Source organism: Oncorhynchus clarkii, chromosome 16 (assembly GCF_045791955.1).
Source record: "Oncorhynchus clarkii lewisi isolate Uvic-CL-2024 chromosome 16, UVic_Ocla_1.0, whole genome shotgun sequence".
NCBI classification, from domain to species: domain Eukaryota; kingdom Metazoa; phylum Chordata; class Actinopteri; order Salmoniformes; family Salmonidae; genus Oncorhynchus; species Oncorhynchus clarkii.
In genome coordinates this window covers 16,313,824-16,367,055 of record NC_092162.1, presented here as the reverse complement: position 1 = coordinate 16,367,055, position 53,232 = coordinate 16,313,824, and the positions used below count along the sequence as shown (strand labels likewise).

Genomic DNA, 53,232 nt, shown 5'->3' with positions numbered 1-53,232 from the left:
ATTCCAGAACCCCTCATCCAGTCCACTGATGCAGAATGTGTCAATTATAGCACAGCAGGAATGGATGGATCGTACCTGGCTGGTCCTGTGCCGGTGTGTCCTTTGCAGAGGCTCTACATTGTAGTGGAGTGTGTGTCCCAGTGTGTGTGAGGTGTGTGTGTGTAAGTGTGTGTATCGAGTGCCAGTGAAGAGCAAAGGAGGAGTGCACAGTGCAGTGCCGGAGATTGGAGGCAGGCAGGGTTTCTGACTGTGCTGCTGAGACGGTGTGTGTGTGTGTGTGTGTGTGTGTGTGTGTGTGTGTGTGTGTGTGTGTGTGTGTGTGTGTGTGTGTGTGTGTGTGTGCGTGTGCACATGTGCGTGTGTGTGCGTGTGTGTGTGTGTGTGTATGTGTGTGTGTGTGTCTGAGAGTATAATCCTTTCACCGTCTTCAGGGACAAGCTGCAAATGAGCTGGTCTCCCTTTTCTCTCTTCTAGCTCTCTTCTCTCTCTCTTCTCTCACTGTATCTCAGACTCGCACATGAGCCTCCAGCACAATGATCCTCCCATGCTGCCACCTTTCGCCTGATAACACAGGATGAGGCGAGCTGTCTTTTCCTGTCTCTATTAATGACTACGACGATATCCATCATTCGCTCTCTCTCTCTCTCTCTCACTTTTCTCTTCACAGCAACTCGGTGGCCGCCTCGCTGTCGGTGCTGCAACGTCTTGTGTATCTGGTGTACGCGATTAGACACCCACTCTACTGTGGGATTTACACATGCATGTTGTTTACACATCCACTGATCCACTCCAAGGGGACGCGAACACGTCCGTTTGATTGGGGATGTTTAGATATTCTAATAATTCCTGTAGTTTGTAAATTTATATTTGCGAAAGTGATGTTTACTTCCTATTCACACACTGTCGATGAGAACATATTTGTGGGGGGATGTTGGTTTACTGTGAATATTGTGTTCGTCATGGTTGCGACTCAAATCTAACGCTAATAGATTCAATAACGGTATTTGCTCACCCACTATTGTGGTTGGAAGGATTCTTTTTTTTAATAGTTGATGATACACCAGCACATCCAATTTGTGGTTCATCATGATTGTGGGGGAGTGATAGAGCCTGGAGTTAAAACGTAATCAAACTGGCAGAAGGCATTAGCACCGTGCCAATCAAAGGCTACATCATTTTCATCAGACGAGATCATTAGCAAGGTAGATCGAGACCATAGATAACGCTGCTCTGCTGTATTTGGCCCCACGTTCTGCTTTAAGGAGAAAGTGTGGGCAGTAATGACATCCCCTATTGTGCTAAAACCAGATTACCATTGATGTAAGGAGCAGTAAGGAGCAGCCCAACTGGGATGATTAGTGTAGACTTAGTGGGATTCAGGCTGGAGCGGCAGAAATATGGAGGGACTGCACACTTGTCATCCCAATAAAATCACACTGGAGGCTGTGGGACTGTTGTGGATGGGCAGGGTGAAGAACAAGCTTCTGCAGTGTGTGTGTGTGTGTGTGTGTGTGTGAAAACCCAAGTCAGCACAATCTAATCAGCAAGCACTTTCTTGCTCTTTCTTTCTCTACTACTTTACCTTCAGGTTGTTTTTTTTTTACCTCATGGAGAGATTCCTGATGGGAGATTGCCATTGTCAATCCGTTTTGATCCATTACATTTGAGTCATTTAGCAGACGCTCTTACTTAGAGCGACTTGCAGGCGCAAATAGGGTTAAGTGCCTTGCTCAAGGGCACAATGACATCTTTTTTTTACCTAGTCGGCTTGGGGATTCGAACCGGCGACCTTTCAGTTATTGGCCCAATGCTCTTAACTGCCATGCCACCCAATAATGAACCAATGCCTAAAGACATGGAAAGATAAGGAATTGAAATGATACATGCTATGTCCGCTTGTGGTGCAGGACAAAACATTTAATTTCACCATCACATATCAGGATTTCAAAGGGACAGAGTGTATAATCAAGAAATTACCAGTTACTCATCCGCACAATGTAATTTAGTAATCAGGCTTTAGTCTCTGTTTGTTTGATTTCATTCAAGACATAGTTAAATCATCAAGCTCGCATCTGAGCAAACAAACGTGGGGAAAGCCCACATCTGTCACATACAAAATGCAGGAGAGGGAACCCTGAAGACAGACGCCTATTTCTGAACACCAGCCTTGGCTCAATTTCCTCCTGTAAGAACACCCAGTGTGAAAATAACCCCTTGCCCCCTGTGTCATGGCTGTGTACAGAAAGGAACTGGAACTATATAGGCAATAGGCTTAACCTTCCAGTGGACTTATATTATTGGACCTTCGGCCATATAGCTTTTGACCCTATAGCTTACACCTTGGGAATGGATTTGGGGGAAATCAGTATGGGAATTCCTTACTGTCATATCCCCAGGCATTTAGCTAAGAACCTTTTTTACCAGTCAAAATGTCCCTCCTGATTGTAAAGAACCCTATATCTCACTTGATGGCTACAGTATATCTTACTTGAAACCTGGTCACTAGGAGTAACTGGCTTTCGAGCCTGTAATTCAATCTCATCTCTCCTACAGTTGACTGGCCTAATGAGTACTCAAAGTCATCTCACCTGCTGTGTACTTGGTTTAAATAAGCTCTTTCAGGTTTAAGCCTCTATGCCTTTCCCGGTGCTCTCTGCATCTCTGTGTGTCTCCTTGCCCCTGCCGCCTCGCCGACTGTCAACACGCTAGATCAAATGGCGAATGAAAACCAACATTTAGTTCAGCTCCATTTTCCCGTTTCCAAAGACTGCTATTTCCGTGTGACAGACTCTTTCCTGTATCCCTTTTCTTCCTCAGTCAGTCACTCATACGTTCTGTGTATCTGATGTTTGTCTTCCCCCCCCAAGGCTTTTTCACATCACTGAGAAGAGTGAGCTTAACTCATTCAGTCGCTACACACAAAGATTTCAGGCTTTTAAGGCAAGTCTGAGAAAAAACGAGCAGTGCTGAGAAAACCTCCTTCACTGCAGAGCTCAAAGCAATTCTCTAAATACAAACATACGACGCATGTCAGCCATTTATGGCCCAACACAAGGCAATGTGTTCGTTCAGTAAAAATATCAACTCATGTATAAAGTTTACATACACCTTAGCCAAACAGATTTAAACTTCACAATTTCACAATTGTTGACATTTAATCCAAGTAAACATTCCCTGTCTTAGGTCAGTTACGATCACCAATTTATTTTAAGAATGTGAAATGGCAGAATAATAGTAGAGAGAATGATTTATTTCAGCTTTTATTTCTTTCATCACATTCCCAGTGTGTCAGAAGTTTACATACACTCAATTAGTATTTGGTAGCATTGCCTTTAAATTGTTTAACTTGGGTCAAACATTTCGGGTAGCCGTCCATAAGCTTCCCACAATAAGTTGGGTGAATTTTGGCCTATTCCTACTGACAGAAGTGGTGTAACTGAGTAAGGTTTGTAGGCCTCCTTGCTCGCACAAGCTTTTTCAGTTCTGCCCACACATTTTCTATTGGATTGAGATCAGGGCTTTGTGATGGCCATTCCAATACCTTGACTTTGTTGTCCTTAAGCCATTTTGCCACAACTTTGGAAGTTTGCTTGGGATCATTGTCCATTAGGAAGACCAAACTTTAACTTCCTGACTGATGTCTTGAGATGTTGCTTCAATATATCCACATAATTTTCCAGCCTCATGATGCCATCTATTTTGTGAAGTGCGCTAGTCCCTCCTGCAGCAAAGCATCCCCATAACATGATGCTGCCACCCCCGTGCTTCACGGTTGGGATGGTGTTCTTCGGCTTGCAAGCCTCCCCCTTTTTCCTCCAAACATAATGATGGTCATTATGGCCAAACAGTTCTATTTTTGTTTCATCAGACCAGAGGACATTTCTCCAAAAAGTACGATCTTTGCCCCCCCATGTGCAGTTGCAAACCGTAGTCTGGCTTTTTTATGGAGGTTTTGGAGCAGTGGCTTCTTCCTTGCTGAGCAGCCTTTCAGGTTATGTTGATATATGACTCGTTTTACTGTGGATATAGATACTTTTGTACCTGTTTCCTCCAAGGTCCTTTGTTGTTTGTACTTTGATTTGTACTTTTCGAAACAAAGTACATTCATCTCTAGGAGACAGAACAAGTCTCCTTCCTGAGCGGTATGACAGCTGCGTGGTCCCATGGTGTTTATACTTGCGTACTATTGTTTGGAAATTGCTCCCAAGGATGAACAAGACTTGTGGAGGTCTACAATTTAGTTTTCTGAGGTCTTGGCTGATTTCTTTTGATTTTCCCATGATGTCAAGCAAAGAGGCACTGAGTTTGAAGGTAGGCCTTGAAATACATCCACAGGTACACCTCCAATTGACTCAAATGATGTCAATCAGCCTATCAGAAGCTTCTAAAGCCATGACATCATTGTCTGGAATTTTCCAAGCTGTTTAAAGGCACAGTCAACTTAGTGTATGTAAACTTCTGACCCACTGGAATTGTGATACAGTGAATTATAAGTGAAATAATCTGTCTGTAAACATTTGTTGGTAAAATTACTTGCGTCATGCACAAAGTGCAAAACTGTAGTTTGTTAACAAGAAATGTGTGGAGTGGTTGAAAAATGAATTTTAATGACTCCAACCTAAGTGTATTTAAACTTCAGACGTCAACTGTGTATACTCATAAATGTACCTCAGGCCAGCCTCCAATTTATATATCAATATCAAATTGTATATAAAGTGAGGGCTACCTTGATGTACATTAATAACAATCAGTAATAACAATCGAATGTCACTGTGGGGATAATGTCAACACCATGACCATGGAGCACAGCATGTGCATCCCATATCCTCTTCAGGTCTCTCTCGCTCTCTCTCTACACAGTATATATATATATATATGTATGTATATGTCTCTCATCACATTAATATCATTAACAAATTTTAGTCCCCATTTGCCTGTAAAATGCCCCTTCAAACCACCTTAATACTATATCAATAACCATTTTTAAAGAACACAACGGAAAGTCCAAGCCCCTGACATCCTACCTGCAACACACATGTAGCAATATTCCAAATTCCACACGTCAATATTGTGCATTTAGACATTTATCAATAACCATCATATGGAGGCGAGAAAACATACTCACTGATAAGACTTCATTCAAACCAGTCAATGAAACATTGGCATATCAACGAGAACATGAACATACCAAAGAAAACATTCCCAAATCAGCATCCATCCCCCGGGTCAAAAGATCAAAGAGAACTTCCAGCCGCAGCATTTGAGAGAAAGGCACTCAAGTAAAAATTAAAAATACCTGCAGTAACTACAGTATGCACGGAGATAGAGTTGACATGCCTGGGGATGAAGAATTTCCCATTCTGCACCACGACAGTCACACTTCTCCACCGTTCTGTACTGTGTTAGTACTGGATCTCAGCTCCTTTCACTCTGTTTTCTGTTCTCCTCATAGTATATATTCTTCTATTAAGTCGTCTTTCTTTTCCTTCTTTCTTCTTCTGCTTCTCTCTTCATTCTTCTGTTTTCTCTGCATCCATGTTTTTGTCTCCGTTCCAGTTGTTCTGGTACAACCACACTGCACGGGGGAGAGTGTTTTCGGGTTGGTGTGAGTATGTCTGTTCTGTGGTGGGTTGGCAGGGGTCTGTCTGTCTGTCTGTCTGTCTGTCTGTCTGTCTGTCTGTGTATGTGAAATCCAGCATGCTACAGTGCAGGAGAGCCTTTACCCATGTCTTTGCATGTCCACTGAATAAACTAATGTTTTATTAATGTAAACCCCTCCCCCGAAACACTCCTCTTAAAGGCACAGTGTCCTAAAAAAAAAATATGTGGCTTTGATCTCTGGTCCAAATATTTAATCTAGGCATGTTATTTCATTGGATACTATTCAGGATGTATGACTTGTAGAGGATTCATGTCTTGGACGCGTTCCTCTGCCCATGCGTTGCTGACGCATGCCAGATCTTACAACGCCTGGGTAGTTATTTTAGATATCAGCTAGAGCTAGACACATCATATGTAATCTGTCAGTCGATGACACAGTCAATGACGTGGCACGCCACCGTTGGTTAGGCATGCAACGTCTGAGCAGGGGAACGCAACCTTTATGAATGAGAAATGTTTTTGAACCAATGACAAAATCCCAACTATATGTTTGTCAACTCATACTATGTTAACCATTGGTTGCAGGTGTGACATTTGGGACAGTGTGTGGAGTTGTCTTGTACTTTTTCTAGTGTCTTTGACCAAACTTACTGATGGTAGATATAAATAATGGAAACTAACAAAGAAGTGTCTCGACAAGAGCACTAAAGAGAGTCCCATGGATGCGTTAGTGTCTAGTATTTTGTATGTGTGAACTGTGATACGAAGTGGAACCAGTTGATCTATGAGCAGTGTGTGTGTGTCGTATGTGTGTGTGTGTGTGTGTGTGTGTGTGTGTGTGTGTGTGTGTGTGTGTGTGTGTGTGTGTGTGTGTGTGTGTGTGTGTGTGTGTGTGTGTGTGTGTGTGTGTGTGTGTGTGTGTGTGTGTGTGTGTGTGTGTGTGCATGTGTGTTAGAGGACACAGGACAGACTTGGTCTAAGTAAATCCTGGGTTACCGTAGGCTGTAATTCAATCCAGTATGGAAGGCCATGAATTAATGAGAAGGTAGCAGTGTGTTTTCAGGGTCAGGCCTGGGCTACATCATATGCTGTGTGACACAAAATAATGCACACAACGTGAAGAATACTGTCCGTTGACCATAAAGTCCAGTCTAGTTTGTTGAACAGATATCATTGCATATGGCTTTGTAGGAAGTATATGCTGTGTGTGTGCCTAGGTTTATGCCTGGGTGTGTGTCGTGTAGGAGATAACATGTTTGTGTAATATATAGCCCATGTGTGTGTAGTCATAATGTGCCACAGGCCGTTTGTTTGCTGACTGGTTAAAAAAACATGGTGATATATTAAAGATGGCCTTGAGTGTAGTAAGTGGGTGAGTGACACTCACTGTGCCAGGTTGGAGTGAGGCCTTCCATTTGCCCTTGAGCGAGGTACTGTATTCACTAGGAGATCCTCTTTCTCAGCCCACCTTGCTTTCTATTGAGAGAAGAAAACGATAGGTCAAGATGGGAAACTACAGCAAGCTTCATCTTAGTTTCCACTGAATTCTATGCAGTTCAAAACTCTTGAATTCCTTCAGAGTATAATTAAGAAAGGGAGACATGGAGTACTAGAGTTACTCACAGAGTGAGAGGTGGATGACATCTGCAGAGAGGAGGGACAGAGTAGACGGAGAACAGAAGGGAAAAGGGGAAAGTGGAGAAGGAAGAAAAGGGAGAGGAGGGAGAGAGAGGAGGGTGGGAGAGGAGGGAGAGAGAGAGGAGGGAGAGAGAGAGAGGAGGGAGAGAGAGGAGGGAGGGAGAGGAGGGAGGGAGAGGAGGGAGAGAGAGAGAAGAGGGAGAGAGAGAGAGGAGGGAGAGAGGGAGGAGGGAGAGAGGAGGGTGAGAGAGAGGAGGGAGAGAGAGGAGGGAGAGAGAGGGGAGGGAGGGAGGGAGGGAGAGGAGGGAGAGAGGGAGAGAAAGAGAGGAGGGAGAGAGAGGGGAGGGAGGGAGGGAGGGAGGGAGGGAGGGAGGGAGGGAGGGAGGGAGGGAGGGAGGGAGGGAGGGAGGGAGGGAGGGAGGGAGGGAGGGAGGGAGGGAGGGAGGGAGGGAGGGAGGGAGGGAGGGAGAGAGAGAGGGAGGGAGAGAGAGGGGAGGGAGGGAGGGAGGGAGAGGAGGGAGAGAGAGGGGAGGGAGGGAGGGAGGGAGGGAGAGGAGGGAGAGGGAGAGAGAGGAGGGAGAGAGAGGGGAGGGAGGGAGGGAGGGAGGGAGGGAGGGAGGGAGGGAGAGGAGGGAGGGGGGGAGAGAAAGAGAGGAGGGAGAGAGGAGGAAGAGAGAGGAGGGAGGGAGAGAAGGGTGACTGTGAGAGGAGAAGGGGGAGAGAGGGAGGGAGAGAGAGAGAGGAGGGAGAGAAGGGTGACTGTGATAGGAGAAGGGGGAGAGAGGGAGGGAGAGAGAGGAGGGAGGGAGAGAAGGGTGACTGTGAGAGGAGAAGGGGGAGAGAGGGAGGGAGAGAGAGAGGAGGGAGGGAGAGAAGGGTGACTGTGAGAGGAGAAGGGGGAGAGAGGGAGGGAGAGAGAGAGAGGAGGGAGAGAAGGGTGACTGTGAGAGGAGAAGGGGGAGAGAAGGAGGGAGAGAGAGAGGAGACTGTGAGAGAAGAGAGAGGAGGGAGGGAGGGAGAGAAGGGTGACTGTGAGAGGAGAAGGGGGAGAGAGGGAGGGAGAGAGAGGAGGGAGGGAGAGAAGGGTGACTGTGAGAGGAGAAGGGGGAGAGAGAGGAGGGAGAGAGAGAGAGGAGAGGGGGAGAGAAGGGTGACTGTGAGAGGAGAAGGGGGAGAGAGAGGAGGGAGGGAGAGAAGGGTGACTGTGAGAGGAGAAGGGGGAGAGAGAGGAGGGGGAGAGAGAGAGGAGAGAGGGAGGGAGAGAGGGAGGGAGAGAGAGGAGAGAGGGAGGGAGAGAGGGAGGGAGAGTGAGGAGAGAGGGAGGGAAAGAGAGAGAGGAGAGAGAGGAGAGAGGGAGGGAGAGAGAGAGGAGACTGTGAGAGAAGAGAGAGGAGGGAGGGAGAGAAGGGTGACTGTGAGAGGAGAAGGGGGAGAGAGGGAGGGAGAGAGAGGAGGGAGGGAGAGAAGGGTGACTGTGAGAGGAGAAGGGGGAGAGAGAGGAGGGAGAGAGAGAGAGGAGAGGGGGAGAGAAGGGTGACTGTGAGAGGAGAAGGGGGAGAGAGAGGAGGGAGGGAGAGAAGGGTGACTGTGAGAGGAGAAGGGGGAGAGAGAGGAGGGGGAGAGAGAGAGGAGAGAGGGAGGGAGAGAGGGAGGGAGAGAGAGGAGAGAGGGAGGGAGAGAGGGAGGGAGAGTGAGGAGAGAGGGAGGGAGAGAGAGAGAGGAGAGAGAGGAGAGAGGGAGGGAGAGAGAGAGGAGACTGTGAGAGAAGAGAGAGGAGGGAGGGAGAGAAGGGTGACTGTGAGAGGAGAAGGGGGAGAGAGGGAGGGAGAGAGAGGAGGGAGGGAGAGAAGGGTGACTGTGAGAGGAGAAGGGGGAGAGAGGGGAGGGAGAGAGAGAGAGGAGAGAGGGAGAGAAGGGTGACTGTGAGAGGAGAAGGGGGAGAGAGAGGAGGGAGGGAGAGAAGGGTGACTGTGAGAGGAGAAGGGGGAGAGAGAGGAGGGAGAGAGAGAGAGGAGGGAGGGAGGGAGAGAGAGAGGAGAGAGAGAGGAGAGAGAGGAGAGGAGAGAGGGAGGGAGAGAGGGAGGGAGAGAGAGGGGAGGGAGGGAGAGAGGAGACTGTATAGTGACAGATTCATTGCTGCCCTTTGACAGCAAGTGCAGTTCCTCTCTCACCGTCCAGGAGCAGCAGCTGAATAATGAATCTGGTTCCAGGAAACGCTTCAGAAAGATTCAGTAGCATTACATTCATTACACTGACCCAGCGACAACCACCACACAGAGAGAGAATGAAAGAGAGAGTAAGAGAGAGAGAGAGATGAGAAATTACAAGTTAGATAGTATATTAATACATTTTGACTGGTGAATAGATTCATGTATTTCTTACCTCCCATGTAGGTTATTAGACAACACATTATCTTTTACAATGACAACCTGTCATCCATGGTTAATATATTTACGCTAAGACATGTGTAGGATATCTGCAACACTGTTGCAGTCTTAGTCCATGTCTCTCTTGGTCTCTAACATATCTGCCAAATGTTTCTAATTGTATGCCATTCATTAGAATCTAGCCTATCAGGCTCATTTGATCCCTCAGCTTCTTTAAAGCTCTCAATTTACCTGCCCATCTAAAGGCCTACTATGGGGGGGAACCTGTTGCCGTGGCAACCCCTGCAGGGCTGGCGAATGGATCTGAAGGTTTAAGCGAAGCTATTTAACCATACACACAAACACACACGCACACACATACACTTACACAGTTCTGTAGACCACCAGAGAAATCAAGTCTCGAGCTTTATAGCCGACCCAAAACTAACCCTCTACTGTCAAATGGTATATAGGTAGGCTACACATTCATCAGTAACATAGAGGTCCTTTCTTGTTGTTTTTATGTTGGGGAGATATTTATTTATACGCAGATGCCGTAGCCATAGTGATAAGACACCTCTATCTGGTCATGGCCATGATTACAGTACGGAAATGCAAATTAGATCCAATTCAAGAAATCATATAGTAAATACATTATTTATTTAGCAGTTATGAAAGAGATATGGGCATTTGCCATGTTGTATATCACACAATACAATTGAATTAAATGAAAACAACATGACTACAAAACATTAAACTGGCCTTGTGCATTGATCAAATTGAGACGTATAATATGTTGCATATCTAGAACCACTTATTCAGATAAAAGTCTTAGATGTCATTGATAGAAATCTCATACATGTAAGTACTCAGGAATGAAGAGCCCGCATAGGTCTCTTTTTCCGTTAACTACAAAAAGCAAGATGTCAAAATATATCTCCCTCAACCAACATTGTATAAAAATATGCATTTAAGAGTGTTATATGGATTTATGGCACTTAGTATTGTGTCCTAGTATGAAAACCATACACAGTGAAATACACAGTGAATCATAAAACAGTCATTGAGAATACATATATTTACGTAATTGTAAGTAATTCAAAAGGCATTCAGAGTAGTTACAGTATTCACAAATGTTTTATATTTTTTATTGAACCTTTATTTAACTAGGGAAGTCAGTTAAGAACAAATTCTTATTTACAATGACGGCCTACCCTGGCCAAACCCTAACCCGGACAACACAGGACCAGTTGTGCGCCGCCCTATGGGACTCCCAATCACAGCCGGTTGTGATAGCACTGAGATGCAGTGCCTTAGACCTCTGTGCCACTCGGTTTGGGCTTATTCAAGATGGTGCAATTTTACAGAACATTCGTATAGAAATGTATTTATTGCGCAGAACAGGCTTGATAATTCCTGATGTGAATAACAATACAGTTGATTTCCAACTGCAACCTTCTAAACGTTGTACCCTGCTGGGCAAAGCCCCAGATCCATTCCTCAATGACAAATCAACTCTCACATCTTTGGCTCTGCTATCCCGTGTATGAAGAGGGCTCTCTAGTGGTATACTCAAGAACTTGCACAATGTACATCCCACACATTGAAAGGTTCTTGATGTGCATCAATTCTGTCTGCAAATCACCTAGCCCCTATGGATGTGCATATGACAATGTTACTTTCTAAATTGAAGAATCTGCTCAGTTGTAGCAATCCAGCCAACTATCCACAGTGATATTGCTTCACAAGGGAGTGAACAAGCCCTTAAGCAAGTCAAATTCGTTAGGTAAAGCACAGAATCACAGCACGAATGACGGTGCTCTTTCTAAAGACCTTAAAGCTGTGCCAGCTAAAGTCGGTGCACAATGCCTAATTAAACTTAGCCTCACAGGAATTGCAAGCAATTAATTAAAACATAAAACGGGAGGGGGGGGGGGGGGGGGTATCTGAAACTACAAATTAGTTAGGTCCACTTTAAAATAAATCATATAAAAGCTACTGCTAGGGGTGTATAGCCGAGACCACCCATCCGTCTAGCCCCCATCGCACTGGTTACTGCATGGATCATTGACTTAATCTTAATCTGAGCTCCACAGGCATCATTTATGTGTTCACACCAATAGCCTAATGCAGGATTAACGCAAAACTCATAGTCTACTGTATGGCTCTGGTGGCCCAGTGGTCATACAGTATGGGGTGACAGTGACCCAGTGTCATATAGGGTGTCCCTAGCTCAGTGGTCATATGGGGTGTCCCTAGCCCAGTGGTCATATGGGGTGTCCCTAGCCCAGTGGTCATATGGGTTGTCCCTAGCCCAGTGGTCATATGGGGTGTCCCTAGCCCAGTGGTCATATGGGGTGTCCCTAGCCCAGTGGTCATATGGGGTGTCCCTAGCCCAGTGGTCATATGGGGTGTCCCTAGCCCAGTGGTCAGATGGGGTGTCCCTAGCCCAGTGGTCAGATGGGGTGTCCCAAGCCCAGTGGTCAGAGGGCGACACAGACACAGGGGTGTTTGAGGCAGACGGGGAGGATGCCTTTGTTGATCTGGTGGAACTCCCCCAGGTACAGAAGGTCAACGAAGAGGGTGAGGCCATTGTCCATGGTGTAGTACTTCCTACCACCCTCCTCACACTACACAGAGAAAGAAGTTTGAAATGAGCCATGGATTACAGGCAACATTCACATTGAGCTAAAGGGTAGAGCTGTCGCTTTCAAGGAGCGGGACTCTAACCCGGACGCTTATAAGAAATCCCATTATTCCCTCCGACGAACCATCAAACAGGCAAAGCATCAATACAGGACTAAGATCGAATCATACCAGCTCCGACGCTCGTTGGATGTGGCAGGGCTTGCAAACTATTACAGACTACAAAGGGAAGCACAGCCGAGAGCTGCCCAGGGACACGAGCCTACCAGACGAGCTAAATAACTTCTGTGCTCGCTTCGAGGAAAGTAACACTGAAACATGGATGAGAGCATCAGCTGTTCCGGATGCCGATGTGAGTAAGACCTTTAAACAGGTCAACATTCATAAGGCAAGTGTCTTCACTGACATTTTCAATTTCGCCCTGTCTGAGTCTGTAATACCAACATGTTTCAAGCAGACCACCATAGTCCCTGTGCCCAAGAACACTAAGGTAACCTGCCTAAATGACTACCGACTCGTAGCACTCACGTCTGTAGCCATGAAATGCTTTGAAAGGCTGGTCATGGGTCACATCAACACCATTATCCCAGAAACTCAAATTTGCATATTGCACCAACAGATCCACAGATGATGCAATCTCTATTGCACTCCACACTGCCCTTTCACACCTGGACAAAAGGAACACCTATGTGAGAATGCTATTCATTGACTTCAGCTCAGCGTTCAACACCATAGAGCCCTCAAAGCTCATCACTAAGCTAAGGATCCTGGGACTAAACACCTCACTCTGCAACTGGATCCTGGACTTCCTGACGGGCCGCCCCCAGGTGGTAAGGGTAGGTAACAACACATCCGCCATGCTTATCCTCAACATGGGGGCCCCTCAGGGGTGCGTGCTCAGTCCCCTCCTGTACTCCCTGATCACTCATGCCTGCACGGCCAGGCACAACTCCAACACCATCATCAAGTTTGCTGATGACACAACAGTGGTAGGACTGATCACTTACAACGGTGAGGTAGCATATGTTTTAATATAGAGAGGAGGTCAGAGACCTGGCAGTGTGGTACCAGGACAACAACCTCTCTCTAGACGTCAGCAAGACAAAGGAGCTGATTGTGGACTACAGGAAACGAAGGGGCGAGCACAAGCCATCCACATCGATGGGGTTGTAGTGGAGCGGGTCGAGAGTATCAAGGTCCTTAGCGTCTACATCACTAAGGAATTAACATGGTCCACACACACCCACACAGTTGAAAAGAGTTGTAAAGAGGTTGCGACAGCGTCTCTCCCCCTTCAGGAGGCTGAAAAGATTTAGCATGGGCCCTCAGACCCTCAAAATGTTCTACAGCTGCATCGTTGATAGCATCTTGACTGGCTGCATGGGGTATGACCCAGTACATCACTGGGGCAGAGCTCCCTGACATCCAGGACCTCTATACAAGGTGGTGTCAGAGGAAGGCCCAAACAATTGTCCGAGATTCCAGCCACCCAAGCCATAGACTGTTCTCAACAGGACCCTGAATAGCTTCTACCCCCAAGCCATAAGACTGCAAAATATATTATCAACTGGCTACGCGGACTACCTGCCTTGACCCTTCTTTACAATAACTCTCTTGCACTGACTCTATGCACACACACTGGCCTCTACCCACACAGGCACACATACTTGCACACCGACACACACACACACCGTCACACACACAACACACAGCACACAGCACACATGCATACTGACGCTACGCACGCTCACTCACTCACACACACTTTCACCATCACCACATATGATGCTGATACGGTCTATTATCTATCCTGTTATCTATTCACTTTACCCCTACTTATACATAGATAGATAGCTTAATTCTCCCATTCCCCTTCACATCAACTTGGTACTGGTACTTCCTGTATATAGAAATGTTATTACCTCATTCCCCTGCACATCGACTTCGTACTGATACTTCCTGTATATAGTGATGCTATTATCTTGTTCCCCTGCACATCGACTTGGTATTGTTACTTCCTGTATATAGTCATGTTATTATCTCGTTCCCCTGCACATCGACTTGGTACTGGTACTGGTACTTCCTGTATATAGCCATGTTATTATCTCGTTCCCCTGCACATCGACTTGGTATTGTTACTTCCTGTATATAGTCATGTTATTATCTCGTTCCCCTGCACATCGACTTGGTACTGGTACTGGTACTTCCTGTATATAGTCATGTTATTATCTCGTTCCCATGCACATCGACTTGGTACTGGTACTGGTACTTCCTGTATATAGTTATGTTATTATCTCGTTCCCCTGCACATCGACTTGGTACTGATACTTCCTGTATATAGCCATGTTATTATCTCGTTCCCCTGCACATCGACTTGGTACTGATACTTCCTGTATATAGCCATGTTATTATCTCGTTCCCCTGCACATCGACTTGGTACTGATACTTCCTGTATATAGCCATGTTATTCCCCCGTACCCCTGCACATCGACTTGGTACTGATACTCCCTATATATAGTCATGTTATTACTCCGTTCCGCTGCACATAGACTTGGTACTGGTACTGGTACTTCCTGTATATAGTCATGTTATTATCTCGTTCCCCTGCACATAGACTTGGTACTGGTACTTCCTGTACATAGTCATGTCATTACCCCGTTCCCCTGCACATCGACTCTTTACTGATATTTCCTGTATATAGCCATGTTATTACCCCGTACACCTGCACATCGACTTGGTACTGGTACTGTTACTTCCTGTATATAGCCATGTTATTACCCCGTTCCCCTGCACATCGACTTGGTACTGATATTTCCTGTATATAGTCATGTTATTCCCCCGTACCCCTGCACATCGACTTGGTACTAGTACTGTTACTTCCTGTATATAGCCATGTTATTACCTCGTTCCCCTGCACATCGACTCTTTACTGATATTTCCTGTATATAGCCATGTTATTACCCCGTACCCCTGCACATCGACTCAGTACTAGTACTTCCTGTATATAGCCATGTTATTACTCTGTACCCCTGCACATCAACTTGGTACTGATACTCCCTGTATATAGCCATGTTATTCCCCCCCATCAATTCTTACTGATCATAAAGCTATATTGTTATCTTTAAATATTAATGGATCTGAAGTTAATAAACCGAATCTAAGTTATTGGAAACTCAATAGTAGACTGTTGGAAGATGATAATTTCAAGATGGATGCCAAAGATATTATACAAGAAAATTTGAGGAAAGCCCAACTATTTAAATCTTATGGGAAATATTGGGAATTAATGAAGTATGAAATAAGACAAACAGCCATGAAGAGAGGTAAAGAAATTGCTGAACTTAAAAGATTGAGGGAAGATAAACTTGTTAAGGAAATCCTTTCTCTAATCTAATTTTCTCAATATGTTTCAGAATTCTATGGTAATCTTTACATCAGTAATGTCTGTCCTACTAGTGACATATCTGTGTTTCTTCACTCTGTCAAAGACTATGCAAAATTCATAGATGAAGACTTCCAAAAGTCTTGTGATGAATGTATTTATATTAATTAAATAAAATGTATTGGACTTGATAGACTACAATGAGCACATTATGGAGATAGATAGCTTTATTTTATTTGTATACTTTTACAAGGCTTTTGATAGAGTATTTTTGAGACTCTATCATTTTTTGGTTTTGGACAATATGTCATTAAGACACTTTACAATAATAGTAACAGCTCTGTTAAATTATCCCATGGAACTTCAGAGAGATTTGACATTAGATGCGGAATTAAACAAGGATGCCCAATTTCAAATTTGTATTGGTCACACAAGTTATGGCCTTCTTCGGAATCGGTGTCCCTTCCATGGGACGGTTGAGCTAACGTAGGCTAATGCGATTAGCATGAGGTTGTAAGTCACGAGAAAATATCCCAGGACATAGACATATCTGATATTGGCAGAAAGCTTAAATTATTGTTAATCTAAATGCACTGTCCAAATTACAGTAGCTATTACAGTGAAATAATACCATGATATTGTTTGAGGAAAGTGCACGATTTTGAACATGAAAAGATATTAATAAACAAATTAGGCACATTTGGGCAGTCTTGATACAAAATCTTGAACAGAAATCCAATGGATCATTGGATCAGTCCAACACTTTGAAAATACACTAGCGGCCAAAATCTAAATTGCATCTGGGCTGGAATAATACATTAGGGCCTTTCTCCTGCATTTCAAAGATGATACAAAATACAAAATAACGGTTGTTTTTTCTTTGTATTATCTTTTACCAGATCTAATGTGTTATATTCTCCTACATTCCTTTCACATTTCCACAAACTTCAAAGTGTTTCCTTTCAAATGTTACCAAGAATACGCATATCCTTGCTTCAGGGCCTGAGCTACAGGCAGTTAGATTTGTATTTTGTGGCTGTGACTCAGAAACTCTTGACCATTTATTTTGAGACTGTTCTTATGTCAGAAGATTTTGGAGTGAGTTAGAAGATTATATTTGAAAAGAAACGACTGTTCATGTTAATTTGAGAGACTCTGATATGTTTTATTTTGATCCAAATGATATGGACCCCGATTTAACTTTCATTGTTCATTTGTTTATCTTTCATGGAAGATTCTTTATCCATAAAAGGAAGTGGGAAAAGAACAAGCCCCTCTTTACATTATTTAAGATAGAATTGAAATATTATCAGAAAAGTTATCAGTAAATGTAAAAACAAAAAAGCAATATGCACCATAAAACTTTTTGACCAATTGAAAATGGATCTCGATATGTAATACCCCTGTCTGCTAGGTTTATGTACTCTTGTTTGTATATTTATGTTTTGGTATTTGTTTTTTTAATTTCATAACAATAATCAAAACAATTATATATAAAAATGAAATAATAAAAAATATTAACATCAGTTTGGATATTTGATTAACTGCGCCCATCCTAAGTAAAACAAGGCTATCCGTCGATGGGGCATATCGACACAATATACTATAAACATCTACATACCGTTGATTTGATATGAAAAGCCTAGAACTAAATCAATGTGCATTAAATTGCTTGCAATTACTTTCAATGGGACTTTCTGTTCTGGATGCTCTATTTTTATTGTAGTCATTTAGCAAAACGCTCTTATCAAGAGCGACTTACAGGAGCAATTAGGGTTAAGTGACTTGCTCAAGGGCACATCGACAGATCTTTCCCCTCGTTGGCTAGGGGATTCTAACCGGCTTTCAGTTACTGGTCCAACGCTCAGCTATCCACAGTGGTAATTGTTTATTCTAATCTAGAGTGAAACCTAGAATACACTGTGAAGGAGAAGCTATACCAGGGCAGTAGGCCGTTTCCCTGGATGAGCTCTGCTGAGGTCATTCCCTTGGTCTCATCAGCACTGTCTGAGATCATGTGCTCGGGGGAAAAAATGGCTTTAACAGGAAGAGGAAGCTACATGTACCTGCCTACCATGCCAATAAACAGAGAAACAGATCAGAAAATACGATGTGATTGTATGTGCATGCGTTTGTGGGTGGGTGTATGTTAGGCTTGGGAGTTATACAGTATATCGGGGTTTTTGGAAATAGCCACAGGATTGTTTTTGAAGACATTTGAATATTTGTAGCTACTTTTTAAGTAAATACTGCACCTACAGTCAACTTGTGCAATACCTCAACAGATAAAGAAGATTACATTCTTCATTTTATCTGCCACATAAATTCTTTATGATGAAGCTTACCGGTACTGCCCAGTCATGTGGTGTTTGTTTACAAGCACACAACGACAAGAGACAGGAGCCTTGTGAGTCACTCACTGTTGTGCAGTGTCTTTTGGGGGTCAGTCAGCCCACACCTCCAACACCACCTAGTGGTCCTCCAGAACTCACTCTTGAGGAAATAACACAGGATAGGGGTGGCCATCCCTTTTCCTGGAAAGCTACTGGCTATGCAGGCTTTCTCAAGCAGAGTGAGTCTGACAGCAACTCCTTATGAGTCTGAGGCTGTCCTTATATGGACACCGTAATCCAATTTCGTCTCATCTCATCTAGACTTTTTTTATGACTGGCATCTGCTGGGCAATGTTTGGACAGTGTGTGTGCGTAATAGACAGTGCGTGCGTGTATGTGTATGTGCATGTATGCGTGCAAATGTGCACCTTGGCATCTGTGTGTGTTTGGTTTGGAGTGTGTGTGACGTGTGTGTGTGTGTTCATACCCAAGCCCAGGGCTAGATGCTGCTCGATCAGAGCCCAGTCCTCCTGTTCACTGCAGTGGGCCGTCTGCACCAACATATGGCACACACCCCAGGCGGTGTCCCTGGGTGACACCCACAGGGAATGACTGTGACCGTACTCACCAAACACCTTGATCAGCTAGACAGAGAACTAGATGGGGAGAGATATTACATTGAGTAGCAGAGTACATTACTACATTGAGTAGCAGAGTACATTACTACATTGAGTAGCAGAGTGCATTACTACATTGAGTAGCAGAGATATTACTACATTGAGTAGCAGAGTACCTTACTACATTGAGTAGCAGAGTGCATTAGTACATTGAGTAGCAGAGTACATTACAACATTGAGTAGCATAGTACATTACTAGATTGAGTAGCAGAGTACCTTACTATATTGAGTAGCAGAGTACCTTACTACATTGAGTAGCAGAGTACATTACTACATTGAGTAGCAGAGAATATTACTACATTGAGTAGCAGAGTACCTTACTACATTGAGTAGCAGAGTACCTCACTATGTTGAGTAGCAGAGTACATTACTACATTGAGTAGCATAGTACATTACTACTTTGAGTAGCAGAGTACCTTACTACATTGAGTATAAGAGTACCTTACTACGTTGAGTAGCAGAGTGCATTAGTACATTGAGTAGCAGTGTATATTACTACATTGAGTAGCAGAGTACCTTACTACATTGAGTAGCAGAGTGCATTAATACATTGAGTAGCAGAGTACATTACAACATTGAGTAGCATAGTACATTATAAGATTGAGTAGCAGAGTACCTTACTACATTGAGTAGCAGAGTACATTAGTACATTGAGTAGCAGAGTACATTACTACATTGAGTAGCAGAGTACATTACTACATTGAGTAGCAGAGTACCTTACTATATTGAGTAGCAGAGTACCTTACTACATTGAGTAGCAGAGTACCTTACTATATTGAGTAGCAGAGTGCATTAGTACATTGAGTAGCAGAGTACATTACTACATTGAGTAGCAGAGTACATTACTACATTGAGTAGAAGAGTGCATTACTACATTGAGTAGCAAAGTAGATTACTACACTGAGTAGCAGAGTACCTCACTATATTGAGTAGCAGAGTACCTTACTACATTGAGTAGCAGAGTACATTACTACATTGAGTAGCAAAGTAGATTACTACACTGAGTAGCAGAGTACATTACTACATTGAGTAGCAGAGTACATTACTACATTGAGTAGCAGAGTGCATTAGTACATTGAATAGCAGAGTACATTACAACATTGAGTAACATAGTACATTACTAGATTGAGTAGCAGAGTACCTTACTACATTGAGTAGCAGAGTGCATTAGTACATTGAGTAGCAGAGTACATTACTACATTGAGTAGCAGAGTACGTTACTACATTGAGTAGCAGAGTACCTCACTATGTTGAGTAGCAGAGTACATTACTACATTGAGTAGCAGAGTACCTTACTACATTGAGTAGCAGAGTACATTACTACATTGAGTAGCAGAGAATATTACTACATTGAGTAGCAGAGTACATTACTAGATTGAGTAGCAGAGTACCTTACTACATTGAGTAGCAGAGTGCATTAGTACATTTAGTAGCAGAGTACATTACTACATTGAGTAGCAGAGTACGTTACTGCATTGAGTAGCAGAGTACCTCACTATGTTGAGTAGCAGAGTACATTACTACATTGAGTAGCAGAGTGCATTACTACATTGAGTAGCAAAGTAGATTACTACACTGAGTAGCAGAGTACCTTACTATATTGAGTAGCAGAGTACCTTACTACATTGAGTAGCAGAGTACATTACTACATTGAGTAGCAAAGTAGATTACTACACTGAGTAGCAGAGTACATTACTACATTGAGTAGCAGAGTACATTACTACATTGAGTAGCAGAGTGCATTAGTACATTGAATAGCAGAGTACATTACAACATTGAGTAACATAGTACATTACTAGATTGAGTAGCAGAGTACCTTACTACATTGAGTAGCAGAGTGCATTAGTACATTGAGTAGCAGAGTACATTACTACATTGAGTAGCAGAGTACGTTACTACATTGAGTAGCAGAGTACCTCACTATGTTGAGTAGCAGAGTACATTACTACATTGAGTAGCAGAGTACCTTACTACATTGAGTAGCAGAGTACATTACTACATTGAGTAGCAGAGAATATTACTACATTGAGTAGCAGAGTACATTACTACATTGAGTAGCAGAGCACCTTACTACATTGAGTAGCACAGTACATTACTACATTGAGTAACACAGTACATTAGTACATTGAGTAGCAAAGTAGATTACTACACTGAGTAGCAGAGTGCATTACTACATTGAGTAGCACAGTATATTACTACATTTAGTAGCAGCGTAGATTACTACATTGAGAAGCAGAGTACCTTTATACATTGAGTAGCAGAGTACATTACTACATTGAGTAGTTGAGTAGAAGAGTAGATTACTACATTGAGTAGCAGAGTACATTACTACATTGAGTAGCAGAGTACATTACTACATTGAGTAGCAGAGTACCTTACTATATTAAGTAGCAGAGTACCTTACTACATTGAGTATAAGAGTACATTACTACATTGAGTAGCAGGGTAGATTATTACATTGAGTAGCAGAGTATATTACTAGCTTGAAATATACTTATTGTTACCATACCAGAGCTTATTGATTACTTTATATGCATAAGAAATGTATATGTTAGGGGTCAAGGAAGGGTCAAGAGAAACTTGGTGTGTGTAAAGTTACTGAGTGATATATAAAGTTACTGAGTGAGTTAAGAGAAAGCGCAGAAAGTTGACATTCTGTTCAAATATATTATTGTTGAATATGAATGTTCCTGAGGAGGAAGGCAAAGGGCAACAGTCTAATTTCAATTCTTGATAAGGCAGGCCAGTTGGTGCGGAACAAGGACCATGAGGGATGTAGAACTCAACTCGAGACAAGGTCAACAGTTGACGAGAGAAGATACTGCCAGAGTGAGAGCCTGGGTATCTGCTGCCAAGAGTCAGTTAACAGATTTAGTGACAGACAAAATAATACTTTATTTATTTCCCTTGACACTTTACCCTCCCCTTGATCTTATCTGGTTCACTCTCTCTTTCCCCCTTTTATTCACAAGATCTCTACCTTCCTCTGTCCCTACACCTACCTCCTTCCAGACAGGTCTGATGGGACTGGAACATGGCCTAGCCTGGGCTCCCAAGGCCGAAGAGGAGATCCAGGTTCAGGCTAAATTGAGGCCGATTGATGACTTGTGACACCCCCGACACACTGTCTCAGCCTATCTCCTCAGCCTACTCCAAAACCTGATAGAAAACTTCAACTGTTAATCAGAAAACACACAGACTCCTTCCGTAAGGGACAACAACAGGCCAGGTAATGGATAAATGCTTGGAGCCTCGTGGGGGAAGTCTGCAAATTCTTTCAGAGCAATGTATCAATATCCGCTAAATTCACCCGGTCAGCAAAAATAGTTCAGTGAAAGGTTGAAAATAAATTCCCTGATGTTTGCAGTAGGCAAAGGGCAATCTAAACAGACAATATGTATGGAGATCAAAGGTCATTTCTGTGATGTTTTCAAAAACTTGCTGGAGCGGAGAGGAACGAGGTGCATAGCTGCAGGAAGTAGTGGTGCTGAGGGTGCTGCAGCACCTGATGAAAATGTTGAATAAAATATATATATATATATATGTGCAGTACCAGTCAAAGTTTGGACACACCTACTCATTCACTTTATTTTTACTATTTTCTACATTGTAGAATAATAGTGAAGACAAACTATGAAATAACACACATGAAATCATGTATTAACCCAAAAAGTGTTTAATAAATCAAAATGTATTTTATATTTTAAATTCTTCAGCTTTGCACACTTTTAGCATGATCTCAACCTGCTTCACACGGAATGCTTTTCCAACAGATACACATGGGAAATATTGTCCATACAATGGCTCTTTGTATCCACTTAATGGGAACCCTACAACTCTGCCTCCTTGTCTAGTCTGCCTGCCTGATCCAGGCAATTTGTCTCTTTCGAAATGCTTGCAGCCTGCCAGCATTCTTCTGATCCTCGCAAGCCCTATGTCCTGCATAGCAACGCTAAGCAAAGGATATAGCTTGTCAATTTGTTGGAACACAATACAGTACTATGAATGAAAGAGCCCTTTTATGAACAATTCCACATTTCCGGGGGTATTTGTTGTACCAGCATTGTGGTTGAGGATTCCATGGAGTTGGCAGCAGGTGTGATGTTTCCATTCTCAGCGGTTGGTTCTGTGACCGGTACTGTGTCATGACACCGAAACCAAACAAGAAAGTGTTAGGACATCAATAATACATGTTGTGAAATGTGCCATGTACTATGGAAATACTTGTTTCCTTGTTTTTTTAGGCACATGGCCCATTGGTTGTATCGCTGACGTAAAAATCTATTTTTAGTCACACATCTGACTGAACTCCTTATGCATTTAAAATACTGCATGTGATTACTAAGATTCTTTCTTTCCTTCATAATTTTACTGAGCCAGATCATTTAATGGAGGACCAAGGGCAATGGCCGGAGGTCTTCGAGGGCTTTGACAGACAAGAGAACTCTGGTGGGGAGGATGATCTGCTGGGTAGCTCCACACTCACCTTGGCTCCTCTTGTGGCCAGCCCCTCCTCCCCCTCCCGTTCGCTACTCCCAGCCCCTCATCATCCACAGAAGCAGGTAGCTGACATGACTTACACAAAGGCCATGACTCAATAGCAATTGACACACGTTTTACACTTGCCACCGGCTCAGCAGTCACTGAGTCATGTTCTGATATTGAGTCATGCCACATGTTGTTTTTGTAACCTTCATAAATAGACTTTATCCTAAAAAGAGAAACTATTTTAATGGAAATGTATTGTGTAATTTATTGGTTATATTGTGTGAGAGAAAAAAAACAACGTTTTCCTTTGATATTTTGAAACATTGTATCCAGGCCTCATTTGCGACGCACTTGTTCCATTTTCTGTTATTTTGTTTAGCAACATTTTCCAGAATGAAAAGCTGGAACTGTCCTCCTTTGTTCCTCTATGCCCAATCCCTTTCCAGAGATGTGCAGCTCCTCTCAATCCCCAATCGGCTCTCTTTCACCTCTAAAAAGTGACACAAGTTTAAATTCAAGGGCTCAATTCAGTCAAGCCTTCAATGATATTGTTATTATAATGTGATTGGCTGTGCAGTCTTCGGGGATATTGTTCTGAATTCATTTGATTGGGTGTCATATTGATATCAATAGCTAAATGACCATCCAATTTGGAAAGACTTTCATGCAAATGTTATATAATCTGCTAAATAAATTAAATTGTGTTTCCATCATACTGACTTTGTTGCTGATAAAAAGCTGTGCGTGATTACGTTTGGCACAAACAAATTTGTGGTTTTGTTTTCATGTGTCGAATAAAAACAACTTTTGCGATAAATGGCAAATTTGCCCAATCAGATTTTCGCGTATGGTCTCTAGACAACATTTAACTGATAAAGTGGACACTGGACAAGTGTGGTTATGAAATTAGATGGAGAGGCGCAATATCATTTTTATTTGTTAATTGGCAGCTAAGCACGGATCATCATGTCCCTAGCATACAAATTAAGACCCTCGATTTTATTGGAAAGGCGCATCAAGCTCATCACTCTGCACTTTCGAGACTGCGTAGCCTAAACCGTGCATACTTTTCCAAGTCGCAGTGGGAGGACCACACAACATAGCATTGTGTGACTGCAAATTTACCTCGAAATGGTTATATATATATATATATATATCAACAATTGCGCAATAATTATTTTCCACCTCAATTTGTCACATTATTAATTTTAACGACACAAAAAGTACTCCACCATGTTGAACGAACAGATTGTCTGTCGACTTTTATAAAATTGTGCCGACACTTTCGTGTTACCAACACACTTGTCCTGTTTTTAAAAAATATTTTTTATATATGGAATGACTTGACTCGCATAAAAACTGTGGATGGGAACGTGGTTACTGGAATACAGTAGAAGCTTGGGTCTGCAGAGGCCTCCAGAGGGGATATTATGGATTAATAATGTTATTGACTGTGTGACTGGCAGGGGTTCATTTGATTGGCAGAGGCCCACGAGTATGCTTGTGTGTGAGTATGCTTGTGTGTATTTTTAATGCTAGGCAACAGACTGTCCCAATGCCATAGATGCTCCGTGGCAACAGACTGTGTCACATTGCCATATATGCTCCGTGGCATGACAACACACACTCACAACATATAAGAGTGCAACACACATTTTGATACACATAAAAACACACTTCTTTTTTCTCCAATATCTACAGTATCTTTACTTGGGGTACAGTAGCACAGACAAACTCCATAACATTGTGACACCATCCATCACCGTCTGTATTAATACAGATGTATTCGTTTTGAAGGTCAGTAGCAGGGTATGTGAGCGGAGCTGAGCGGTCATTGCTCATGGAGGGCTCCACATCCTTTCCAACCACTCCGTTAAAAACCACTCAGCGCTTAAAGGATAAAAAAAAAAATGCAATCACAATTTAATCAACAACCATCTATTTTTCTGACTACCTGGACCTACCATTCTTTAAGTATTGAAACCAAACCTGATTTTTAGTTTAGAAATACTTTGATACAATGACACAGTTAGCTACCCACCTCGTTCCTATCTTTTATCAAGTGCACGTTGTAAATACTCCATCATGCTTTCTGGTGTATTTTGAAATTCCACAATGATTCTTTAGTTGTGCACTTCATCTCTTGGTCCTCATCTTTGTAAGTCAAACCGTTTTCTTTAGGAAAATATTTAGCGAACTCCTTGACAGTATCTAAAGCACTCCAGTCAAATTGGGCACGCTCGGCTCCTCGCCATAGGCGCAGGAAGTAGTTTGTGGGTGCTATGATTTTTTAAATTTTGCACACACTACAGATGGCTATGTAGGTCCGCTAATACAGGACTATTAAAGGCCCAGTGCACGACTCTGTGCACAAATGTGTTAACATCCCCATTAGTGAGCATTTCTCCTTTGTCAAAATAATCCACCCACCTGACAGGTGTTGCATATCAAGAAGCTGATTAAACAGCATGATCATTTCACAGGTGCACCTTGTGCTGGGGACAATAAAAGGCCATAAAAATGTGTTGTTTTGTCACACAACACCACGTCTCACGTGTTGAGGGAGCGTGCACTTGTCATGCTGACTGCAGGCATGTCCACCAGAGCTGTTGCCAGAGAATTGAATGTTAATTTCTCTACCATAAGCCGCCTCCAACGTCATTTTAGAGAGTTTGGTAGTACTTTCAACCGGGCTCACATCCGCAGACCACATGTAACCACGCCAGCCCAAGACCTCAACATCTGGCTTCTTCACCTGCAGGATCGTCTGAGACCAGCCACCTGGACAGTTAAGGAAATTCTGCACAAACTCTCAGTAACCGTCTCAGGCAGGCTCATCCGCATGCTCATTGTCCTCACTGCAGTTTGGTGTCGTAACTGACTTCAGTGGCCAAATGCTCACCGGCATGCTGGAGAAGTGTGCTCTTCACGGCTGAATCTGGATTTCAACTGTACTGGGCAGATGGCAAACAGTGTACATGGTGTTGTGTGAGCGAGCAGTTTGCTGATGTCAACGTTATGAAGAGTGCCCCATGGTGGCGGTGGGGTTATGGTATAGGCAGGCATAAGCTACAGACAACGAACACAATTGCAATTTATCTATCGCAATTTGAATGCAGATACCGTGATTAGATCCTGAGGCCCATTATCGTGCCATTCATCTGCCGCCATCACCTCATGTTTCAGCATGAAAGTACATGGCCCCATGTCGCAGGCATTTATACAAAATTCCCATAAGGTGTAAATGTCCCAGTTCTTCCATGGCCCGAATACTCACCAGACATGTTACCCATGGTTGGGATTCTCTGGATCGAGGTGTACAGCAGGCTACATTCAACAGCCTGATCAACTCTGAGATGTGTCACGGTCACACCAGATACTAACTGGTTCTGATCCACGCCCTACTATTTTTTATTTATTTAAGGTATCTGTGACCAAGAGATGCATATCTGTATTCCCAGTCATGCAAAATTCATAGATTAGGGCCTAATGAATGGATTTCAATTGACTGATTTCCTTAGATGAACTGTAACTCCGTAGAATCGTTGAAATTGTTGCATTTCTATTTTTTGTTCAGTGTAGTATGATACCTTACTCTAAACAGAAAGGCACGACAATAGCAGTTTGTGCATGAGAAGCTATCCACAAATGTTTCTTAACGGCTAAATTATACCCTTGTTTGTTCACACTTTCACATAGATCTCATTGGCAACACCAGATATTAGGATCAAATCATATCGTTTAATATGTTCAGGAAAACCCCACAGAAACAGTAGCGGGGAAAACGTACAGATTTCCAATCATTCTTAATTAACAGACATGTCAGCCTAACAGCCTATGACCAGGTAGCCCCCTCCTGCCCTTACAGATCTGACAATAAAGGTACTAGTACTGATACCAATACCTTTTGTGTTGGGAACTCAAGTATGTAGTACAACGTTGCTAAACGTAGCCAATGTTAGCGCTCATACCCTAGGCTTATTTCCTTCATTAGCCATAGCGTTACAGTTAAGAGCATTCATATTATTTGGTGCTTTTCCTTCATCCAGGAAATTAGCAAGCAGCTGGGGTACAGCATGCCGAGGTCCTGCCAACCTCTGAGACAAGAATAATATTGTGAACATTTCCAGGTAGAAAACAAAAATGTAGAGTGTTGGCACCCTTGAGAGAACACTACATTTAATATACAAGATTTGTCATACTGCTCAATTGCATTTGGTTTAGCAGTTGTACAAAGATAAATGCTAGAACTAGAGAAACAGACATGTAACATTTCTAGGAATAAAGTTTGAAGCTTCTTTCTGAATGTCCACCTTTGACCAGCCCAATGGAGCCCCTCAAAACAACCATGTATTGAAATGCCCAGTTGAATAAATAGGTGACATAAGATGAAAATGAAGGAGGAACTTTTACCATTAGAACATTTGCTTTCAATTAATTCAGTCAAAATGTCAAGTTTTCACAATTTGAAAAATTACCAAGAAGACAAAGCTAATTTTAACATTTGAATATGTCCTTATGGTTATTAGGTTGTGCTTCATGGTTTCTCTCTCTTTATCGCAGGGAAAAGGTAGTGTTCGCTGGAGAACCATTAAAAAGGTGTTGGTAATATAATTTTACAAAAATAAAGAAAAGCATGGTTTTCAAATAACGCGAAGAATGTCCAACGGTGGAACGGGATCTTTTTCCATTTACTTCAACCTGATACAGGTTACAATGCAGTTTTATCACAGGTAAGGTTTCAAAATTCACATCCTTTCTTACAATCTCAACACTGGTAGTACAAATAAAGTTATATATATCTACCAAGGAGAGAGAGGAGGACCGTTTACACCATTGCTCTTTATTTGCCTTGTGAAAACCATGCTTGGCGTGGGGAGGAGGGGATCGTGCATGACAGAGTGGGGCTGGGTGGGATGGCGCTCGAGGAGCCAGACCACTATTTCCACAGCAGGTGTGTTAAAGGCACGCCGGGGTTACTCCTAATCCCAGCTAGACACTTCACACCCACACAACGCACGCGCTCACCTGACTGCAAACACAGTACACACAGAAGCAGCACAAGTTACAGCCCCAGGAGTAAGGTTCGATACAGAAAAAGAGGTGGAGGATGAGGTTTTTGGAGAAAGACTGGGAGGGAGGAGTTCCTGGGGGCAAGGGGCTTGGAACCAGTGCTGCCATTGTGTTAGACAGAGGGAAAACTAAAATGGTGAAATGGATCATTTCTGGTTCTTGAGTTGGTTGGAGAGCCAGTCAAGGCCCTCGTAGAGGCCGTCCCCGCTGGTAGCACAAGTGGCCTGGATGTACCAGCTGCGCTGGCGGAGAGCGTGGAGCCCCAGCTTGTCTGTGATCTCTGCAGCATTCATTGCATTGGGAAGGTCCTAAGAAACATCCAGGTTCAAATTATTAATTCTCTGTCTAACACACTGCAAGATCTTACTCAAGCCCAGTGATAGTGCAAGGGGTTGGCAATTCAAAAAAATGATTAAGTATGCATGGTCAATGAGTATGGTCCACTCACAATTTTTAGCAGGATAAAAGAGCACTACAAGGAGTCAAGGCTATAAGAATTCAGATACGAGTACCCATGCGCACCTGTTTGTTTGCAAAAACGAGCAGCACAGCATCTCTTAGCTCATCCTCCGCGAGCATTCTCTGCAACTCCTCCCTCGCCTCGTTCACTCGCTCCCGGTCGTTGCTGTCCACCACAAAGATAAGCCCTGCAAAGAAGTACATAGTTAGATGACAATATGACACTGGTTCTCCGATAAGCAACTCTGATTTATGTAACGATGGCACCATCTATGGACCACCATTGCCAACGATCCTCAAAGCTCCTTTGAATCTTACCTTGAGTGTTCTGGAAGTAGTGGCGCCACAGCGGCCTGATTTTGTCTTGACCGCCAACGTCCCACACTGTGAAGCTGATGTTCTTGTATTCTACCGTTTCTACATTAAAACCTGGACAAAGGACACAGAGAATGATGAAGGCACATATTCCATAAGTAGCCTAATTTAGAGAAGAAAATTGTGATAGGCTAATGCATTCAAGGAAAATTGTCCTTACCAATTGTTGGAATGGTGGTAACAATCTCTCCTAGTTTGAGTTTGTACAGGATAGTCGTTTTTCCAGCCGCATCGAGTCCAACCATGAGAATCCTCATCTCCTTCTTGCCAAATAGGCCCTTGAACAGGCTTCCAAACATATTCCCCATGGTCACTTATCTGAGAGAAAGAGGAATGCAAGGTGAAGAAAATCAGTAATGGTACACATTTAGATTTCTATGGGGTTCATACACATTTTGACCAATTGAATTTCATGACTTTTCACCAAATTTCCATGACCAAACGAAAGTGGTGTCTACGTAAGTATAAAAAAAGTGTTATGTGGTATTGACACTGGGAGGCTGCTCTCTGATCCCATGTATTTGTGCAAGGCACTTAAACCCCACCAAGTAGAATACCTGTTAGGCAACTGTATAAATCACATGTAGTCAACCTTCAGACTGGAGAGCTACTGGGTGTGCTGGCTTTTGATACAGCTCTGCTCAAACACAGAGACAGTTAATCAAGGTCCGGTTGAGCAGCTAATTCCTAGAAAATGTGGTTTGTTAGAGGGGGACTGGAATAAAAGCCTGCGCACCCATTCGCTCTCCTGGAGGATGGTTGCCCACCCTCGATGTAAAATATATTGCAACATTACAACCAAACGCCTTTTAAATCATTTATAAATGTAATATATCAAAGATCAAATGGCTACAAATATTTTTATTCAGCTGAAGCATTCCCACAAATTTTCTTTGGGAAACATACATGTTAGTTTAGTCATTTATCTTAGTTTATTTTGCAGGTTGACAAGCATCTAAATGTCCCATACATTGGATGCCCAAATCAACAACTTTTAAAACCATATAATCCAAAACGAAAGTCTACAGCTAATATTTTTTCTTAAAATTACTGTCCACGATTCAAATAAATATTTTGCTTCACATTCAATATTTTGATTCATATTCGATTCATCACAATTTAACCGAATCCCAACTAATAAAATGGTAAAGTGAATCATTTGTTCAGTCAAAAATAATTGTTTAAATTAATTAATCTACTTTGTATGGCCTTATTAGCGAGTGTATGTGTTCTGGGGGACATGACATAATGGAAACAAACTTTATTTAACTAGGTAAGTGAGTTAACAACTAATTATTATTTACAATGACGGACTACCCCGCCAAACCCGTATGACGCTGGGTCAATTGTGCGCCGCCCTATGGGACTCCCATTCACGACCGGTTGTGATACGGCCTGTAATCGAACCAGGGTCTGCAGTGACGCCTCTAGCACTGAGATGCAGTGCAATAGACCGCTGCGCCACACCACTCGGGAGCCCAACACATGCTAATAAAAGCTACACAATTAACTACAGGGTACAATATAGATGTTTTGAGCGGACTACTTAGTTAGTCTGTTCTCTATCATATTTTATAGGCTATATATGGGCCTACCTGCTGCTGGAATGTCCGAATGTCTGTCTCTCCTTTGAGTAAAGGCCCACTCGTCTCGCACAATTGCAGGTTATGCGCGCAAACACAGACGTGCTAAACTGCCATTCCGATCCTGGCTCATATGTTGACTTTTAACTGTGGCTAAATAAATTATTTTAACAGAAATTCAAATGAATTTCCATGACTTTTCCTGAACTTCCGGATTTAATCATCCAAAACTTTTCCGGGCCGTAATGGTATTAGCTAGCTATAGTATGTACATTCAAAGAGACATACGTTTGCAGGAATTAACCCAAAGCTACCAATATATTCCCCAAACCCAACGTCAGCATACTGCTATAGTTAGCTAGTTGTATGGCTGTGGATATATTCCGTTCCTTTAACGTCAGAAACGACTTAAAAAATGACAACAATGAATGCGATCCTGACGTCAGCTGACTCGCCACAGCTAGCTGCTTTTAGCATGTCAGGTTTATGATTTCGGTGGCTGGTGTTCTGTGACAAAAAATAAACATAATATAGTATTTATTTAGCCAAGTTGGTGCTTGCCCCTAAGTCCTAGCTTCTAAACACTGTGCAATTGTGAATGAATCTACGTTCAAGTTAGCTAGGCCTGCCTTAACGTGGGCAAGGCTAACTAAGCAAGCCTGAATGTTTCCCATCAGGATCTAGAAACTAAAATAAATATCCGAATTTAATTGGCAACATGCGTACCCGGTAGATAGTGAACTTGAGGGCCGACAACATTCTTCAAACTAACGTTAGCTAGGTACTATAACGTTAAAGCGAAAAGAAAAAGCTCTAACTAGTTAGCTAACTAGCTTGGACAGATTCTTAGCATCATGCCATCTTATTAACTAGGTAGTTAAGTTAGCGAACAAATTGGGGATCTCAGGCATTTAAAAGGTTTACCGAACATATCGTTTAACACGCATTTGCTACTCATCTTATGACAAAACTAGTCAGCCTGAAGGAAGAGACTGTGTTCGCTAACTTAGCATCACTAGCTAGCCAGATATATGCCGCAACGTCAGATGTAGAGGAAATTGTGACGTCATTTGAAGAACGGGCAACGGGAAAACTGAGCGTTTTTGTCAGATTCTTGTTCACTCGAACATACATTATTATATGTTAAACATACGTATGATATATTCACCTTAGAAAGACTGCTTCTCGATCTTGCTTCTCTTTCAGTCACTCCAAAATGGCGTTTGCGCAACTCAGTAGACACCGGTGTGTGGACAGGCATTTCCCACGGTTAATCTTATCCAATCATATCACCTATTGTACTTAAAGACCCCGCCTGTAATACCATTTCATCCAATCACGGGGCCGATATGATTTGTAGACAACGAGGAAGTGAACGTACACATTTTAGCCAATTACTTTTAAATCAAATTATTAATGCAACGCAAGTTATCAATGTAAGTGGCAGATAGTAGATTCGGATCAATGCAGTCAGTAGCAGAATATTCTGTGATTCAACTCATTGTGCACTGACTCTCCAGTGAGGTGATCAGGGTGTCTTTTTTCCAAAGCCCACGGAGCTTGTTGATTGAATATTTGTTTTAACACAAGCTTTTCAGAACTATTCCAACTCAATAAACCAGATGTTGGTCGACTTGTTCACGTGATTCATTTATTCTCAACATGGTGGATTGTTTAAAAAAACAAACATGAATTGTAGGCCTATGCATCATCACACTGATAAAAGGTAGAATTGTTGAGAGACACACCCCATCTATTCTAATGAGTAGCTAGAGACCTACTATCATAGGCTAATAATTACAGAAAGAGAAAAATCATCACAATGTGAAAATGTTGTGCCTGAGTCTCAATTTAGAAAATAGCTGCATGTATACACCTTCAAAGTTGTCTCATTCCCGAATCTCAAGCTTTCCCTCTTTGATCCTCCAGCTCCATCGTGGACAACAGTCTGGGGAAGGAATACAGCAAAGCCACAAGCCTGACTCCTGGATTTCCTGTTGGAAGGACACGGGCTTCCTGTCCAGAGTCTCCAAACTGAAGGCCTTCACTGTGATCTAAATGAGACACAGCACACTCTCATGTTATCTGTACATCAATTAGACAGGCTAATTGTATGTTCAACTTTACTCAGATCTACAGTGATCTCTTTCTTACCTGCTCGCTTATCCCTATGGCAACATGACCCACTTTGACCTGACGCTGTTCACGGATCCTCAAACACTCACCGCCAATGTTTTCAATCCATATCTCTACGCCTAGACCAGCAATGCACAGAGAACAGTGAATTTATCAACAATCATACCCTTCTCCCCTAATGGTTACAGACAAGTCTACCCAGAGCATTTTCTCACCTTCAAAGCAGTAAGATGGTGGCTGGTTGGTGGATACCACCAGCCATTCCAAGTTGAAGCTCTGTCCATCTGTCTGGCTGTTGTAGGAGAAGACTCCAGAGCTGAGGTCATCAGACGAGCAATCAGAATCTTTGTCTGTGTCTGTATCCTCCTTCTGGGATGAACCAGTGCTGCTCATACAGGAGGGAGGGTGGTCCCTTGGCTCAGGGGAGGGGGTCTGGGCCAAAATGCCCACGGTAACACCTGGAGAGAGACAGATCGCCTTACTTTCCTGTCTCAAGAATATACACCTCACTGCATCTTTTAGATGTGCATAAAGCCTGACTGTCTGTGCAGCAGTAGCCGCTTAACTCACCATCTCTTAAGTATTCCAATTCAGGCTCTGACCCCCAGGATTGGTCAATCTCCGGCTGGCCTTTCCGCAGGACGGGGAAGTGGGTGTGGAGAGCTTGGTAAAGTTCTGTGGAAGACTCCTCTTCCTCCCAATCGCCTTCATATTCCCAGTCACCTTTCCTCTCCAGATCTCCATCCTCCCCCAAGTAAATATCCACCTCGGAATCTGTCTCAGGTTCCCAATCTTCCACCACATGGCTCTCCTCCAATGAATTTTGATAAGATTCCCAGTCCCTATCCTCCAGAGAGTATGTCACTGATTTAGAATCTCTCTCCAATTCCGATCCGCCCTCCTCAGAATCACTACTGTCCGCACCAGCGGCCAACGCTCTCCAGGGGCTCACCCAATGCATTTTGGGTGCTGACTGTGTGGCTGCTGGCTTTGCAGGGGCAGAGGGAATGTAGGGTATTTTATGATTCCCAGTCTTGCTGTTCACCAGTTTTTGACAATCACCTTGACCAGAACTGTGACAAAGTCCTCCCACTGAAGAGAAAAAAGGGGCACTCTCATTATTCTAAAACATACACTCGCACCATCTCACACACCAACACCCATGTACTGAGGGAAAATCTTCACAAAATCACAATGATTGAATTCCGACCATAGATACACACTTGTAAAAAGCGAATTCAAGTTTGTCAAATCATAGATAGATTACCTGCTCTCAGGGCCTTGGTGGTCATCTGCCTTAGCGCTGTGGCCGAGGCTCTACTGGTGGGGTCCTTCTGTAGTCCAGCTCTCAAGACCTCGGCAGTGTAGGGGTTACAGTTGGGGGGCACCTCCCTCAGAGGAGGTGGCTCATTGACAATCTGACCAGTGAAAGGAAATGTTTTAAACTACATGTTTGTAGCAAGGACTTTTCTCTGATCTTGGATAACATGGGTTGTTTTTTACCTTGAAGCACAGTGGGTGGTTGTAGTAGCGGATCCAGGGGTGGCATCCGTTGAGCATGTGCAGTAGCATGCAGCAGCTACTCCACACGTCTGCCTTGGCACAGTGGAGGTCCCCTCGTGCCACCTCGGGCGCCATGTGGGTCTCTGTGCCAGCGGGCCACCCAGATTCTGAAATGTTAGGAAATAGTTGTGTGGGCATCGTTTTGTTTTTGTTTATCCCATTGAATACTAACTCAAAGATTTTTCATTGTATTCACACATATACACTGACGTCTAAAGGCTTTGGTGCTCTGTCCATTTGGGTCCAGCGTCTCAGAGAGACCAAAGTCACAGAGGAACGTGTCCCTCCCATCCTCAGACAGCAACACATTGTCAACTGCAACAAGAAAGGAAGAAAAGGGTAAACAAAATGTACAATTAGAAGGCAATCTGAGGAATAACGAGTTAGAGACGAATAGGGAACTGCTTTCTGCCAGACGTAACAGTACTATACATCCTGAAACTACAGGTTGTGCTTTCTTATCTTCTGACACTAGAGGGAGTGCAACAACCACAAATAACTTTGCTTTTACAAAGTATCACACTAGTAAACTACACTCAAATTTACCTATGCTACTCTTTCAGATCTTACACGTGTCTAGGGGGGAAGGGCAAAAGGGGTTGTTAACATGCCTTTAACATCCAGATGCAGGACGTGTCTGTGATGCAGGTGTTCCAATGCTCCCAGGAGCTGACAGAGGTAGCGCAAGGCCAGTTCCTCTGGTAAACTTCCCCTCTCCCTCAGTAGCTGGGCCAAACAACCTGTCTTCAGGTCCATGAAGAGTGTGACGTACGGACCCTCCCTCACAGCCCCAAAGAGCTTCACAATGCCAGGGGCGTTCAAAGCACTCCACGTGCTCACCTCCTCACAGTTGAAATGACTCAGTGGGATCTGGAATGAGTAAAACAAATTATTGTATGAGATTATGGACCATGTTTACTAGGCGCTTGCATCAAGTGAAATGTTTGGGCCTATTGTTCTACAGAGGGAATTCAACTTTGAAGCTGCTGCTTTTAGTGTATAGGATCATCAGACAACTCTGTTGTATTTGGGACGTACTTTTTTGGCAGCACACTCGAACCCGGTACTTCTGTCCTGAACACTGAACACATCACCATACGATCCATTCTGAATGTGGTATAGAATGTTGTATTCCTTTCCCTCCCTGTATTCAAACTTATTGGGCTGGAGTTGCTGAAAGATACACAGTACACATAAATGCACATTCTGGTTATTCATGTATTCTTTATAAAACAAGGACACTGAATATTGATGAGAAAATAAATTAACAGGATCCCTACCTTGTGGAATATGAGGCCTTCGTTGATCTGTGCCGTGACCTCTTTCATCTCATCCGAGACATCTTTGACCAGTGCTTTGAAAAAAGGTGAGACGAATCGCTGATGCTTCTGGGTAACTCTGCTGCGCAGTTCCTCCAACATTACCTCAGAGCTAGACAGTCCCCCAACGCTAAACAACAATCCAGACACATCCCCTGGGATGTTAGACACACCCACCAGACTGCAGAAGGAGTTGGACGTACTCTCCACACTGGAGGAGGATCCGGATTCCCATCCTCGGCTGCAGGTAGAGTCCGAGTCAGACACGCCCATCAGACTGCAAGAAGAGTCAGAGTCGGACACACTCTCTGGCGCCAGGACGTTGTCCGACACGCACATCACACTGGAGAGACAGTCCGACACGTCCACCAGGCTGCAGACTGAGTCCGACAGACCCCCATCCCCAAAACTAGAAGATGCGTCTGACTCGCTCTCACGAGTACGAATGGATTCAGAATCAGATGTACTCTTCAGACTGGATGGAGACTCAGACATTCCTCCTATTTCACTAGAAAAGTCGGACACACCTATGAGTTCGTACGTGTCTGACAGGCCATCTGTACATTTTGACACACCTTCCAAGCTGCAGTGGGATACAATTTCAAACAAACCCTCCAAAATGCAGCCTCCGTGGCTATGAGGTACCGAGATAGAGTCTGTGTGTTTGGGGAGGTCCACAGGAAGTTGGTTTACCTCTGAGGCCCAGCTCATGTCCTTGTTGGTTGATTTAGACCAGTCGATCTCTTGCACCCATAAACCTTGGATGACTGGTGGCTCTTGTCCTTCCTCCCTCTGTCTTCCTTCCTGTGGCTTTTGCCGAAGCTTCCTTCGAATGTGGTGGTGTGGAACTGTGAGGATAGTACCCACATAGTTATCTTCGTCAGTATCACTCTCGGTTGTAGCTTTCTTGGCTATGGACCTGCAAATTAAGTGACATTGAGTGAGTTGACGAGACTGCTAGAGGCGTCTGGGGGCATGTAACCCCTGAATAATATTTGTGGGGAAATGAACAGCTAATTGTAATGAGCCTAAAATGTACTAACTTTATTACGAACAATTTATTGTGCCTTGTTAAGGATACAGTGCAAACACCATCTAACTGCAGTACAGTTAGTCCCAATTCAATTTAAAATTTGAGACTAAAGATGGTCATGCTCTGGTAAGTACCTGTGGCTTTTGAGCAGGTGAGATCTGGAGTAGACACATTCTGTGCTTGTAGGGCTGAACTCTTGGGAGCCTTCACCTGGGACACAGATTTACTCTGGATCAAAGATGGCTCACTAAATGACATGGGCTTGTTGTTCCCTCCTTTCTGCCCTAAACAATAGGGCAAATAAGGCCAGAACAGAGGGAACAACTTTCTAGAATGTAACCCCCATCCCTCCTCCTGGCTGCATGCAGATGCAAAACTATTTCAGTGCTACTTAGCCATTTAGCAGCATACAACCCTACATCCCACTGCTGGCGTGCCTCAGAAGCTAAGCAGGGTTGGTCCCTGGAGTGGAGATGCTGATGGAAGTGGTGATGGAGGGCCAGTAGGAGGCACTCTTTCCTCTGGTCTAAAAATAATATCCCAATGCCCCAGGGCAGTGATTGGGGACTTTGCCCTGTGTAGGGTGCCCTCTTTCGGACGCGACGTTAAACGGGTGCTGGCTCTCTGTGGTCACTAACATATCCCATGGCACTTATTGTAAGAGTAGGAGTGTTAACCCCCGTGTCCTGGCTAAATTCAAAATCTGGCCTTCATACCATCATGGTGGCCAAATCATCCCCAGCTTACAATTGGCTAATTCATTCAAAATGTTTCCCAAAAAATGTGTCACTGTGTAACTACTATGCATTTTGGAAAATAAGAGTTCTCCATTAGTTACTGGCTTACCCTCTGCCTGGGCGATGATGGAGACACATGGGACTTGGTAACTGTCATCATGCCCCCCTGTGCCCACCTGCTTGGCAGTGCCCTGCTCCATCACCAGGCTCAGGGTAGGAAGGACAGTCCGCACCAACGGGTCCTTGTTCTCTTCACCCTCCATGATGTTTTCCTTCCCCAAAGAAAACAACAGTGACGCCCCCTTCACATCAATGAATGGCGGGTTTGAGTTGAACATCCTGGGTATGGCCATTCCTCTTGCACTTGGCACCCTTAGAGAAACTGAGATAAAATCAAAGACGTGATAAATAAAAAGTCAAATGAGTGCTAACATGCTACTGGAGAGAAATGGGGTAAGTTTGCTTTCGGGAATAGTGAGAATGGTGACAAACCCTCTCCTCAAGGTCTTCTTCAAGGAGATCTTTGTGGCAATAAGCACTGATGCTCAAGAGCTAAGGCTATGTGGTAGTTAGTAGTAGAATTTCATTTGAAGAGCTCTAGGAAATGTAAAGGGCTACCAAACACCGAACAAGAAGCATTATGTAAATTAACCAAATTGTCTTATAATATACGGCAAAATCATTCTCACCATGTCATAAGAGAGTTCTTGACCCCTAAGGGAGGGAAAATGTACATAACTCAACAGGCTTATTCACTGTGCGGATATGCTGACGTTAGCTATGCATTTGGCAAGTATTTTAATGTGATGGCATTTGGTATGGTCGGTGTGAATGAACTGAGATGGCTAGTGATCCAGGCGAACATGTATAAATAGCATGCAGACTTTCAGCATGCTCTGAACTAGTTACATGCCTTCCACTGGGCTGCTCAGCTGTCAAAGTCTCTCTTTCTTAGCGCCCACCATATTGACAGGGAAGGCCAGGAATCAAAACAATCCTTTGTCAACTTACACACAGACAATGCTACACAGGTTATGTGTCCTTGTCCTCTCATAACTGCATTTGCAACTTGGACTAACTTATCCACTAACTTAACTTAGTTCAAGTATTTCCTATGTTTCTTAGTCCATGTTTTGGGAAACAATAATAAGTAGTATTTCTAAAGGTTCTTCATTACATCTTTGTTCATTGTTATGTGTGTGTGTGTGTATGGTTCCACGGCAAAGTTGTCGGAAGTTTAGATTGCAATCCTGATTCTTGAACATGCACCACTGTAAAGTTCCCATTCCCCGTGAAGTTGGCATTCAACCAACACCCTCAACCCTCAAATCTTACTGCATGAGAACCTTTATATCTAAGTCTTCTGTTCACCTAAGGGAAAATAATGGCCCATCTTTCCCATTACTTCCTGTTATCTTCGTTGTCTGCCAACACCTACACTCACATCCCCTTCCTAGCCCTAGCAGAAATAAAACGTTCAAACCAAGAAAATACATTGGTTTGAATGACAATAAAACATCAATAGGTAGTAATCCAACATACCGTGAAGGCGAAACAGTTGCTCCTTTTCTGTGAGAAGTTATCTTTGTATTAGTAGAAGTAGAGACAGAGTACTTCAGCCAGTTGGACTAAGCTACTTGCTTCTGTTCTGTCAATGCGTGTGGGTGTCTGTGTATGTCTGTATGTGCTGTCTCCAAGTGTAACCCACCGGCTTTCTGCTGACAGGCCGTGCTGATTGGTGGGCCATATGTGAGAGTTATGAGACAACGTTCACCCCCGACCCCCGGCACACATTACTGTTACTGAATCGAGACTCGGGTACTGTCTTGAGTCTATCCATTTTTTCCCCTTTCAATGTGTCTTTTGACTAACAATGTAGTCATTGTTAATTAAATAAACAAACACATACATCCACCTCCCCTCATGAAACTGTGCTCCCAGTCTCTGTCCTCGTCTCATTCTTTTGTACAATCACCTTCAAACATACGTTCAAGTTTGTATTGATAGCTATGGCAGTCCTAGAGAATGAAGTGCATTGGTATAACATGGATATAAAGTCAATAAATAAGCAACAAAAGAAAGGTTAAGAACCAAAAGTGCAAAGAAGTGTAACTCAATGTATGTAGAATATCAGTATTGAGACTGATTGAAAAAAAAAGTGCAATTTAGTAACAGATTTAATCAAAGTGACGCTGGTAAAAGTTATTGCAGCGTCAAGTCAAACTTTTCATACAAGTCTGGTAGTTGGCACTGGTTCAGTTATTCCTTCCCATCCAACACCTGTGTGCTGCCCTGTCCCAAATTCGGATCGGCAGAATTTGCACATTCCCATGGGAATTAGCAACATGCCAGAGGAGGGGGTGTCAGCAAAAAACACATACAACCCATGAGCCATTTTCCCTGGCAACATCTGAATGGCGAAGGGACAAACCAATGGTGAGGCACTCAGCAGAAGTACACATAGGCAGGTCAGCGAGTTTCATCCGTGTACTGGTCGAGTGCCCTGGGATCTATCTATACATAGACTTGGAAAAGGTCCATTATCAGAACTCCGTCTCAGAGTGGTGCTCAAATTCAATTCTGTTTCTAACCATTCATGACAAAGTGGAACAGTTGTACTTTTGTCTAATTACGGTACAAAATGTATGAATCGTATTCTTCAATCATGAATTGAAATGACTGGAAACCTTGGACTTGTGGCCCTTTTACAATTGTGTCCATTGGGCAAATACAACAAAGGGTTGTAAAAGCCAAAGGGGCCATGGGCCAGAGCATTATAGTGCAGACGTGCCTCATTGGAGTTAAACCTCGTTCTCTCTACCCGTGCTCTCCACTGAGGCTGATTAGTCCATGGCTCTTAGCTGCCAGCAGAGAGCACCAGAGCCAAGCCTGACTGTGTCCACTGGTAACTGGGACACATCTCACCAGCTGTGATATGCCAGGGCAGGGTCAAGGCTTCTGTTACTCTTCATGCCTCTGCTTGCTACTCACACCTCTTGTTTTCATTGGTCGTCATAACAACTTCTAAGGGGAAAAGGGTAAGGGGGAAAGCAAATAAACATAATGCGTTTCTATGGGCTTATTTTGGACCTAAGCTTGTCACCTGAATTTTCGCCTTCGGGACGATTCCCATTGTTAGAGCGGAGACATGAGCATCTTGTCATTATATACAGATCTCTGTGTAAAGGGAGAGGGGAGAAGTTCATAGGAAGTGAGGTGTCCTTTCCTTGGGAATCTCTATGAACCATACCCTCCAAGGTTCAGGCAAAAATATGACTCATACATTGAGTGTAGGTAGCCTAGCGGTTAAGTGCGTTGGGCCAGTAGCGAAAGGTCAATGTTTAAAATCCTTGAGCTGACTAGGTGAAAAATCATTTGATGTGCCCTTGAGCATGGCACTTAACCCTAATTGCTCCTGTAAGTCACTCTGGATAAAGGCATCTGCTAAAGGACTAAAATGCAATTGTCCTACAGTACAGCTCAGGAAATATGACATGTCTAAATTCAAGCACACAAATGTAAAGAATGTCAGATAATCCATTCACACATGAATGACTGGAAAAGGACTAGTCCCCAATGGAGTTATATATAGTACAAAATCACAATAATAAAAAAAACACAAATAAACTAGGCATGTCAGTTAAGAACAAATTTTTATTTACAATGACGGCCTACACCGGCCAAACCCGGACGACGCTGGGCCAAATGTGCACCGCCCTACAATGCCACAAATACACCCAAAATGGTTGTTTTTCAAACGAAAAAGATGAAATATATTAAAGATATTTTACACTTATCAGTGATGTAAATTCACCCTCTCTTCAATGTCTTTTAGAAGGAATTTCTTTTTTTTATTAAAAAGAAATAACAGAATGTTTGGTGTAGATTTGTGTACATTTTGATATCAACTAACATTGTGCAAAACAATCATACATAATTCCTATGAACTAGACGTACTATGAAATAGGGACGTCTATCACTTTTGTAAAAGCACCACAAATTCCATGAGGAAATAATTTAACTGGGGTTTACCAGTAATTCCTATACTGAAAATCAAAAAAAGGAATTAGGAATTAGAATAATTTAAGAAGATCTCTATGGGCACAATCCTGTTTAAATGAAGTGATTTATGATCATTTGTATTGATCACAATAGTGATCAACAATAAGTATTATGACATCAAGATCACTTTTTAATCAGTCATTTTTTGCTTTAAATACATTGTATGCAACTGATTGTAATGTATTCCAACAATATGATTATAAAGATGTATATAGATCGATCGATGGAAATGACACATTTAAGAAAATGTCTATGACTTGACGGGTTTGAGTGACAGCATTCTAATTTTAAAATGACAGAAAACTGTCAGAGGTTGGACCATCCATCTCGATCCTCACTTCACAGAAAGTAAAGAACCAGCAGCCAAAACATACATAAAATCGCAAATTTTAAAAAAATTACATTAACACTGTCGGCTGATCAATGGCTATATAAGTACTTCCAGGCGATAAACTAACAGTCACTTAGTAATGCTAGGTTGTGCCCTGCATCAACGAAACATGAAAATCAGCTTCCTTATACTATGTAACTGTGTTCTTAAAAGAGTTTGGTATACAAATTAAATTTTGATGCGTCTCAAAGCAGGCTTATTCTGGAGAGTGATAGTTCCAACAAGAGGCTATAATACATTCATGTTTCTCATATGCATAGAGAAAATGGCATGATCTGGGGCAGTAGTAACTAAACGTAAATCTAAAAGACATTAAGGATAAACGGAGAAGCTAGCTGCATAACAAAAATAAAAACACTTCTGGATGGACATTGGGTGGAGATGCTGAATTTTCAAACATTTCTATTTCCTGGTTCTACCCCAATTGAAAACCAAATAAAAATCAGGTAAAAAAAAAAAGAAAAGAAGATGGATAGAAAAATACAAAATCTTCAGTCCCTTGTCCATAAGGTCGTGTTCCTCCTATGGCATGTTCTGCAGGTAGGTAAGTATGCTGGAGGGAGGAACATCAGATCAGTGCTGCTCCTGATTGGCTCAGAGTCCAAAAGGAACATAGTCTCTCTTTTTGTTGTGAGTGAAGAAAATATCCCAGGTCAACTCAGCCTGCTGGGAGCAGCCTCCCTGCCCTAGGTTGCATGTGTATCCCATGGGGCAGCAGTGCTTGGCGTCTGCGCAGCATACTGCCTGTGAAGAGAAAGCGAGTTTAAAGGAGTAGTTCAAGATTTTTCAACTTGATGTAAGATGGTTCCCCACCCTGAAAGTAGTCTATGGCTCGGGAGAAACTGTAATCCATGGTAGGGTCTCTTTAAACAACCACCACAAACGTCAGCATACTTTATCCACAACAAACTAACAATCAATGGAAGTGATGGGGGCATGTAAGCATGTTGTTTTTTTTTATGCATTTACCGCCCACATATTGGAGGCCTATTCACTTGAATTGACGGGCATGTTACCGCCTAAATGGGCAGAACGTTGTATAAAAAGTTGAATGGCACTTTACGGTCAAAATCCAAAGTTACATATGTCAAGTTAATATTCAAATACGCCATGTCGCTCGCTACCTTTGGTTCGGGGCAGCAGGACCATTCTGTGGGGGAGGTCTTGCAGCATGTCTGCAGTTTGGGACAGCTGTACTCTCCAGCACCGTCACACTTCACATCTATCCCCGTCTCCACTGCTCTCTGCTGGGACTCTGCCACCTTTGTCTGGGGAATCGTATGGGGGAGTACACCCTCTACCGGTTTCTCACAGGTCCCAGTCTGCATGTTGCAGCTGTAGCCCTGTGGGCAGCAGTGCTCGTGGTCTGTACAGCAAACAGCCTGTGGATAGAGGGAAATAAAGAGAGAGAGAAAAAGAAAGAGAGAGAAGGAAAGTGTCCCAATTATACAAAGTGTGTGTACTATATAAATCCAACCCATTATCACAGAAAGTCAATGGAGACGCACCTTGACCAGAGGACAGCAGCCCCATTCTTCTGTGGGCAGCTTGCAGCAGGTGGTCCCAGAGGCACAGCTGCTCTTGTTGTCACACTTGACGTCTTTCAACATGGCTCCCACAGTCAGGGCCTTCTCCTTGCGGTACCAGGGGATGGTCAGGCGGCCCTTAGTGCAGCAGGTCTTTTGGTCGTCACAGCTGTAGCCGCTGGGGCAGCAGTGGTCTCCGTCGGCACAGCACACCGCCTGGGGAGGAGAAGAACCTTACACTGAGGTTATACAGAGATTACTACCGTATAATCACCATTTTACCACATCATTTCAAATCAAACTTTGTCACGTGCCGAATACAAGTGTAGACCTTAGCATGAAATGCTTACTTACAAGCCCGTAACCAACAGTGCAGTTCAAAAAATAGTTTTATTTATTTATTTACCAAATAAACAAAAGTTAAAAATGATAAAAAGTAACAAAATAACAACGAGGCTATTTATAGGGGGTAGCGGTACCAAGTCAATGGGTACAAGTTAGTTGAGGTCATTTGTACATGTAGGTAGGGGTGAAGTGACTATGCATAGATAATAAAGTGAGTAGCAGCAGTGTAAAAACAAATGGGGGCGGGGTCAATGTAAATAGTCCAGTGATCATTTGATTAATTGTTCAGCAGTCTTATGGTTTGGTAGTAAAAGCTGTTAAGGAGCATTTTGGTCCTAGACTTGGCGCTCCGGTACCGCTTGCCGTGCGGTAGCAGAGAAAACAGGTCATGACTTGGGTGACTGGAGTCTGACAATTTTTTTTAGCTTTCCTCCTTTCCTCTAATATATAGGTCCTGGATGGCAGGAAGCTTGGCCCCAGTGATGTACTGGGCCGTATGCTCCACAAGGAGTAAAGATGAGTGAGTAACCCCAAATACTATTTTCATAACTTCAACTATGTGGTAATTTTCTGTTATGTAAAATAGCGACAACTTCCAATTGCCTTGTTCATCATAAATAATAATATTTTGAAAAGGTTGCCACAGGTAAAGGATCCATAGTAAACTCCTTACCTTGGGTAAGGGGCAGCACCCCCACTTGCCAGCCTTTTTCATGAAGCAGCAGGTGGTATCTTTGGGGCATCTGGTGTGGGGGTCACACATGTTCTTGAATGGGTGGACGGAGGGGGCACTGGCCTGGGGAAGCCCTCTGTGCAGTGGCAGGCCTGGCAGCTTGGGGACCCAGGGCAGGCTGAGGAGCCCGGGCTTGTCACAGGTCTGTTCGGCCACATTACATGTGTAGCCTTTAGGGCAGCAGTGCTCGTGGTCGTCGCAGCACACCGCCTAAGGGGCAACAGTAACATTATTGCAATGCGGAACTTTCTACTTAAGAGCACCTTGTTTTGTAACCACAACAAATCTGCGCCGGTATTCATAAAAAGTAGGCATGTTGAGACACTATGAATATTGGCCCTAATCTACAGTATCTAGTATCTTAAAGTGAGAAAACATAAGATATGGCAGCTTAGGACACTTCTGTAACACACACCCTGGGCCCGAAGTCGAAAAACAACGTTTCTCCAGAATTATACACAAGTCTTCAATTCATCTCAGTCTCTATGAAGGGAGTCATTGAATGGGAAAGTTAAACTCACATGAGGTAGAGGACAGCATGCCGACTGTCCCGGGTTCTGCCTGCAGCAGGTGGTGCCCCTGGGGCACATGGTCTGTTCGTCACACTTCTCAGTGGCCAGTTGTGTCTGGGTGGCGAGGGCTGGCACCTTGGCGACCCACGGCATGGTGAAGCCTGAGGGATCATCACAGGTACTGGCCTCCAGGTTACACACTGTGCCGTGGGGGCAGCAGTGGAGGTGGTCGTTGCAACACTTCGCCTGAAGGACACAGAACGCACAGGCTTGTTATCACTGAGATAAGTTAGGCTAAAATGCGATGCTTATTTGCCTCTAATTTAATTAAATTACTTACTGAGATGACTGGAATAAAAGACTACTCATGTACCGGGACAGTTGTGGTTTTCAATTAGAGTCGAGAAAATTCAATTTCATGTCTAGTTACTTACAGAGTAGAATTTAACATTGACATCATTCAAATCAGATTCAACCTAAGGTAAAGTTGCCTAAAGGTTAGACCCTTAACTTAGCAAGGAACAAGTCAATGGGGGTATATGTGGAAATGGCCGTACATTGGGCAGGGGGCAGCAGGCCCAGTTTCCCGTGGTGGTCTCGCAGCACGTGGATTGGCCTGGACACGATGTTGACTCGTCACATTTGGTGTTGGGCAGCGGCTTCTCCTCCGACACGTAGCTGAAGGCGGGCACCTTGTCCAGCATGGGAACCAGGGCAGAGCCCGAGGAGGGGTCATCACACGTACTCTCTGCCAGGTTACAGATGGTCCCGTGGGGGCAGCAGTGGAGATGGTCATCACAACACACAGCCTATGGGGGAGCTCAAAGGAATCAGTGTGGGGTTCGCTGGTTCAGAAGAGTCCACAGTTTATATAGTGTTTCTGTTTGCATATCTTTAACGTTACAAGACAAATTTAACATCACCGACCGTAAAAGAATGGCAACACTTGCAACATGAATAAAGGGAATAACGCAAGATTTCATAATCACGTGAGTCTCAAGGGCTGAGCTCTACTGTCAAGTGTGATAGGAATTATAACGGACTGACTCTCTCACACACATATACACACACAGTACCTTGGGCAGGGGGCAGCAGACCCATTCTCCATCTAGTGATTTACAGCACGTACTCCCATCAGCACAGGCCACAGAGTCGTTGCAGGGCACAGCATTGACTGGAGGACACAGACCTTCACATGTTAACGTATGGATTTGACACCTCTGGCGAGATGCAGAATAGCAACAGATCTGCCCAAATTTCCTTCCATTGGTCACTATGCAGCCATCTATCTTAAATAGCCCGACTTTGATAGTCAGTTGCAAATTGATGTTAACATCACGTGCTAATGTTTGATTGATTGTGTTACGTTACAGCCTGTTGGATCGTTGTCCTGTTGGAAGGTGAACCTTTGCCCCAGTCTGAGGTCCTGAGCAGGTTTCCAGCAAGGATATCTCTGTACTTTGCTCCGTTCATCTTTCCCTCGATCCTGACTAATCTCCCAGTCCCTGCCAGTGAAAAACATCCCCACAGCATGATGCTGCCACCACCACCATGCCTCACCATAGGGATGGTGCCAGGTTTCCTCCAGACGTGACGCTTGGCTTTCAGGCAAACTAGTTCAATCTTGATTTCATCAGTCCAGAGAATCTTGTCTCTCACGGTCTGCGTCCTTTAGATGCCTTTTGGCAAACTCCAAGCGGGCTGTCATGTGCCTTTTACTTAGGAGTGGCTTCTGTCCGGCTACTCTACCATAAAGGCCTGATTGGTGGAGTGCTGCGGAGATGGCTGTCCTTTTGGAAGGTTCTCCCATCTGAACAGAGCAACTCTGAAGCTCTGTCAGAGTGACTATCAGGTTCTTGGTCACCTCCCTGACCAAAGCCGTTCTCCCCTGATTGCTCAGTTTGGCCGGGCGGCCGGCTCTAGGAAGAGTCTTGATGGTTCCAAACTTCTTCCTTTTAAAAAATGATGACCTTCAACGCTGCATAAATGTTTTGAGTACCCTTCCCCAGATGTGTGCCGACACAATCCCGTCTCGGAGCTCTACGGACAATTCCTTCGCCCTCATGGCATTTTTGCTCTGACATGCACTGTCAACAGTTAGACCTGTTGCCTGTGTGCCTTTCAAAATCATGTCCAATCAATTGAATTTACCACAGGTGGACTTCAATCAAGTTGTAGAAACATCAAGGACGATCAATGGAAACAGGATGCACCTGAGCTCAATTTCGAGTCTCATAATTTTTTAAATTTTACCTTTATTTATCTAGGCAAGTCAGTTAAGAACAAATTCTTATTTTCAATGACGGCCTAGGAACAGTGGGTTAACTGCCTGTTCAGGGGCAGAATGACAGATTTGAACCTTGTCAGCTCGGGTATTCGAACTTGCAACCTTTCGGTTGCTAGTCCAACGCTCTAACCACTAGGCTACCCTGCCGCCCCTAACAAAGGGTCTGAATAATTATGTAAATAACGTATTTCTGTTTGTAATTTGTATTAAATTTGTCCCCAAAAAATTAAAAACCTATTTTCGCTTTTTCATTATGGGTTATTATTGTGTGTAGATTGACAAGGATTTTTTATTTAATCAATTTTAGAATGCTGTAACGTAACAAAATGTGGAAAAAGTGAAGGGGTCTGAATATTTTCCGAATGCACTGTAACCCCTCATTCCACTGGAAAGTTACACGCTTACACTACAAACTCAATTAGTAACATCCCAGTAGCCAGGGATTAGGGTGAGAAGTGGTTGGTGCCTCACCATCGTTGGGAATTGCAGGGATCTTCTTGGCCAATGGAGTCTGTGTATTGGGGGAAGTGCACATCTCATGCTCCAGGTCACAGGTTGTGTTGCCAGGGCAACAGTGGAGTTTGTCAAAACAGCACACAGCCTGTACAGAACACATGATTTAAGACAGTACATCAGTTTTGAAAAGTTCGATCTCTACATCTCCCTTTAACTTCACTTTCCTCACATTGAAACACTTTTTCTTAGACTAAGACATATGTTACTGACAGTTACTACACATCCATCCGCCTGTGTGTAACACACATTGTGCAACATACAGCTGAACAAAATGGCTTAAGATTGTGTGACCCAGGATCTACTATGAATTATAAACTGGGTGGTTTGAGCCCTGAATGCTGATTGGCTGACAGCCATCGTATATCAGAACATTTATTTATACTGCTCTAATTACATTGGTAACCAGTTTATACTAGCATTACGGCACTTTGGGGGTTTGTGGTATATCGCCAATATACCATGGCTAAGGGCTGTATCCAGGCACTCAGCGTTGCGTCGTGCATAAGAACGAGCCTTAGCTGTGGTATATTACCATATAATATTACCATATACCACACCTCCTCATGTTTAAATGACCCAGCACCAGCCCCAGCTTCACTCACCTCAGGGTAGGGGCAGCAGCCGAAGTCTCCACTGGCCAGCAGGCAACATGTGGTTCCGTCTGGGCACAAGCTCTTACCACCTGGGCAGGTCACTGCTCGTCCAACCACAGCTACTGAGACACCAGGAAGAGAACTGTGTTGTGTTCATTGGGCACCAAATTGAAGAAAACAGAAAAAGGAAGGGACTGTGGACTTTTCCCATTAAGAAACTAAATATAGATTTTTACGTTTTCCTTTGTGTGCCCTAATGAACACAACCCTGGAACATAACTCAAAAACAACTTCCTGGTGATCTTGTAGTTTATTTCGGTCTGTCCCTTCAGTACCTGACTGACTCTTTCTTGCAGGTACTTTCTCCCTCATTGGGAACGTGTCCAGGGTGGGCGACACACACTTGGAGTGGGCTAGGTCACATTTGGTGCTCTCTGGACAGCAGTGCATCTTGTCCTCACAGCACACCGCCTTGAGAGAGAAGACAAGGTTTAGAATTCGTTCAGGTGGGCATTCACGCTTCAGCAAACAAAGGAAAGGAGCTTAACAATTACAAAAAGGGCTTGCCCTCACATCAAATTACTTCCAATAGGCTGGCAGTTTCCACCAACAGATTTGGGGTACAACGATGTGAGCTGCATTCACTATGTGAATGTATTATGGTACACTGGAACGAAACCTTAATTTATATATATTTTTTTAATTTTTACCCCTAATTTTTACCCCTTTTTCTCCCCAATTTCATGGTATCCAATTGTTGTAGTAGCTTGTCTCATCGCTACAACTCCCGTACGGGCTCGGGAGAGACGAAGGTTCAAAGTCATGCATCCTCCGATACACAACCCAACCAAGCCGCACTGCTTCTTAACACAGCGCGCATTAAACCCGGAAGCCAGCTGCACCAATGGAAACACTGTTTACCTGTCAACCTTGGTTAGCGCGCACTGCACCCGGCCCGCCACAGGAGTCGCTGGTGCGCGATGAGACAAGGACATCCCTACCGACCAATCCCTCCCTAACCCGGACGAAGCTAGGCCAATTGTGCGTCGCCCCACGGACCTCCCGGTCGCGGCCGGTTACGACAACGAGACCTTAATTTAACCCATATTTTCAGAACGTCGCCCTTTGGAAAAGATACATAGACGACATCCTACTGGTATGGAGCGGTACTGATGTTCTCCTTAATTTCTTATATTAACTTATCTGACCTCAATTTCAAATTTACAGCAGAGAGAAGAAGTCGGTAGAAAATAGACTTCTTGGATCTTACAATTCACAAAAATAAAGAAAACAAGTTGGAGTTTGCTTCTTGGGGGAGATGGTAGAGTAGGAATAAACTTTTACATGCAACCAGTAACCATCCAGTACACCTTAAGTGGAACATAACGGTGGGTCAATTCCTAAGACTCCTACATAACTGTAGTAAAGACATAGATTTCGAGCACAAAGCTAATGATATGCGCACCAGGTTCCTGCAACGCGTGTATGATAAGAGTGTCGTTGAACAGACAAATACCCATGCTAGAGAGACAAAGTCAAAGCCCATTGACTGGCACTAATTGAAACAAGAACAAAACAGCCCCACATGTGGGTATGGAGTACAGACTATGTGCGGGTCACATCAAACCCATTGTATTGAAACACTGGAACATCCTCAAAAAGTGATCCAGGGCTTGGGCCCCTCTCTCAGACGAACCCATTCCAGGGCGCCCTGCCTCAGAAACGTGGGGGCAAGTTGACATAGGGTCACAAAGTCAACTCAAATACACTTGCCAACTGGCACAAGCACGGTTTCAAAGTATTAATACCCTAGGCTGAAGTAGCATTTTGCCCCCTATTCTGGAGTGTTAACCATTACAATAAAATATTTACCAGCAAAATTCAGAGACCAAGGGAGTATTTCACAAGGCAAGGGTCAGTGTGCGCACGTTTGCAAATACTATATAAAAAGGAAGTAAAAAAACATATTCAATTTTCACGTATTGTAACCAGTGCCTTGCTTCTGATTAGTGGAAAAAAAAAACAGCCGTCAAGGGGACTAGCTTCATTAACTATGTCTAGTCTGCTGCCTAGAAGTCAGGTCAAGTCACTTTCTAAACAAAGGCTTACTCTGTTAATAGCTGAAGCCAAGCTTACCATTGTATTATCATGCTCAAGAAGACCAGAGGAACTTAGAATGTGCGGATGAATTAATTATTTCAATAAAGGTCCCTATGGTATTTTAGTGTGCAGTGTTGAAAGTTGCAGAATCAACTGAAACATTGTTTCAACACATTACAGTGGTTGTTCCAGGTGTATATTGTACGACCACAGGAAGAAAGAACGGTCCTGAGGCAGCAGTTAAACGCAAGGGGCCTCATTTTGACAGCACTCAAATATGCAAAACACTACGGTATTATTCACCTACAGATTTTTGATCAATGCAATTTTATACTCTCGAAATGTCACCCAATGAGAACTTCCAAATATGGAATAGGCCTTATGGAAAAGTATATAACGTACCTTGGCCAGGGGACAGCAGCCCCAGGTACCGCCTGGGAGTTCACAGCAGGTAGTGTCGTCTGGACACTCGGCCTCGCCGTCGGGACAGATGACTGCCTTCACTCCCTCCAGCATCTAAAGGAGTGAAAGGCAACGCATATCAATGAGTGAGTTTGAAACATGTGTTACATTTATTCAGGCAACAAAGTTAATTACCATGAATGAATAGGCTTGATAAAATGAAGACAAAACAGACAATAGATTATAATAGACAGAAATACACAGATATATGGATATGGTTGTATTTCCTTTACCAGGGGGCCGATTAGGCGTTTGGCAGGAACTCTTCTGACCCACGGCAGAGAGACGGTTTTATTAAGGCACTTGGAGTGCACTAAATCACACACTGTCCCCTCATAACAGCAATGCAGGTGGTCCGAGCAGCACTCCGCCTAGAGACGGGATTTAAAACAGCGTCATGTTTCACACTATGGGTACGATTCAAAGCGGGGTCTGCTGGACTGTCAATGTGTCCTGCAGTAACCTCATTTAATCAAGCAATCACACACACAAACTTTAGACCAGAGACTAGTCACTTACATTCGGTAGTGGACAGCAGCCATATCCACCGCTGGGTGTCTTGCAGCAGGTGTTCCCCTCTGCACACATCCCACCATCGGGACAAATCAGGGCTGAGGTCAGGCCTAGCAGAGCCAGACACGCCACCCCTATCTGCACAGTCTGAGGAGAGATTAAGAAAAGCTGAGACTGTGTGCTTGTGTGTGTTTGAGATGTTTCTTCATTTGTTTGATGATGCTATGTCAATAGGTGGGTGGTGGTGAATAACATTGAGCGCAGGGTGATCAATGTTTCAGCTGTAAGCCTACTGGGTTCACCCACATTAGGAATGCAGAAGTCTGTGCTTAACTCCATACATTTGCTCTGAGGTTCATGTCCTTTCTAGGCAAATATGTGTGTGTGCTGGATCACACTAGAACATTTAAAACTACAATATTTAAGTCTTTATCTACACAAAACCGCAATAGATAGTATGTCATCTGGGGACTTATGAACCTGATGGACTACTTCACTCACTCACTGTAGCCTAGTCAGCCATTTCGAGAAACATGATTGCTAAAATGTTATCAGAATGGACTTTTAGCACACCCAACTCATTCCAAATAAGTACTGTAGCTTGCTAACTAACTAAGCTACAATACTTATTTAATACTATGGTGCTCAAAGCGGGGTCTGCTGGACCGTCAATATGACCTGCAGTAAACTCATTTAATCAAGAAATCACACACATGACATATTACCTCGACTACCGGCACATTGCCTCTGTACCGGTAACCCCCCCTGTATATAGTCTCGCTATTGTTATTTTACTGCAGCTATATAATTACTTGTTAAATTTATTTATTATTATTTTTTCATTTAAACTTAATTGTTGGTTAGGGGCTCGTAAGTAAGCATTTCACTGTAAGCATTTCACCTGTTGTATTCGGCGCACGTGAATAATAAAACATTTGATTTTAATACTACTACAACGCTTTTAATTTAGTCTCAACAAAGGGTTAGAGGGGAATATCTTACCATTGCCAGAGAGTCTGAGAAGAGGGCTTATGAGGGAATATCGTCATATAAGTTAGCCTTCTAAAAGATGAAAGAAAACAAGAGTAACATTACGCCATTATCAGACGATCACAACAGCAATGAATGACAGCGCTGACAGTCGTCGCTAGCGAACGTTAGATAGCTGGTAGTGGCTAGTAGCATATTAGCTAGCAAGTTATTAAGCAAACTCAATTGGTCAGGCGTGACACCCGACAAAAAAATGTATGAAATGTGTTATCTACCTTCGTGTGCGATGTACAAGTTCAGACTTGTTAAATTATCATTCATTCGAAGCGAAGTTGGGAGTATTTTGCGATCTGGGGTGACTTCGGCTTTTTTCTGAAAACAAGATACGAGCACCGTGTGACCATGGGCCTGGTTCCAAATCGTTATCCGTCGCCCTGCTGGGGAGCGAGGCGACGCAGCAACCAACGTTGACTGTGTCATCGACTGACAAATGGCTACGACATATGATGTGGTTAGCTGACAGTTAAAATACCTATCCAGGCGTTGTCAGATCTGTTAGGCGTCAGCAACGTCAAAGCATCGGAACCGCCCATTAACTGTCATATTTTTCTCTCAAAGTTGGAGAATCTGTAGCACTGACTTCTCTGCAAGGAACTACATCAATATAATACATTATTGTTAAATGTATTGGTCAATACTGTAACTAACCAAGCGTTGATAAAACCGTACCAAATTGGTAGAGGAATAACACAGATAGAACAAAGAGACACGTTTCACCACATGTATAAATCTG

At 43.4% G+C, this 53,232-nt stretch overlaps 3 protein-coding genes across 5 annotated transcripts; all 3 read right to left on the bottom strand.

Moving 5' to 3' along the window:
* Window positions 1–26,852: 26,852 nt before the first annotated feature.
* Window positions 26,853–31,855, bottom strand: LOC139368042 (ADP-ribosylation factor 1-like). 2 transcript variants are annotated; one of them, XM_071106575.1, is made up of 6 exons: window positions 31,790–31,850; window positions 29,199–29,356; window positions 28,982–29,092; window positions 28,727–28,851; window positions 28,334–28,512; window positions 26,853–28,278 (listed from the first exon to the last, which is right to left on the bottom strand). In XM_071106575.1, the coding sequence occupies exons 2-5, from the start codon at window positions 29,344–29,346 to the stop codon at window positions 28,351–28,353; spliced, it is 546 nt and encodes a 181-aa protein (XP_070962676.1). In that variant the 5' UTR covers window positions 29,347–29,356; window positions 31,790–31,850; the 3' UTR covers window positions 26,853–28,278; window positions 28,334–28,350. The 2 variants fall into 2 exon arrangements, with proteins under 2 accessions (XP_070962676.1, XP_070962675.1); XM_071106574.1 differs by having other exon boundaries at window positions 26,853–28,512; window positions 31,790–31,855.
* Window positions 31,856–32,250: 395 nt separating this feature from the next.
* On the bottom strand, window positions 32,251–39,098 carry LOC139368041 (mitogen-activated protein kinase kinase kinase 14-like). 2 transcript variants are annotated; one of them, XM_071106573.1, is made up of 14 exons: window positions 38,952–39,098; window positions 38,099–38,123; window positions 37,519–37,791; window positions 36,807–36,882; window positions 35,601–36,558; window positions 35,359–35,493; window positions 34,932–35,190; window positions 34,531–34,635; window positions 34,261–34,427; window positions 34,025–34,175; window positions 33,328–33,849; window positions 32,973–33,215; window positions 32,776–32,876; window positions 32,251–32,675 (listed from the first exon to the last, which is right to left on the bottom strand). In XM_071106573.1, the coding sequence occupies exons 3-14, from the start codon at window positions 37,760–37,762 to the stop codon at window positions 32,511–32,513; spliced, it is 3,126 nt and encodes a 1,041-aa protein (XP_070962674.1). In that variant the 5' UTR covers window positions 37,763–37,791; window positions 38,099–38,123; window positions 38,952–39,098; the 3' UTR covers window positions 32,251–32,510. The 2 variants fall into 2 exon arrangements, with proteins under 2 accessions (XP_070962674.1, XP_070962673.1); XM_071106572.1 differs by lacking the exon at window positions 38,099–38,123.
* Window positions 39,099–41,045: 1,947 nt separating this feature from the next.
* LOC139368040 (progranulin-like) lies at window positions 41,046–52,498 on the bottom strand. The gene is given in 15 exon segments (XM_071106571.1): window positions 41,046–42,606; window positions 42,987–43,244; window positions 43,371–43,604; window positions 44,407–44,676; window positions 44,988–45,224; window positions 45,536–45,787; window positions 46,055–46,152; window positions 47,737–47,866; window positions 48,384–48,496; window positions 48,710–48,845; window positions 50,877–50,990; window positions 51,170–51,307; window positions 51,456–51,596; window positions 52,452–52,475; window positions 52,478–52,498. Coding segments are annotated over 15 exon segments (2,316 nt in total). The 3' UTR covers window positions 41,046–42,456.
* Window positions 52,499–53,232: the final 734 nt, after the last annotated feature.

Bases quoted from the DNA above. Each gene is read 5' to 3' on its own strand.
- LOC139368042 (XM_071106574.1), bottom strand. From the start codon at position 29,346: ATGGGGAATATGTTTGGAAGCCTGTTCAAGGGCCTATTTGGCAAGAAG. The intron at 29,093-29,198 runs GTAAGGACAATT...TCCTTTGTCCAG, and splicing joins TACCACCATTCCAACAATTG to GTTTTAATGTAGAAACGGTA. The intron at 28,852-28,981 runs GTAAGATTCAAA...ACTTCTTTGCAG, and splicing joins CTACTTCCAGAACACTCAAG to GGCTTATCTTTGTGGTGGAC.
- LOC139368041 (XM_071106573.1), bottom strand. From the start codon at position 37,762: ATGGCCATACCCAGGATGTTCAACTCAAACCCGCCATTCATTGATGTG. The intron at 34,636-34,931 runs GCATGTTAACAA...TTCTTGTTGCAG, and splicing joins CCTGCATCTGGATGTTAAAG to TTGACAATGTGTTGCTGTCT. The intron at 34,428-34,530 runs GTCAGTGTATAT...CTAACATTTCAG, and splicing joins GAGCACCAAAGCCTTTAGAC to AATCTGGGTGGCCCGCTGGC.